Source organism: Rhea pennata, chromosome 14 (assembly GCF_028389875.1).
Source record: "Rhea pennata isolate bPtePen1 chromosome 14, bPtePen1.pri, whole genome shotgun sequence".
In the NCBI taxonomy this organism is placed as follows: domain Eukaryota; kingdom Metazoa; phylum Chordata; class Aves; order Rheiformes; family Rheidae; genus Rhea; species Rhea pennata.
Genome location: NC_084676.1, coordinates 9,919,190 through 9,988,516, shown reverse-complemented (window position 1 = coordinate 9,988,516; position 69,327 = coordinate 9,919,190). Strand labels below are relative to the sequence as shown.

The following is a 69,327-nucleotide window of genomic DNA, read 5'->3' as shown; positions in this document are numbered from 1 at the left end:
GCATTTGCAACCTGTGGCAGGGAGACCCTGAACCACCTCTCCACCTCTTTTACCTCGGCTGGGTAAAAAGCACCTCGCCCGGGGACAGAGCCAGCCTGAAATCACATCTGCATCCAGGGTGGCGATGGGGTGTGAGGGGGGGAATTCAGTGTTTTCACCCAAATGTTGAGCGCTTTGGACACTGAGGAAACGTAAGCAGGTTTTTTTGGCAGGGAAGCCAACTGGCCTTTTGCCTTAGCTACAGCTGTGCGAGATTTTTTGCACTGCGCGCAAACTCACACACATTGAAGTCTGCTCTTCCCTCCAGCTCCCAGAGTTATCCCAAATAATCTACTGCTAGGAAAACAAGAGTGGCAGCACAGACATACAGTCTAGCTAGCTCAAAACAGATGCAATTAAAATGCACGGGTAAAAATACAACAATTCTCTGCCTCACCCCCAGCTTCCAACCCTCCTTTACACCAGATAGAGTTTTTACACGTGCTGGCCCTACGGCCCCCGCAAGCCCCCGCGCGAGCGGCGAGTGCCGCTCTCTGGGAACCGATCTCCTCTCCCTGGCAGGACTCGCCGCGCCGGGCCTCTCCCCCCTGGCGCCTTTGCCAGTGTCAAAATCTGGCACAGCAATAAAATTCGATTCGCTTGCAAGTTTTCCCTGTGCTCAGTTTGCAAAGGCTTTGCTGGCTTTGGAGCTGTTTGCCTCCCCGCACCCGCCGCCCTGGCGGGCCAGCGCTCGCCCTGGCTCACAGCCCTGCCCCGGCCCTCAGCGCCTCGGCAAACTTGCCCTGACCCCGTCACCAAGCTGCAAGCCTTGGAGCACCCGTCGCCCAAAAAGCAAAAAAGGCGATAAAGCGATGGGATGAGAAGGGATGGGGGATTTGGGCTTTTTTACAGGAGCTGGCTGTCCCTGTCTCAGCCAGAGCCCGCTTCCCTGGGGCAAGCCGAGCTGCTTCTCCCTTCGAGGATGCCGAGGGGATGCAGCAGAGCCCAAGCCCTGCCTATCTCCGCTCGGGGGAAGAAGAAGCTGCTGCCACTACAGAAGCAGAGCTGGCTCCTTCCCCCAGACTGTCAAAATGAACCTTTTAGCTCCCTTAAAGGAGGATGGGGCAGAGCAGGCCTCCTCCAGGCTGCCCCGATCTCAGCCCTCGGAGCAGCAGAACGGGCGGCAGCCCCAGCCCAACGCGACGGGCATGGCCCGTCCCAAGAGCAAAGCCAGGGACCGGGGCCAGCAGCCCTCAACGGCGGCCCGGGAGGGGAATCCCAGCGCCCGCCGCAGCGCAGAGACACCCCATGACAGACCCCAGGCTACAGAGCCCAGGTGACAGCCCTGGCTGGCCAGTCCCGCGGACAGGGAGGAGACGGTCCTGCGCGAGAAGGTCACCTGGCTCTTCTCGTCCCTGACAGACGGATGGATGGACAGCGGGGAGGGGACAGGGACGAAACGGTGCCTTTGAATGCCCCTTGCACAATCCGTAACTGATCCGGCTGGCCGCCAGTCCAGAGGGACGGACAGACCTCACGTCTGCAGTGCGAGACGGCAGGGCCACGGGGAGCCCTGCTGGGGGGAGATGCGTCCCCAGGGAGGGACGTGCAGGGGCACGGCGGACGCAGCCTGGGAAGCAGCTCTGCAGGGCTGGGAGACGCGACCCCGCCGAAGCCCCGGCGCGGGTCGCCCCCTGCCCCCGCCGCCTCCCGGGGCTCAGCCGGGGCCGGGCAGCGCCGGCAGAGACGCGGGCGCAGCTCGCCCCGCGCCGGCCGCAGCGCCCCAGCCCTCTCCGCCGGCGGGGCTCGGCGCGCAGGCCGGCTCCCCCCGCACCCTGCCGCGGCCCCGCCGCCCCCTCGGGCCCCCGCCGCCCCCCGCCGCCCCCGCGCGCCCGCCCTACCCGCGGTGCCGGGGCCGGTGTCGGGGCCGGTGCCGGTGCCGCCGCCGCCCCTCGCAGCCCGACTGCACCGCGGGAGGAGGCGGCGGGCAGGAAAGTTGCGGCAGCTCCGCCCTCGGAGCGGGCCGGGAGGGGGGCGGCGGGCGGGGGCCGGGCCGGGCCGGGGGGCCGCGGCGGGCGGGGCGCTGCGGGGCGGCCCGGGGGGGCCGCGGGGCCGCCCCTGCCGCTGCCCCTGCCCCGCACGGCCCGAGGGCGCGGCCCGGCATGGCCCGGCACGCGGCGGGGCCAGGCGACCCCCCCGGTGACACAGGCAGCCCTGTCGCTGCGCCCAGGTACCCCACCCCCCCAACATCTGCCCCACTGCTCCCTGTCTCCAGCTGGGTCCACTCCAAGCAGTCTGCAGAAGTGACAGCAGCCCTACGTATCCCCCCCACCCCAGCCCTGTGCATCCCCCTCACCCCACTTCTGTACATCCCCCCCACCCCAGCCCTACACATCCCCCTCACCCCAGTGCCATGCATCCCCTTGGCAGGGGGGTGGGGGAGGGCTGCAGCATGTTACCTTTCAGACACAGGGAGGGATGCAGGACCTCCCATTGTAGATGATTTTCCCAAGGCCTAAAAAGTTGGGACACTTGGAGCTGGAAAAAAACCCATCATTGATGTCACCTTCCTGCACGCCTCCCTGGGAATCAGCGAAATCCCTCTGCTCCCGCTGCTCCCAGGGAAGTGAGGGCCACAGCTCGGGGGCCCTGCGCAAGGAGAGGGGATGGTGGGTTACTCCCCAGGGGAGCTAACACTACCTGTCACCTCCACGAGGATGCACGGCCCTTTCGGCCAGGAGCGTGGCAGGGAGAGGCCGGTGAGCTCTCCAGCACGATGGCCACGGGGCTGGGAGACCGCTCCAGCCGGCGTGGCTGGCCGGGCCGACCCAAAGGCTCTGCGGCTCCTCGCTTCTCACTTACGTACCTCCGGCAGGTGGGACCGGCCTTGCCTCCCCGCTCTGCTCTTCCTGAGCCTCTCCGCACCACAGGATGAGCTCTTGGCTTTATTTTTGCCTTTCTAATTTCCTTTCTTCCTGCTGGATTTGCTTTTTTTTGTGCATTTCTGGTTTTTGAGGGAGACTGGTGCTGGCTCGGCAGCTCCGAGGGAGCAAAACCTCCTGTTTATTTGCACACCAGACAGATAAACCAGTCCTGCCTCCCGCATCACCCAGCCAGCGCCTGTCCCCCGGGCTCCTCGTGCTCCCGCGCCTGTCCCGAGAGGTGCCAAACAGCCCGGGCTGCTGTGGCAGATGTCTGTAAGGAGACAGCCTGGCCTCAGGCTGCTGGATGGGGACCAAAGTGGCACCGGGGAACTGCTCGGGTTGCAGACCCTGCCTGGCAGGTCTGTGCCGCTTTGGGGATGCTACAGCCTGGCTCCTTGCCCTCAGGCCACCCCCTGCGCGATGCCAGTCAGGCAGCAAGGCCCTGCTCCTGCTCCCAGCACTCAGGACCCTCTACGACATCCTGCACAGCAGCCCTGGAAAGTCTGACAGTCACACAGGCAGCGGCTGGTGGTGATCTCACTTGGAGGAGGAGGAAACAGGACAGACAAACTCTTTCCAACAAACCTGTTGAGTTACTTTAAAATTCCAAGCTGGCAGCAGAACTGCTGGATTGCGGCGCAGGCTAGGAAAATGCTGAGCCCGGATACAGACAGCCCTGACCTTTCCTGCTGCAAATCTACCATGCACAACAGAGAACGGTGAGAAATGGGAAGAGTATTTGGATCTGTCTGGTTTGCTTGCCGGGCCCTAAAACACAATGACTGTACAGACAGAGAAGCTGCTGGAGCAGCATTTATCCAAAGAGCTTGTCTGAGATTTCCATCAGCAAGCCCTCATCTGAAGAGCTGCTGGTTTTGAGGATGTTTGACATGAGAGACATCCCAAAAGGACAGATTTTCAGAGGACAGATTCTGGAAACCAGGTTCATTTGCAGCACCTCCAGCTGAAGACAGCGCTGCCCTGCTCACCAGCCCGTCCCATCCCTCCCTGGGCTCAGGGCTTGCTCGGGGAAGCCATGGTCGAGGTAAAGCAGTAACACCCGATAACTCATCCCCGTCGGGAGGCAGTGACATACCTGCCTTGGCAATATTTGGCATCTGAGATAACAGCTGAGCAGGAACAAAATAGAAAGAGTGGTGGAAGAGGGGTTTAAAAACGGCCCCAATGCCTGGAAAAGGGTGGGTCTAATTCTGCGGGAGCGTCTCCCATGGGTGCCTGAGCAGGGCTGGGGCTGGAGGGGGGGCTGCGGCTGCGTGGCTGCCGGAGCAGCTGCTGTAACCCAGGGCGAGTGGCTGCATCTGTGCCGGGGGGTCCAAAGGGCACTCGCAGCCGGGACGGAAAGGCTGTCCTTGCTGCAGAACGGGGCTCGGAGGCAGCGCCGCGTCGAGGAGCGCTGCAGCATGCAGCCAGCCTGAAACGAAGGGCTTAATTTTTGTACAAGGGCTTGAAATAGAGGTGGCGCGCGGCGAGGTGCCAGAGCACAGGGGCGAAGTTTGCTTACTTGCTTTCCTCGGCTGGCAGACGGGAGAGACGAGGACTCGCTGGATCTTCACCACTTTCCACTCTTGGCCCGGGCCAGCCGCGGGGCTGGCCGCAGCGGGGGGCAGTTCAGCGCCGGGGCGGTTCCTCCGAGGCGCGGGCTCAGCCGCCGATGCCGGAGCGCCGCCGCCGAGCCCGGGGCCCGGCGTGTCTCCACCGAGCCCGCCCGGCTCCAGCTGGGAGCGCCCGCTCACTTTTCCGCCCGACGGCTCAACCTTTTCTTCCTGCTCTGGTCGGTGGAGAGGGGAAACCTCGCCGAGCCACCGGCACCTTCGCTCTCCCCTCTTCCCTCCCTCCCGCGAGCGGCCACGTCCTCCTCCTGCATCTGCCTCGGCGCTCCCAGCGGCGCGTGGATTTTGACCGGCTTCGCCAGGCCGAGGTTGGAGATGTGGCTGCCGCGGCGGCGCCTCGAGCATCCTGCCCAGCCAGCTGGGCTTCCTCCGCAGCTCTGCCCGGCGCAGGTCGGGCCGGAGCTGCGTTGCTGAGGAGCGTTCTCCCGGGATTTCTCCTTTCCAGAAACACAGGGGCAGACGGAGCGTCTCCGGGGACCTGAGCACAGGAGGGGAGAGCGTGAGCATCGGGGCGCGCACGGACCGGCGGCCGAGCGCCGGTCATGCCGGCGAGCGGGGCGCTGCAGCCGGCGGGGACGCGGGGGCGAAGGGGGCCGGGCGCTTCGCAAAGCGGGAGCGTTGGGTCCAAGGCCCGTTCGCCGTGCCAGGAAGGTCTCCGGAGGAGCCCCAGCAGCCCGGAGACTGGTTCAGCAAAGCAGCCTCTGCCGGTGCCGGTGGCGTCCGCTCACGGCCTCCGGGAGCCCCGGCTCCTGCCGCCGCAGCAAGCCCCGGGGCGCCGGGCCGGCGGAGCGAGGCCGGGTCTAACGCGAGCGATGCGCGCGGCAGAGTCACTTCCCTCGCCTCTGCCGAGCACAACGCGCGGCGGCCCAGCCGACGGGAGAGGGCTCGGAGAGCAGAGGGCCGGGTCACCGCTCGCGGGCAGGATACGGCTTACGGCGCACGCAGCGGGGAAATTCCTGTGCAATGAGTGCGCCGGGGCCGCTCCGCTCGGGGCAGCCGGGCCCCGCTCCCCGCCGCGCCGTCGCGGGGGCTGCCAGCCCCCCGACGCACAGAGCCCCTTCGGCAGAGCAGCTCGTCGCCGCGGCCCGCGGCGCGTTTGCCTCCCGGACTGGGAGAAAAGCGCTTGGCTTCACCCAGCCAAACACCCGAAATTTTTGCAAGCTTTTTTTTTTTTTTTTTTTTTTTTTTTGTGTGTGTGTGAAGTGAGCGGAAACGGCTTCAGGTTAACGCGCGCTGCCTCACTCAGCCTGGCACGCCTCCTGCCATCTCGTCTGAGGATCGCTCAGTTTGTCCACGTAAACTTTCCCGTTCTTGTTCAGAAATTTCTCATTAGAGATAAAGGCAGGCTGCCCTGAGAGCAGACTGCGAAAGCGCTGCCGCGACGACGTCCAACGGACCCTTGGGCATTTCCCAAACGAAACACCGCGGTTTTTGCAAGCTCCTGAAGGAAATCTTCCACCATGCCTGAAATCCGTCCTGCCGCTCTGCTCTGCCTGCAATTATTCAACACTGGGGGGACAAATTTCAGCGTTTCTCGCTAAAAAAAAGCCTCTCGCCCTGCTCTTTATATAACTCAGAGCCCTGATAGTTGCGAGAAGCCACCTACATCTTTCCTTAGAAACCTGGCAAGTTCTCGGCACTGGCTTATCTCAAACGAGGACAAAGGGAAAGTTTCCTAAAATAACGGCGCGCGCAGCCCGGCTCAGACGATTGCGCCCCCGAGCCGCCCGGCTGCTGCAGCCCCGCTCCCGTCCCGGGCAGAGGGCGGCAGGGCCGCGGCGGGCCCCGGGGCTGAGCCTTTCCTCCCCCCCTGCCCCTGCTTGCAGCATCCGCGGGGAGCCCGTGGGGCGGTCCGGGCAGGAGCGGGGCTTGGCGGAGCTGCTCCTCGCGCGCACGGCCGCGGTCCCCCCCGGGGCGAGGCCGTGTCCCCCCCGGGGCGAGGCTGCCCCACTCGTGGCCGCCGCGGGCCGGCGGTTTGGGGGAGCGCCGGGTCCCCGCGGGTCCCCCAGGAGCTGCCGCCGGGGCGCCGGGCTGGAGACGCCGCGCGCTCCCCGGCAGCGGCGCGCCGCAGCGAGTCCCTACAAGAAGAGCCTGTAGTGTTTCTAAGAAATGTGCATGCTGCAAACCAGTGCCAAGGGAGGGAAGAGGGGAAAAAAAAAAAAAAAAAAAAAAAAAAAGACCTAAATTCACCAAGCACTGAAATCTGGCGGCAGGAAGACCTTCTGCTCTCTGCTGTCTTTCCCTGCCTACTCGCCTGTGCCTGATGTACAGCAAGTCTCCCCGCCACCTCTCGCCCGCCTTTCTCACACCCTGCCACTGCCCCCCGAGAAAGGAAAGCTAAAGTTAACTTTCCGCCTCCCACACAAATATTTTTGGCAGGCGTTCAGGCTGCCGATCCCGGGGAGCCTGCAGAAAGCCCTCCTCACGTCTCCGTCCGCCCGCGGTTCCCCGGGGTCCCCCGGTGCCGAAGCCCCCGGGCGGGCCGTGCCGCGCCGTGCTGCGCCGTGCTGCGCCGCACGAAGGGGCCCTCGGGGGCCGCGGTGGCGCCGGAGGGGGCCCGAGCGGCACGGCTGCAGCCCCACGCGGGGCAGCAGGGAGGTGGCTGCGGGCTGCAAGCCGGAGCGGGGCGCGCGGCACCCGAGCGCAGGCGCTGCGCCCATCGCTGCCCGGCGCCCGGGCGCCCAGAGGGAGCGTGGGCCGGGGGCCGGCGGGGGCGGAGGGGTGCGACGCGCTGTGCGGCCGCCCGCCGGGACCAGGACGGGGCTCTCGGGTTTCGCCCAAGGTCACGCAGCAGGTTGCTGTCACTCAGAGAGGATCCAGCCGTCCAGACTTTCAGTCCCCAGCTCCAGTCACAAGATCGGCTCCTTCCCTTTCCAAAATAGACCAGTGGCAACGTATACCCGGGGGGGGGGGGGGGGTTTACACCTTTGGTGTGCCAGCGACTGAATGTCCTGGCCGAAACGGAAGGGTGCGAGGGCGGCCGGGTCTGCGCGGTGGCTGCAGCAGGTGTCCCCGAGGCCCTGGGGAGCAGCGGGAGCCTGCAGCACCCCCGAGCGCATGGCCAATGCCTCGCTCGGGCCTGTCCCCGTGGGGTGCAGGCGGCACCCCCGGGGGACCCGGGTTTCTTTAAGGGAGCTGCCTCCGCAGCTGACACGGGAGATGCCACCGCGGTGAAGCTGTCACCGAGCGGCATTTGGAGCCGCGCCTGGGCCACCCTGTGCCTGGCCGCTCTCACATCTGTTGCAACCCAATATTGCACTCCAGGCTCCCCGGGGACCTTGCCGGCGCTCGCCGACGAGCCGTCTGCTGCAGAGAGGCGCTGCAAACCCCGCTGGCGCGCCGCTCGTCCCCGCCGCCACGAGCACCCCTCGGCGGGACCGCGGGGCCGCTCCAGGAGCAAGCGGCGAGGGGACGCCAGCGTGCCCCCGCCAGGCAGCAGGTCCCACCACGGCTCCAACGGGGGCGGGGGGCCGCTCCGCGCTGCCCCAGCCCCTCCTGGCGAGGCAGAGGCGGAAGGCGGCGGGCGGGCAGGGGCTGGCCCTGCTTTCCTTGGCATCGCCCTCGCTCCCTCCGGTCAGCACGCCGGGGCAGGGCCGGCCTTGGCGGCTTGCTGCGCGCTTGGGAAAACAAAAGCCTTTCGCTGCGTTGATTTACTACTTGGGAGGAAACTGGGGTGGAAAAAACAACATTCCGGCACGCCTGTCCCCGTGCAGCCCTCGTGGCCCGCAGCGGCCATGGGGACGCGGGGTGGCTGGCCCGGCAGCGGCGCCCGCGCCGAGGTGCACCCTCGGCACGGCACGGCCTGGCATGGCATGGCACGGCCCACTGCCGCAGGGAGCAGAGCCCGCGGTCGGCGCGGGGCCGTTCGCCCTGGCCTCGCCAGCACCGAGGGACGTTTTCTGATTCAGCGGAGGAAGCAATGCAAGGAAGCAGGAGGAGGGAGGACAGGGCACCTCGGGCACCCGAACCGTGCTTTGCCCTCCCTCCCCCACCGCGCTCCAGAAGCAGGGACTGGACGCTGGCTGCAGGGGCCGGGCTGGCAAGGCTGGCCAGGCTGAAACGCCTTTTCTACCCCGACACAAATGTCTCTCATCGTGCCACTCCGCTTGGCAGACCTGCACTGAGCCCTTCGGGCTGGGTCCAGAGGTCCAGCTGTCCTCACGCCCTCCCTCTCGGGGCTGCCTGGACTGGTGGCCACATCCAGACCATCAGCTTTGCGCCACGAGAGGGGCAGCGGCTTGCCCGGCCGCAGGCTGCACTGCTGCGGCGAGGAGTGGCCACGCAGGGCAGGTCCCAGCCCGTTCCTCCCTTTGCTTATCTTGGACCTGGCAAGGACAGAGCCGACTTTTGGACCGGTGTTTCCTGGACGCAAGGACAGCCACAGCCCCACCCCAGCTGCGAAAATTACCCTGAGGCTTCGCGGTGCAGCTCTGGGCATGAAGCACCAGGTTTGCTGAGCGCTGGAGACCTCAGGCCAAGGTGCCGGTGGGACACCCAGGGCCACCACCACTGCTTGGGGAGACAGGGACTATCAGCTGGAGCTGAGGATGAAATTCTAGCTCAGCCTTTCTCGGCTCAAGTGCAATATAAAGGGTAGCTACAGACCAAGAGAGAAGATCTTGAAGCCCAGGCTGTGGGAGCGAGGTGCCTGCGTACCCGGAGCGACCCATGCTGTGAAAACGGGATGCCAAAAGGAAACGCGAGGCTGCCACAGCTTCACAGCCGGGGGCTACGGGCCCGGGGAGCGCGGAGAGCTTGAACCGGAGCAGGAGCCTCGGGCTGGTTGGGGCGAGCCTGCTGGGCAGGGGGCTGCTTCGCTGCCCCGCGCGGGGGGCACCGCAGCTCTGCTCTCCCGCGGGCTGGCGGGGGCGAGGACGGAGGGGAGCGGGGCCTCACGGGCGCGGGCACAGCCAGTGGCAGAGGAGGCAGGGAGACCCAGCCCTGCTGCTATAAAGCCGGCACGCGCGTTGGGGCTGATTTGCTGCAGGGGTTTGCAGCGTGCAGGGATTGCTCCCCCTGCTCCAGCCCCTGGGACGCTCAGGTCAAAGCCAGAGAGTCGCCGCTCTGGCCCCAGCCCTGCTCGCGGGGAGGCAGTGGGGGGACGCTCAGGCCAGGTTGGGTCCAGCGATCCGGCCTTCCCATGGCCAGTGCTGCGCCACGCTCCCCGTCCCTGCCAAACAGACCCGAGGGACGCCGGAGCGAGCTGGCTTTGACCTGTACGGGTACGGCCAGCTTCCAGCCCCAACGCCTGGCGCGGCCCCTCGGCTGCCCCGGGATGCAGACGTGCCGCACACGTGCTGCGGCCCGATCGCGAGCCACCGGCTCGCAGGCACAGCCAGTCCCACAGCCAGGTTTTTCAGCAGATATCTGGCAGCAGATGCCAGAGGGAGGCCTGGCACAACCGAGCCTTCACGACTCTCCCAGGCGACGCTGCCGAACATTTGCTGGGGGGGGTGGGGGTGATGACGAATGCTAGCTAATTAAACAAAATCCCACTCGTCGCCGCAATGAGCAGAGCACGGTCGGGGCTGCGTTACGCTGGGCGACTGGGGCTCTTGCTGTTGGCTTTGCCGCCGGTTTTGCTGTGCTGCCCGTTCCCAGGTGGGGACAGAAAGCTGTTTCGGTGAGGAGCGCAGGACAGCCGCCCCGCGGCGGGAACGGAGGCTCCTCCTGCAGCCACATCGGCCCCGGGGAGCTCGGCCTCCCGCGGCAGACGTAAGACACGACCCGCTAGCCAAGGCAGCGAAACCCACAGCGGCTTGAAAAGCCAGTTCAAGCAACCTCAGTGAACGCGGGGCTGCTGGAGCCGGGGAGACAGACAGCTGGAGCATGTGTCATCATCCCCCCCCCCCCAGCCCCGGATGGTCCCCTCTCTGCTCCAGCCCACGTCAGGGTCCAGGAGAGCTTTCCCAGATGCCCCCCCCTCCTCCCCGCCGCCGGGATGCCGATGCTCCCAGCCGGGCCAGTGTCCAGAGGCAGCAGCAGCGCCGTGAGCTGGTGCCCCCCAAGGCCCCGCGCTGGGAGGTGCCACGTTTCGGGGGGAGGGTAAAGCAGCCTCCCCCCGATCGGCTCAAGCCGGGGAGCCTGGCGAGCCGAGGCTCGGCGGGGGGGACGCCCCGGGCACCCGCTGCCCCGGCCCCGGGGCTCCGAGCCTGGACGGGACCCCAACGGCCGCATGAACGCACGCGCAGACAAGTCCGGGACAGGCAAAAGGCTGCTCTAGGGCCCCGGGAGAAGGCAGCGATTTCCAGCAGCGCGTGGGACGGTCTGGGAGCAGCAGAAAGTGTCGCGGGGAAGTTTCCTTTCCAGCCCAGGAAAGCAGCCAGCTCCCAACACATGCCCCGGCTCAGGCCTCGGCCCCGGCGCCGCTGCGGGCTGCCGGCCTTGGCACGAGGGTTTGCTCCCGTCCTGGTCGTGGCGGCGCACCCACGGCTGCGAGCCCGCCCGGCACGGGTGGGCTGGGGCTGGGCGAGCGGGACGAGCCGTCGCTTCGCCCCGGCACGGCCAGGCGCTGCGAGGCTGCAGCGCTGCCGCCAGCCTGAGCCTGGCCACCCTGCTGCTGCGGGAGAGGCGGGCGGCGTGGGAAGCGGGCGGCGTGGGACGCGGGCGGCGAGGAGCGCGGGCGACGTGGGGCGCGGGCGGCGAGGGGCACGGCCCCCGAACAGCGCGCCTCGGGGAGGCCCCACGCGGGGAGATGGACAGGCGGCGTGCGTGCGGGGCGGTGTATCTGCGCAGGCAGGGTGCTGCGGGGAAGCGTTTTAGGATGGTGCTGTGCATGCACGAGAGACACAGAGCTGTGTGTGTGTGCACACATGCATGAGAGAGCAATGCATGTGTGTGAGTGTGTGTGTGCACCATGTGCATGAGAGCAATGCATGTGTGTGTGCACGTGTGCGTGAGAGAGGAATGCATGTGTGTTCAGCAGTCCGGCAAACCCGCGTGTGCAGTAGGAACAAACACACCGAGGCCGCAGCCGAGCCGGCGCGAGCAGCCCCGACCGCGCCGCTCTCTCCCAGTGCTGTTTTCTTTCTCCGCTTTTCTCTCTTAACCCCTTTGGGAGCCCTGCAGATTGCGCGGCTCCGCGCTGCGCCCGGCTCTCGGCCCCCCCCGCCCTGCCCCACCGCCGGGCCCACGGCTGCCCCACGCAGGGAGCCGCGCTGCCCCTTCCCGCCCACTGCCGCTTGCCCCTGCGCGCTCGCGGGTCCAGCAGCCCAGAGCCGGGACCGCGGCGGCCGAGGGCCGCTCCCGCCAGCCCCGGCGCCCCGGCGGCAGTGTGGGGCGTGCGGCAGGGCCGTGCAGCCGCCCCGCACCCCGTGGCTCCCTCCCTTCGCCGTGCCTGCGCCGGGGAGGCACCGCGTCCCGCGCGGGGCCGAGCGGGGGGCCGAGCCCCTGCCGTCGCTGCGGCGTTAGCGAAAGCTGCCACCCGTGCGCGGCGCCCTGCCCGCAGCCGCCGGGGCCGCGGGGAGCCCCGTCGTGGCGCTGCACGTCCTGCCCCACGACGCCGCTGCCGGGACCAGCCGGCAGCATCCCGCCGCCCGGCGCGACGGCCCCGGCGATGCCCGCGGAGGCGCGAGGCGGCCGGGCGGGCGCCCCGGGGTGCTGCCCAGGCTGTGGGGCCTGGCGCCGGGCTGCTCTCCTGGGGGGGGGGACACGCCGGGCACCCTCCTGCCCCTCGCCGTGCCCCGTACCTGCTGCCGGCGCCACTGCCCTCGGCTGCCGCGCTGCCCCCGGCCGGGTGCCCGGCGGCTCTCCTCGGCCGGCCGCTGCTCGCAGCCCGCGCCGCCGCCGCCGGGGGAAGGGGAGAAGGGGGGAGAGGGGCGGGAGGAGGAGAGTGGGGAAACGGAGCTTTCCTAGCACAGAGCCCGCTTTGTTTCCCAGCATATGGTGTGCTCCGTACACGCTGAAGGCATTAGCCACCGAGGCTCGCCCGCGCTCGCCGGCGGCTGCAGCGCGGCCCCCCGCCGCCCCGGGGCACGGCGGCCGCGCCGGGGGGAGCACTCGGCCGCGCCGGGCCGGCCGCCCACGCCTCGTCCCCCTGCCGCCCTCCCTGTCCCTTCCCGCGGCCGGCGGGGCGCCCCGTCCCTCACCGGCCCCAGGGGCTCCGCCGGCCCAGCCCCGGGCACGCGGCTCGGCCGGCCCGGGAGGACGCGCTGCCGGGCAGCCGGCGCCACGCGGGGCGTGCGGAAAATCGGTGCAGCCAGCGAAAGGCTTTCCGAGCCCCCCAGAGCTTGCCGACCCTCAGCACCGCCGTGTGGGGGCCGGCGGACCGGGGGCAGCGAGGGAAAGTTACCACCGATATCGGGGAGGTTAAACGCTGCCGGCCGGCGAGCCCCAGGGCCCCCCCGCCGAGCGCTGCTGGGGCCAGCGTTAAACACGGGGAGCTTTCCTGGAGGATGAGGAGGAGGAGGGAAGGGGCTTTGCTCAGGGCACCCCACAGCTGTGCCCGCAGGCCGGTGCTCCTGGCAGGAAGGCTCGGTGCTGAGCGCCGGGACCTGCTGGGGCTCATGCTTTCCGGGTGGATGAAAGCTGGCCTCCCCGGCAGCACACCGCTAGAGGCCACAACGGGCCACCGGCGCTGTATTCTCAGCAGAGGACTCCAGGTTGGCCCCCTTCAAAGCAAGCCCCCATTTCCTGATGACTTTCCAAGATGCAGCCAGGACCATGGTCCCCCAGGCTTGTGACAAGACGTTGGAATCACCCTTTAACATCCACCCATTTTCTGACCATTTTTGACGCCATTTTTCGGACAGCCTGGATCCTGAAGCCTGAGGCAGGGGGTGACCTGCACAGAGTGCAGAGCCAGGCTCCATCTCCACTAGCCGTTGGACTGCTGCATCACCCCGGGTGCTGGGATCAGCATCAGCCCAGGCAGCAGGATCCACGTCGCTCCAGGCAGCGGGATGCCCATCACCCAGGGCAGCGGGATCCACATCGCCCCAGGCAGCGGGAACCATATCACACTGCGCAGCAGGATCGGTGCCGCCAGGCTCAGCACCGTGCCCTGGCTCTGCCTGCTGCCCCTCACGTGCATCCCCAGGCGCCGCGGTGGTAGCCAGCGGGAACGTGCCGGCATCTCCTCTGTGAACTCCGCCGCGACACGGCCTGCCGGCGGCTTCGCTGGCAGCCCGTGGCGGGGCTGGGAGAGCCGGGATGGCCCCGCTTGTCGTGGGAGCCAGGAGCCTTCGGAGAGAATGAGAGGAAGCGGCAGGGGTGGGGACCTGGCGCGGGAAGGCGGGTAGCGGGACGGACGGCATTTTTCCTTGCCAGTGTCTTGGCTACTTTGGTGTGAACTGCTATAAATTTACTCCTTATCTCGCAGACCATTTAATGTTTTCATGAAAAGAAAATAGTCTGCAGGAAAAAAAAATGCTGATAAAATATCCCTTTGGCGGAGGGAGGAATGTGAGACGTCTCTAATCAGCGGGGTCTCCGCAGCGCTCCGGGGTCGGAGCGCTCCTGTGGGGCGGGGAGCTGGAAGTGGCCGAGACGGAGCAACATCCCGCCTCGGCTGGCCGAGAGCCTCGCCGGGGCCGGGCGCATGACTCAGACTGCGTCCGCCGCAGCCTGGCGAAGCTCAGGCCCGCGACCCCCCTTAGTGATGAAAATAACACGAGAGCGGCTCTGCTGGCAACGCGGGACCTGGACCAAGAGCATCCGCTCTGCTCTGCTCTGCTCTGCTCTGCTCTGCTCTGCTCTGCTCTCCTCTCCCAGCCAGGGACCAGCCCCCGGCTTTGCTGCCCACCCGCCTTCGCCCCCAGCCCTGAGCATCGCCGGTGCTTGGGCCCCGTCAGAGTGGCCACAAGGGCTGTAACCCCCCTCTGAGGGCCACGCTGCCGAGAGAGGGGTGTCCAACGGGGACAGCAGTAGCATGGCTGGGGGACATGTCCGATGAGGGACAGCAATAGCACGTCCTGGGGACAGCCTGAGCCATGTCGTGCCGGACACTCATACACCTCACTGGGGACAAATTAAAACAAATATCATCATAAAGAATAAAAGTAGGAAGCCAGGGATAAACTGACCTCCTCATGGGAATAAAAATATCAATTCAAATCCTTCTTGGCTCTTATCCAGAGACAGCAGGAGGGATCGGCCAGGTAGGAGCACTAGTCCAGAGAGCCGCACGTGGCTTGACACCTCGGACACCCGGTAGTCATCCTCTTCGCCTGCACCAGCAAAGGGGTCGCGCTGCCGATGACAGTCCGGGCTACAGTCCTGCAAACCATTGCATGGCTAGGAAATGCTATTCCCCTGGAGAACTGGCCCGCTTACAAGTTGCTCTTTTGATTTACAGCTGCAATAGCAAAACCTGCAGGAACTTCCCGCGGCACAAAACCGACGCTCCGCCAGGTCGGGCGTCCCGGCCCCCTCGCCCCAGGGACAGCTGTGGCATCGCCCCTGACAGCGGGCCGTGGCGCGGGCCCCCTTTCGCTGCTGCTGCCGCCCGCCTGGGAGGAGGCGAAGCTCGGCCGCGAGCCGCGTCCCAGGGCACCGCGCACCGTCGCTGCTCTCCGCCTCCCCACGGGATCGGGCACATTTTGCTTATGCTCATAATCCACAGAGGCAGCTAAGCCGCTTCCGCGAGGTTTCTTTCTTCCTCCAAAGATTTGGCAATGTGACTGTGGCCAGCCCCACGTGCTCGCGCGCCCCTCGGCACAGCAAGGAGCGCGTCCCCAGCGCGCCGGGAGCGAGCGCGCCCCAAGGGCGAGCCACGCGTGCCAACCCCCCGGCACGGCGGCTCGGGGACGGCAGAGCCGCGACACGGAGACATCTGAGACCTGGAGGCGCAGCTTCGCGCCAAGGCGGAAGAAGAAGCATGCAAGAAAAAAATGTGACCGTGAAGGGGATTTTTTGGGGCGGGGAGGAACAGTTTGCTCTGATTTGGAAATTTATTTTTTCTTGTAATGCTTCATTTTATATTCCAAGAGATCAGAAAGGCCATTTCAAATGAAAAATCAAACCCTTCTGTTTCAGCATACTCCCTGGTCCAACGTTCTCACGCACAAACACGCCCACATAGCAGCTTTCTTCCAAAAGACGATTCTGGTCCAGCTCATCCCATTTCCAGGCAGTATTTCTCTTTGGCCAGCATCCCATTCCCGGGATGTGCTGCACCAGCGCACGTCCCTCTGCCAGCCCTGCTCCGACCACAGCCAGGGATACACACAGCCCCTCTCTGCAGGGAAACACATTTCTTGCATATCCATCATGTGGAAATAGGATGTGCATTTTGGTGCCAAAACATGCACATATGCACATGCCAAAAATGTCTATACAGCTACACAGAGCAGCTTGTGTTTTGGTGGGCTGTACAATTTACTTTTGATGGAAAGTTTTGGCACTGCCTGCCAATTCGTGCTGCGTACCTGCTAATTCACATTGGTGAGGAGCAGAAGCCACCCCAGCTCTCTGCTGGGAGTTAGAGTCATGCACTGGCGCTTGGCACAGACCCCAAACTGCAGAAATCGGTCCGCTTCCAAGTCTCTCACCCCTCATTTTCACATCTGCCTCGCAGGTCTCGCCTTTCGGCAGGGCATCTCTGCACTTTTCAAGGCCAAAAAGACCCCCCCAGAACAAAGCTGGGGCAGTTTGGCTCGTGGCGCGGCCTGGCAGACGTCACGGCGCACTAACGGTGGGAGCAGCAGCTTGCCGGGGGCCGCCGCGACCACCCTCGCCCGCCGGCGGAAACCCGCGTCTTGCCGCCGTCTGCCTCTGACGCAGGCGGCTGCGTTTGCAGAGGAGCCGCTTCCCCCCGGGGCCAGAGCGCAGAGAAAGCCGCTTTGTGCGGCTCCGCGAGCAGGGCCCCCGCCGCGGCCCGGCCCCCGAAACACAGCCGGCTCTGTGCCGCGGCGCCGGCGCCGGCGGGGAGGCACGCGCGTGGCCCCGGCGAGCGCGCGGCCCCGGCGAGCGCGCCTGCGGCCGGCCCTCGGAGCGGCACCGGCGCGCGGCCCCCCCCCCCACCTGCGCTACCCGGCCCCTCGGAAGAGCGGCGGAACAGCAAAGCTCCAGGCCCCCAGCTTCCTCGGAAGCCTGCCGGGATGAGGGACGCGGGTGCGGCGAGGCGCCCGGCTGCCCCGCCGGCTCGTGCCCCTCGCCGGGCTGCAAACCTCCCGGGACCCTGGTGCCCGGCTCCGTGCATCCCCGCTGGCCTCTGCGCAGCCCCGGTGGTGCCGGGGCCGTCCGCACACCATCCAGGGCCGGCAACGGCGGCCTTTTCCCACCGGCGCCTCCCGCAGCAAGCACCAGCTGCTGCCCTCGGAGCCGAAGTGTCTCTCCCAGAACCCCGAGGGAAAGTACTCGGGAATTCAGGCCAAACACCTCCAGAAACGACCAGCGGTACCTGGCTCCTCTGCTGAGCTCTCAGGCCTGAAATCCGTCCCGGGGGCAGGCTTGGCTTGTCCTGAAACCCGGGCGGAGGCAGCCTGAGAGCAGAAAGCAAGAAGCATGCTTCCGGCAGCCGGGGAGAGCCGAGCTTTGGTTAAACACAGCTTGGCTCTCCCAGCCGTGCCAAGTGCCGGGGGGGCGGGGAGGGGGGGGATTAGCTGGCAAGTGGCGGGGGGAGAGTTGCCCAATGGACACGATTCCCTCCCCGGCTCTGCACTTTGTCCCGTGCAGTGCAAGGATGGCAGTGCTTGCGCTGCAAACACGGGGTGTGCGGGGCCAGCACACGCATTGCACACGGGTGTGCGGGGAGAAGGGGCACAGGATCCACAGGGGAGGCTGCTTGCACACCATGGGTGCGTGCCCAGCTGCACCGGCAAGAAGATCGCAGCGTGTGCAGGGTGGGAAGTGGCACAAGCCCACGCGATCGCGGAGCAGAGGGGCCGCTCGCAGCTCTGCATCGCTTCCCCTGCAGGCTTGGGGCTGGCCGGAGCAGACCCCTGAACTGCCAAGCAGGAGGAGGAAGAGGGAGCACAGAAATGCAATAAACAGCTGTAAATCCCGGCCCTGGCTCTGAGCTGCTCCCGCCATCGCCGGTCAGCCCCCTCAGACTGTTTATGGAAAGCCCAGTTTACCGAGAAATCCATCTCCCATTTCCTGTTGATTGCTGAAAGCCAAGGTCCGCGCACAGCCAAAGGCTGCGGCTCCGGCGGCCTCATGGCTTTGATTAAACCGGAGGAAGGGCCGAGCCGGGGCCGGCTGCGCCGGGCGCCACCTCCGCGCAGCGCTGCGCCCCGAAGGCCTCCCAGGGGCACGGGCTGGTGGCGCCCGGCGGGTCCCGGCACCGCCAGCCCTGCGCACCTTGTTGCAATGTGAAAGCTTCGAACGCGAAGCCCTCGCAGGGGATCGGGCAGCCCCGGCCCTCCTGAGCCGCAGCACTCGGGCACGCGGGGGCACTGGGGCAGATTTCCCCCGACACTGCTCTGCCCAGCACCGGAGCCGCTCCGGGGAGGCCAGTGCGGCACGTTTGCACGCAGCTTGCAGAGAGCCCGGGCTTTGCTCTCTGCAGCCTTTGGGCACATTGCTGCGCCTCGCTTCCTCGCGCTCTGCAGCCAGGAAGTTACATCCACCTGCTCCAGCAAGGTCCAGGGCTGAGTCCCCCGCTGGGCTGAAGAGCAGGCAGATGTCTGCAAAGCGCTTTTGAGCCTCTCTGCTCAACATGAGCCACAGGCCTTCTTCCCTCTTCCCTGCACCTCTGCCCAAATTCGCTTGCTCCTTCCTTCTCCTTTATTTCTTCCCTGTGAGAGTGACGGAGCACTGGACCAGGTTGCCCAGAGAGGTTGTGGAGTCTCCCTCTCTGGAGCTCTTCAAGGCCTGTCTGGATGCAGCCCTGTCTAACATGCTCTAGGTGACCGTGCTGAGCAGGGAGGTTGGACTAGACGATCTCCAGAGGTCCCTTCCAACCTTACCCATTCTATGATTCTATGATTCACCCTCCCTGTTTTTGCCCAACTCACTGTCTAAATCAAAACCACTGCAGCGGATGTCTTGCCTTTAGAGGAGTCTGCAGCTCCGCGAGCAAGCCGTGCTCAAGGCCAACACTATTGTTGCTGAAGTTGGCCAAGGCAGGAGCAGAGCCAAGCGGGGCTGGAGCTGTGGATACCGCTGCTGTTTACTGTCTGAGTCATCGGCCGTCACGAACCCGGAGGAGCAGAGCTTGGGAGCGCTCGGTGGTGACCTGAAGTCCATCTTATTTTTCTCAGAATCCATGCAAGGAGGAAGGGAAAATATGCATTATTTATTTATTTGACAGCATATCCACTGCAAGCCCAGGGCCTCTGGTGCTGATGAAGGAAGGGAAGAGCTCGCTGCAGTGAACTTGCTTCCCTGCTCCTGGCTTCCTGCCTGCTGGGTGCTGCAGAGGGTTTTGCTGCGGGACTGCACAAATTGGGGCCCCGTGAGATGGGCAAGAGCCATGGGGAAATCTGCATTTGCTGTGAGTGGAGATTTATTTCCTTCCCAGTAGCCTCCGTGGAGGCTTACTCCTACTCCTGCTCCCACTTCCAGTCCTCCTCTAGCCCAGCCCCATAGAGACGAGGCTGCAGCAAGGGGGTGGCAAGGCAGCCTGTGGCTCCGTCTTTGCCAGGTGTGTTCTCTGGGCTGCAGTGCCTGTCCAAGGAGTTCATGCAATGCTGGGGCAGGGTTTCTCTCCCTGTACGCACTTCGTGCAGCTCCAAGCACGCAGTCAGACCTGAAACATCCCTCCCAGGGATGGTATCAGCTTAGCAGCCGCGAGGACACGCAGACGGTGCAACCCGCCTTGACCCAAAAGGGAAGGAGCGAGAATGGCAAATCCCCAGCCTGCCAGGACCAGATCCCCTTCACCCTGCAGCGTCCCACCAGCAGCGCTCTGCTGGGAACCAGCAGCACCAGTCTGCCAGCCTTGCCATGGATGGGCTCCTCCCAGGGCTGCCAGCCCTGCTCCAGCGACACGGCACACACCAAAAAATGGAGAGAAAACACAGGAAGGTGCGTTCAGGGTGTGCAGGAGCCTCTTGGGCATCCCCAGGCTCCTCCTGCAAGTCGGCTCTGCTGCCTCCCGGGGGCACGTTCCCCCTGCGGCTCTCCCCACGCCCCCCCACCCCAGCCAGGCCAGAGAAGCGTTGGGGATGAAGTGGTTTCTGCTGGCCAAGGAATCACCAAGTAGCTGTGGAGGGAAGGCACCGCTGGAGATCACCTGGTCCCAGCAGGCTGGCTGGAGCAGGGTGGCCGTACCCCAGAAGCCGCCTCTGAGCAGTGAAATGGGTAAAATGACCCCGCTCCATCGTCCGCCAGGGCCTTCCCTCCCCCTCCTGTCTCCCTTGCCCCCTCCCAGCCTTTCCTCCCTTTGCAATGTTTTCTTCCCCCAGACCTTCAGCATTAAGACAGTCCCAAGCACCCTGAGAGTCAAGTCCCTTGCTCAGAGCGCGGTGCTCCCGCGTGCGCCCTCCCCTCTCCCCCACCGCGGCATGGGGCACGGCAACGTCTGCCTGGGACAGACCTCTGACATTCCCAGGGGGCTTGGGAGCCCACCAGTGACTCCAGCCACCGGAGCTGGGGAGATGCCCAGGGCACACGTGGCCCACAGCCCTCGGGGGGCCCGGTCCCAGACCGCTCCCCGCGGGGCGCGAGCGGGGAGGGGGCCGGTGGCCCGGCCGGGCAGCGCGGGGTGCCGCGCTCATGTGGCCACCAGCTGCTTGCAAATCCTTCCCTGGCTTCGGGCCATAAGTACAGATTTTTGTAATTATTAGCTCTGGTAATCTACCATAAAATATTTATTCTGGCTCGCTGCGAGGCGTTTGATTCGTGTTAGGTCTGCACGGCCGGTGCGCGGAGGCAGGAGGCTGCGCGGGGCTGGAGGAACGCGGGCGGCCGGGCGGCCCCGGCGCGGGCCCGGCGGCGGCGGCGAGCTCGAGTCGAGGAGGGGCACAGAAACCGCTCGCCCGACGGTGCCAAAACGACGGGGCAGCCGCTGTCGTCGAGCACCCCCAGGTGCTCCCGGCAGCCCGGGACCGGCCCCGAAAGCGAACCCCGCAGCGGCGCGGCCCTCCTCCGCGCCTGGAGGCCTTGCTGGGGGACACGGAGCTGCGCCCCGGGCTCGTGCGGGCGGCCCTGCTCCTCGCGCCCGGAGCGCCTCGCACGGGGGGCTCCAGCGCTGGCCCGGGAAGGAGGCGAGGCGCAGGGTGCTCGGGCAGGTCTGCGCAGAGCCGGGCGCCACGGGAGGCTGGGTTGGCGCCAGGAAGAACTGCCAGGAGAGCCAGAGCCACCCACGTCTCTCCAGCCCGCGCGAGCTGGTTGCTCGGCGCCTCGGGCCTCCCTTCTTCACAGCTGCCTCTGCTTTCGTCGGCTGCTCGCTGCCTCGCGGGCCGGCCGAGCCCCGGAGCCGCTCCGCGAGCGCTGGCCCCGGCTTCCCTGCGGGCCCTCCCGGGGCTGCGCTGGCGGAGCAGGAGCACCCCAACAGCCGCCCTCCTCCCCGCTGGAGCTGCGAGAGGCTCCCGCTGCCGCTGCTCCCGCCTCCGGGTGCGCCCGGCTCCTCGGCGGGGGCGGGAGCGTCCCGGGCTCCGGCACGCCGCAGGGGCGCGCGCCGCCCTGCGCGGGCCCCCGCCGAGCCGCGGGACGGTGCCCCTCGGAGCCCGCGCCGGGCGGGGGGGGGGGGTCTCCGGGGACGCCCGGTCCCCGTCCACGGCTGCCTCTCGCCGTGGGAGAGGGGGGCAGCACGGACCCCCGCCCCCTCCAACTCGTTCTGGCTAAACCGAGACGAGCTCCCGGGCAAGCCTTCCCGGGACCCCTGGCACAAAAATGCATAAAATGATAAAATAAAATAAAATATAAAATAAAATAAAAAGCTCCGGGACCCCCAGCCCGGCAGCCGCCCCCGCGTCACGAGGCCTCCGGCCGCCCGGAGGACGCCGGCTGCGTGCCGGGGGCTGCCCCGAGCGGCGCCCCGGGGCGACGCCGGTGCCGCCGGAGAGCGGGGGGCGGCGGCGGCCCCCGGCCCCGCGCAGCCGCGGTGCCGGCGCGCTCCGGCGGGCACATGTGCGAGCCATCGCCGGCGCCGGCCCCGCGGTTTCACGTTTCTCTCCTCCGTGCGTCTTCTTCAAAGGGAAACCGCTCGCAGAGCTTGGTTAGCTTCAGCCCCTGGAAAGCCAGGATTAATGTGGTTTTGTTACAAGGCAATTTTGCTGTATGCAAGAAACATGTTTTTGTCATCTATACTTTGACATTTAAAGTCTATTTTACATCTGTGGCATTTTTTTGAATTAAACGGTGACATTTAAATGTGTGATTCATATTCACAGTCTTAGACATTGTAAATATATTCTTCATTTATAAATGTCCTCTAATGTGTAGCGCATCGCATCTCTTCAAAACAAGATGTGTGCATGTTTATAGGAAAACATGCAACTCACAAAAGATTTCTATAAACTTTGTAATCTGGGGGTTTTCCATAGGAACAGGTAATAAAAATACCGTAATGAAATTTTTTCAGATATTAAAAACAGCGTTATTTTTTCACAAAATACAAATGCATCACATTCAAATCATGAGGGAAATTAGAAGAAATATTTTGCATGGCTGTTATTCAAGAGGAGGATCTTTTTTAATTATCCTTTCAAAATAAATACAAATACAGTACATCTCCCCTGGAAAGTTCTCAGAGTACCGCCCGTCTCCCGCTGGCTAGCTGCCTCTCTGAAAGCCTGGTGTGTTCATGCACGTGCAGAAAACACAGTGCCTCGACTTTGGGCTCGGGCTCAGGGTTTCAGGAGAGCGAGGCCAGACACTAAAGATTTGGTGTTTCTCCATCCAGCTGGAGGACAGGGGAACTATTTCTGTACCCCAGACCTGCTGTGTCCTCACATCTCGCAGAGGTTCAGCTTCACGTGGGGTTGAGGATGTGATCCCACGCGACAGCGGACCAGAAATGCCCCGTCATTCCTAGCCGTGGTTCCGCCAAAGCTGCTCAGCAGTGCCAGCCTGTCTCTCCTTCTTGCTGGCTTTTACCGCCTCCCCTGGCCCAACTCCATTGCCTAGACATCGTCTCCCCTCAGTTGGCAAGATCCTGGCTTCCTGGCAATAAATACGAATGCTGGAGAGCCAAAGTCCTGCCTCAGCAGCAGTGGTGAGAGCGGAGCCGGGGAAGCATCGCCATGCAAAGGGGCTGCAGCCAGCCCGTGCGGTGGGGCAGCGGGAAGCTCTCCTGAATCCCCCAGCACACGAGCACCAGGTGCCACCACAGCTTGTCAGGATGGTGACCGGGGAGGCGTCTGGCTGAGAGCTGAGGCCAGGGTTGGCCAGATCCACCCCTCCACAGGATCCTGGTATTGCAGCAGGATCCTCCCGGGAGAAGGTTCCTCACCTTGATAAAAGAGCTTTGGAGGAAGGAGACTCCATCGCTGGTTTTGCTGTTCTGCCCTAGTGTGAAATACTTGCATCATCTGGTTCTAGCGTCCAGTCATCTGGTCCTGGTGATTCCTTTCCCCAGGGAGTGAAGGGGCTCTTTAGTGCTTGATGATGGCTGTTATTTATAGGGTGCAAACACTCCGACTCGCAGCCTCTGTTTTGAGACGCTGAAAGGGCTGACAGCTTCAAGACCCTCCCTTATGAGAGAATATTTTCCATGGCACTTCCCAGCTCCCACGCCAGATTCTTAAAGCCATGGTCTCAAAAAACTCAGTCCTTGCCTCCTTGGACACCTTTCAGTTGCTCCCTTGGAGGAGTGGAAGTCACCCCTGCAAACAAGAGATACTCAGGCTGATGGTAAGGGCCACAGTGACATTTCTCCAACGTCAAAACTCTGTAAAGACAAATTTCAGTTAAAGCAATACTGATTTCCACAAAAGCCCAATCAGTAAAGCTCTATTTAAACATCATGTTTCATCAAGTAGTAAAGCCTGTTCAATGCAAAGAACATTTGGATGAAGAACAGTCCTCTCCCTCCACGAAAGAAAAAAAAAGGCAAAAAAAAAAAAAGGCAAAAAAAAATAAAAATAAAAAGCTGCAGGACACCATGGCCTCTATCCATTTTGGAAAACAAATAAAGGAGATGGTTTTCAAGATGTCCAAGAAGTTTCTTCTCTTGTGCTGCCACCCACTCCACTCACCAGGCGATGAAAGCCCTGCAGCCACGCGGCGCGCAGGACGCTCTCGTCTCTGTGCACGGCGCGCGCCCAGCTCCCGCGTCTCGCAGGGACGCCCCGCAGCTTCGTCTCTCCGTACTGGCAGGGCAGGAGCAGCTGGATGGGGTGCACAGGCGCACCCACAGCCCGTATTTCCATCCCTGTCTGCCTGGACTCCCATCCTCGCTCGGCACACCGCGAAACCCATCTCCAGCCCCCTCCCTCCTCTTCTCCCTCCCAGCAAGGCTCAGCAAGAAACGTTTATGGGCTTTTTTAAATCAAGTGAGGCTGTGAAACTGTGAACTTAGCTCCATTCCCTTCTTTTATGAGCATTATGCTAATACACCCCCTCCGCAAAGCTGCTCATTGTGTGGTTGGACTGCGCTCTCTAGCAGCAGATGGACCTGCCAGGGGAGCAGGGGGGCTATAAATCTTCTGCCTTTCCAGGCTTGTAATTCCCCCCCCCCCCCCAAGCGGTTCCAACAGAAGCCTTGGAAACTCGCGGCTTTGCTCCCTTCCCGCAGCTTCCCGCTCCCCTCTCGAGAACCTTCCGACGGGAGCTCTTGGAGCAAAGCTCGGCTCCTCCATCGCCTCCTGCCAAGATCCTAGTCCTGGCCGAGCCTGCACGGCAGGGAGCCCGCGAGCCAGAACGGCAGCCGGGGCCGCGGTGCGAGCGGCGCGCCGGGGCCCGCCGGCAGGGCAGGACGCGGCCCCGCGGCCCGCCGCCCCGTCCCCTCTCCCTCCCCGGCCGCCTCCGCTTGCGCACCCCGCTCCCGGCCCCCGGCCTCCCTCCGCCCCGCGGCGAGATCACGGCAGGGTCCCGCCGGGGGCCGGGGCCGGCCAGGCAGCAGCCACCGTGAAAGGCAGGTCTGTTCTGGCTAAAGGAAAATAAAGTGCAAAAAAGGCAAGAAAAAAAGAAATCGCGGGGGTACGGCGGGCAGGGGAGGAGGGTTCCTGCGGCCGCCCAGAGCCCCTCGCGGGCGCCCGGCGGCGGCAGCCCCCGACCCGAGCCCCGGCAGCCCCCGGCCGGGGCTCCCGCCTCCCGCGGCGCCTCCAGCCTGGCCCCGCCCAGCGCGGGGGGTTCCGCCTCGCCCGCGCGTTCTCCGCGGGCGCGGAAGCTGGAAAACCTCCGCGGTGCGGGGCAGGCAGGGGCGAGGTGCCCGGGGCCGGCAGGCGCCGGGGCAGCGGCGCAGCCGGAGCCTCTTCCCCCCAGGCGGGCGCTCAGCGCCGGGCACGGGGGGTCTCGGAAGGGGACGGCGGGCGCCAGGCGAGGGCAGGGGGCTTGGCACAGGGCTTGGGCCGGCGGCAGGGGCTCCCAGGGAGCCGCGAGCTTGGGCTCGCCCGCCACCGCACGTCCTCGTTGCGGCGGCAGCTTCGGACGAGCCCCGCTGCTACCCCGGCTGGTGCCAGGCGGGCTCCGGCTCCGGCTCCGTCCCGGCAGCGCTGGGGCTGCGGCGTGGGAGCCGCCTGCTCGGGGCTCGCCCGGCGGCGCCGCGGCCCCGGCCCCCTTCCCAGCCCGAGCCACGCGGGATCGCTCGGCCGCGCTTTCAGTCCGGGGCGGGGAGAGCCGAGGGGGAAAAAGGAGGACGGGGAGGCCAAAGCCCGGGGGGGGAGGGGGGGCAGGCACGAGGCCTGGGGGCCGCAGCACGGCTGTCCGGGCCGTGGGCGCTCAGGGGGGGCCGTGAACTATCCCGCACCGTTCGTGCGTGACGGCACCGCGAGGAGGGCGCGGAGCGGGCTGAGAAAGCAGCACACGAGTACACTGAACCCAGCGCCATCCTCGAGGCCCGCATCGGGAGCCTGGACGCTGCGGGCTGCGGCTAAGCCTGCTCGGAGGCGCGAGGCTGCGGCGGCCGCTGGCCGCCGCTGCCACCTCGCACAGGGTCCCGCTGCCGCCCCACTGCCCCCCGCCGCCCGCGGGGCCCACGCAGCCGTGGGGGCGGCTGGCGCCCTTCCCGTGCCCCGGCAGAGGGGCCGCGATGCCCGGGAAGGGCCCGCAGCCGGTGCCGCCCCTGGCTCTTGCGAAGGCAGCGCTCGCGGCCGGCCACGCAGGGCCGGCCCGGACCGGGGCCCCGCGTCCTGCAGCCCAGCACCGCCGGCAGCACCCGGGGCTACAACCCCACTCCGGAGCTTCAGGCATCAGAAGTTCACGGAGGGTTTGGGAGACAGATGTTGTTACAGCCTCGACCCCTTCCAGATGACCGAGACGGGCCAGGACACTGGCAGTGGGGTCATGCAGAAAAAGCACAACTTGCTTGTGCCCGACTGGTCTGTGAGCACGCCACACACCCAGCACACAGGCACATGGCACGCGTGACACCTCTTCTCCGCAATCCCCCAGCAGCCCCCCGAAAGCGAGTCCAAGACCAAGCCCGGGCCAGCAAAATGGACAGGCAGATGCGTCTTGGAGAGACGGAGCTTGTTGCAGAGAGCAGGCAAACCGACCTCTCCTGAAGCAGCTCTGCCCTTCGCCTACCTGTCCCCAGCGTGGCCATCCCTTCCTCGAGCTCTGGGGTGCAGCATGATGCCATGGCAGCAGTGGGATGGCACCAGCTCACTGGCTGAAGGCCCTCGTGCTCGCCTTCGGCTGAGCGGAGGAGAAGCAGGCAAAAACGAGCAGCTAAAACCAAATAACCCTGTTTTATTAGCAGTTAGTTCAACAGGACCTTACATTAGTGACCAGGAAACTCTGATTGCAACCCAAATGGACCGGGTTTGAAAAGGACCACATGGAGAGGCAACAGGAACGGTATAGCATCCTTCCCCCCAGCCCTCCCTCTGCCCTGGCCATCCTCTGTGCCCCGGGGATCACTAGAGTTTCATGCAAAAATAAAACGGTGGGAACTCTCGCTCCCAGAGGGGCCCCCTCCGCCACCAAGAACAAGACCGAACAACGGGAGCGGAAAAGCCTGGCGTTTCTGCCGCTCTCCCCCTCTGCAGCCCTGAATTTGCTCTCAAGCCAAGGGCAGCCTGTTGCCATCACTGCCGTGGCTCTCCACTGCTGCTCACCTCTCAGGGCATTCCTGCAGCCAGGCAGCAGGAGCAGCTGGAGGGCTCCAACCATCTTCCTCAAGAACAAGGGTCAAATGCACTGCCAGGAAGGGGCAAGTCTCCCTCAGGCCGGAGAAAGCACTTGTCCTCCCTGCCCTCCCATCTCCCTGTACCGTACCACCAGCCTGTGGCAACTGAAGGCCTTCAGCTTCTCCTGCAGCCACGCTATAGATGCCTTGGAAGTGGTTTGAGAAGCGCGCTGCATTTTGCCAGCTCTGCGTGCCCCTGCGAAGGGGAAAGGCAGCCCTTTGCCACATCCCTAGCCCAGCCGCTCAGCGCAGCTATGGGCAGGAGAGGACGAAGGGAGCCATAGGGATGGACAGCAACTGCTCAGCTGCCCCACGGCAGGGCAGGCATTAGGCTCTTTATCACTCCTACAAGGGTTCTGCAGCACTTGGCCAACAACAGCTGCTCCTTGCACAGTTCTCATCACTTCTTTTTTTCCTAATGTATGAAAATTGTTGGGCTCTTGGGCTGGAGAGCAAAGTCCCCCGTTCCACCCCCAGTCTGCCACAAAGGAATCACCCACAGGGCTGCCCTTCCCGAACCTTTGGCACACACATCCGAGCAGCTCCATCCGAAGTGAAATTTGGGCCCTTCTCCGTGTAAACTCATGACGGCTCAGCATTGGCACTGCTGCAGCACACACAGACAGGCGCTCACACCCATACACACAGGCACACACACACTCACCCTCGTGCACATGCTCTCCCAGGACAGCTAACGACGGGCGTGTTTGCAAGCCTCAGTGACGAAACACTGGCAGCAAAAACCAGAGCACGTAGTGGGGCACTAGGAGGGAGACAGGAATAGGGCTGCAGCTTCCGTACGTCACCATTACAAGTATAAAGATGTGTCTGTCTCCAGCTTGGAAGCCAGAGCAAGAAACCTTCCCATTTCCCCATTGATCTTTGTCCACTTCTTGTGTAACAAGTAAGGAGACTAAATAAAATCCTAGAGGTTTAGGTACAAATTCTGGCGCCAAACAATTCCCTGCAAAATAGAACAAAAAACCCTCCCACCCAATCCAACATTATTAAAATACTTTAGCTTTTAATATTCAAGAAGTTTGAAGTTCTTGGCATCCTTCTGACTGCCGTTATCCCAAAATCTGCCTTGTCCACAAGAGCCCGCTCTGTTCAGAGCCGGGGTCCAGAGTGCACCGGAGAGCACTGGCTGCCGAGGTTGCCAAACAGCCTCTCGGCTTTACCACAGAAAATACCACGCGTGTAAAACACTGCAACGCAGGATCAGGGGGATGGGGCGCATGTCGTCCGGGGAACTGTGCCGGGGCCAGTTCTCAGTTCAGTTCTCCTGGTTGATAGCTTTCCCATCACACTGCCCACGGACTGGGAATAAGAGGTTGAGGAGATTAAAAACAAATAAAAATGACAAAAAAAATACTGCCCAAGTCTTTAAAATAAAAAGACACTTTTTTCTCAGCTCTTGATGCTAGATTTTGGGGGAATCCAGCAAACCACTGTTACACACTGCTGTTTCCTGCTCTTGGGTTACATTGTGGGGTCACTTCAGGCTTTGGCTTTCCAACAGTTCCTTTTCTCTGCTCCAGACTAGCAAAAGTTATCCTCAAGGTGCCCAGAGCTGCTTCTCTGTCATCTGACGAGGAGGTAAAGAACTGCTCTGATGCTGCTCTCAGGCCCAGGGGAGTTAGGACCTGTGCCAGGTACAGAAACATGGAATTTGCATCAATTCCCCATTTCCCCATCAGAACAGGATGATAAATGACCTCTATGACAAGCCCAAGAATTAAAAAGGGGAAAGAATGGATTTGGGAACACATGGAGAGATCGTAGTGCCGGGACTGCAAAGTCAGGCCACAGCTCGCACAGCCTTGGGCGCAGCCGTCCCCCTCTCCGCTCAGCAGCTGCTGCGGGCTCCTCGGGGTCTCCCTCGAAGGTTGCAGCTGAGTATTGCTCAGAAACGCTCCCCTCCTCCGCGGGTTTGCTTCGGTGTCAGACAGGAGGCCTTCCTTGCAGCCTCGCTCCACTATTGCTCAGGATGGCGGCAGGCAGCAGCTACCTGGTGTTCTGCAGCTCCTCCCGCAGCCAGGTGGGCAGTGTCTGGCCCATTTTGTACAGGAGCTTGGAAAGCTCTATGTTATGGTCCCTGTAATAGTCCCGCAGGAAAGCTCGCGACTGCAACAGGAGGAGAACGGAGACCACAGTTAGTGGGTCACAGACAGCATCACTCTGGATCAGACCCTGCTGCCCGACACCTTCCCGCTCTGCAAGATGCCCAGCATGACCCTTCCCTGCTCGTTTCCACCCTGCACTGCAGCTGTTTATAGGGCATGGTACCAGCAATGCAATTGTCCCACCAGGTTTTCTGTGTACTCACATCTGAATCCATCTCAGGGTATTTCCTTCCTTTGCTTTTCCCCAAGCATTTGGTTCTCCCTCCTTCCAGAAGCTGACACCAGAATCCTTTCTTTGGATCAAACCTGTGAAACAAGACCTAACTTCACCCCTTTTGTTAATCCGAGTACAACCCACTGCAGCCTCAACCAAGACCCTTCTGCACTTCCCCACAGCATGCAGAGATGCTGTCTGACATGACCCTGCTACAGAGATGCTGCCCCTTAGTTTGCAGTATTTCAGTGCTCTAGAGCAGCATTTCTCCACCTATTTTTAATCTACAACCCAACTAACATCTCATTATTGACCAACTTGTACAACAGGTTTCATACACAATCACACAACAAGAAGCCTGACAACTTTCATTTATTACTTGCGTTTCCCTGCTATGTGGAAGCATGAGGGCCTACATGGGCTTTATTATTATTTTATGCTGCACCTTCACTCCTGGATGTTCATGGGAGCCCCACAGCACCTGGCTGCAGCCTTAGAGAGGCCATATATACAGACAAGACAGCAAGGCCAGCACAGAGATGTTGCTGTTTTTCTAGGAATTCTGAAGGCTTATGCTTTCTGTGACAGGCTTTAACATCCGAAAAGCTTAGAAAGGGATGACCATATTGAAATAGATGCATATTCTTCACTGTCATAATTAGCAAAGTGACCAAAAAGTAATGAGATGCTGCCCCAATGTGCAAAGCACCCGTATCAGCCCTCCTCCAGCTCAGCCTGAGCTGTCCCCAGAAGCAACCACCAGCCAGTCCACACTCGCTGTCCCCACAAGAGAGACATCACAACGCCCACATAGGTGCCATACTGTAAGCAGTAAGAGTATCTCTCTGCAGCAACTGCATGGGATGCCAGGGAGCCAGAGCTCAGCTCCCCACAGGTACCTACACCAAGTATGAGGCAGTATCACAAGTGGACTGAATGCACCCCTAGAACTCAGTTCTCAACTGCTGGTGCCCAGATGCTGCTCCTGCATTGCCCAGCATGACACTGCTGTCCCCACTACAGCAGAAGGATAAACAAAGTAAAGTGGGGTGTTTGTCAAATGGAAAATGGTGGCTGCAGTGCTCTGCAGCAGTCACCTGTAAGAAATGCAGCTTTATGGCTTTGGATAAACATGATCCCAGGAAAGAGCAGGCTTCCTGCAGGGACTTCTCACTGTGTCCCAGCAAGTAAAGGCTTCTTGAAGCCATAGCATTAAATCTGAATGCAGCTACCCTAGACAGCAACATAAACCTCAGCAATCAGGAGCTCCAGTTCTGGCCTCAGGCCGACACAGGTAAAATCCTAGTGTCATCAAAATCAGCGGGAGCTCTGCTACGAAATTCCAGGGAGGTACTCTTACTTCTGGTGCTGTACTGGGCAGCTCTACGCTCTTGGTTTTCCCTCATGTAAACCTGATACAAAAAAAGAGATTCCCCTCCCTGTGCTATGGGGAATGGCAGATGCTTTCCTGATTAAAGAGGAAGAAGAAGCTCTGGGAGGACTCACGCCAGGGTTTTGTGATAATCGATGAAGTTAGTCACGCCAAGGAATTTCTGGACTGTTTCCATCACTTTGGCAGGTTCTGTTCGGAGCAGTTTGCCATCCAGCACAAGGATCTGCAAGGAGCGAAGCAGAGCTGTAGGGTCCAGGCCAACCTGTCAGGTAACAGGCTAACAGGCCAGCTCCTAGCCCTAGGTCTCCTGGCACATAACATCACCTTTTCTACATCTTTTGCCATTTGAAAGCCAAATTTCCCAAAAGCCTGCACATGGTCTCCTTTTGGATACCAACAGCTAACATGCCCAGGTGTTCCCTTACACTAGGTGTTCAGGAAAAAAAAATGCAAATAAAATCCAGAGCCATGTTTCATCCAGGATTGTGTTACAGTAATTATACCAGGACCAGACAACTAACAGTCTTTAGAAGATTACATGATAGTGGAAAAACCATTCGGAGACTGGGCAGAATCAACCAACGTGGCGCACAAGCTGCCAGCAGAGCACCTACTCTCCCTGTCTGCGCAGGTCAGTGTGCCTACGATCTAGCCCTGATTTCCCTTCCAGGCAGCTCGAAGCAATGGAAAGCATTGCCTGCTATTCTTGTCCCACTCTGCTCCTCCAGTACCGTTGGACAGGGCAACTCTGAAGGCCACACGGGCACCTGAGGCCTGAGATTGGCTGGTGACAGGCAAGCCCATAGGTGCTCCCTTCACCTGCTTGGTCCAGTACTCCATGCCAACCATGCCACTCAAATCCCTCTGTGCCACCACCAAGCATGCTGAGCGTTAGGATGGGATTCATTCGACTCCCACCTGGAGCTCTGTGGACTGCCACAAGCTTCACCACACCTTTTTAATATTGCTTAGAAGAGCCCTTGTGCAACAGAGGAGGGAGTCCTGGTGGAAGGAGTTTGTGGCATCGTCACACCCTTGCACACTCCTGGCCTTACACACTGAGACCAAGACATCTTCACGCCTTGGCCATAATCAATTTCAAACTAAAAAGGCTTCCTTTTTGCACAAAATCTCCCCTCCATGCCTGCCTGAAGTACCTTTGCTCCTATCCGAAAGGTCATTAGGGTACAAGAAGAGAAGCTGCCACTGTAGCACCCTCACAGTGGACTTTGTGCCCAAGCTCCTTTCCTCCTCCTGTCCTTGCTTGGGAGAGAAGGGCTCCCTTGTGCTGCCAGTCCTATGAGTGAGGTGCCACAAGTGCTGTCCTTCATACCTGGTTGGCATGGTAGTTGTTCAGCCAGCGCTCGATGTGAGTAGCATACCAGCCTGGGACCAGGCAGCGGTTCTGCAGGGTCCGGAGTTTAGGAGCAGCCTCAAGTCCAGCTGTGATTACCTCATGGAAGGTGTATTTCAGAGCAACTGGGTCATCGTGAGCTCGCTGATGCTGTCAGACACAAGCGAGATGGGTTTGTTGCTAAGGCAGTCCAGACTGGAGGCCAGTGGGCCTAGAAATCCCAGGCTGTCCCTGAGGCACAGTTTAGCATCACAGCTCCTCAGACACCATGCCATGTGTTTGCAATTCTTATTCAGCTCATTGTCAAGAAAATGTTCCCCTCTTCCAGGGGCCACCCCAATTCCCAAACCAAGCTGACAGCAAGGGAAGCTCCTGACTCAACAGGACATGGGAGGCTGGCACTGACGCAGGGAGCCAGTGAAGCTGGGGGTGAGCCAGAGGCAGGCAGCTCACCTGATACCAGGAGTAAGCTCGATCTGCAGGGTTGATGAGGATTGTGATGACCTTGGCCTTGGAGAGCAGGGCTGCAGCCCGCCTGGGAGCCACTTCTGAGTCAAAGTAGTTGGCACTTTTTTCAAAGTAGAAGTCAGAAGTGGTATTGGACGGGATAGGGAAGAACTCCATGTACCTGTTGGGAAGGCACAGCGTAAGGCAGGCAGACGGGGACAAGGAGACATCCTTGCCATTCTCCTTTGCAAGTGACATTCTTGATCCCCTGCACCAAGCACTAAACCTCTAGCTCTGACGCATGCTGCCTAGGGCTCTGCAATCCCCTCCACCCATTCTGGACAGCCAGGCCTCACCAGATTCCCCAGGAAGGCCCAGAAGCCATGGTGTAGCCAATACACACAAGCCTGGCTTCTGCCAAGAGCAATTCTGAGTCCTGGCAAGCAGCCTTTGCTTTCAGAATGACATCTCAGGGATAAACTGTGGCAGTGCAATGGCCTGTGGGCAATGTGGCTGCCACTACAGCCAGTCTCAGCAGCACTGCAGGCATCCAGGGTAAGGTAAACTTTGTGATCACCAGATAGAGCTGGGACAGACACCAGCAAGGGGGAGAGCCCACATGGGATTCATTTCACCCCACAGTGGTCAAGTATCCCAAGCTTGTCTTCTCTTATGTTTCCAGGGAGAAATATTCCCCCTGTAACACCCCTGGAAAGCTGGATGTCCACCTTTCCCTGCTGATGACACAGCGGTGGACCCCACTTTTGACTAGACCCCAACTTTGACATCCACTGCTTAGGCCATGCCACAGAGGCATCTAATCAGGCAAAGCTGCAAGAACCAATTTTGTTTTATCACATCATAACTTCATCTACCCACTGCTACTTCTATCTTCAGTTAAAATCAGGTTCCCCTCAGCTTCCTAGTTAGGGGTCCAGAGGCTGATAGGAAACCTCACAGCAATGCTACTCCTGTTCCCAAAGGAACCGGTGTTCCCACCCAGGCAGCTCAGACCCTGTGGTGGGGAGATGCAGGCAGACCTACCAGTCAATGCCCTTGTGATAGTTGTGTCCGTTGAAGAACTGTATCTCCTCAAAGGTCTCTGAGCTGGGGTAGTTGCTGCTCAGATCTGGGTGCATCCCCAAGAAGAGATAAAGGGCAGTCGTTCCTTCAGACAGAGAGAAAGCAAGAGCTGACTTAGGACAAAACTCTTCTTGTTTTGCTTCAGGCCAGCAGGGCCATCGATAGGCTCTTTGGGGTGGGTGCAGGGGACTTGGCAGGCCTGCCAATGAGTTCATGGCACTAAGAGTGAAGGGAAGTACCTGTTTTTTGAGGCCCAATGATAAGGAGTTTTGGGAATCGGTCACAGGTCTTTTCTTTGGACCAAATGTCTTTGTGCCGCTTGTCTTCACAGGGATCCTGAAGCATAGGAGAAGAAGATTAGAGACAGGACAGCATATAAAGGACTTTGTGCCACTGCTCAGCTGCCTTGAGGCAAGAGCAGATACATAGGGAGGTCACATAAAGACTGGGCTTATTTCCAGATATATAGGACAAAACCTTTCTTGGCACAGATGGACTGCCTGCAAAAATCACAATGTGAAATACCACTGCTTACCCATAGCATCACAGGGAAACGCAGTTTGACAGGGACCTCAGGAGGTCACCTAGTCCAAAGTCCTACTCAAAGCAGGGCCAGCTATGACTTACTTCCCCCTCCCCACTCCCAAACTTCTGGGCTCCCCCCATTCCCTCCACACAAGACTCTGGCCCACAGCACACCTGCCACAGAGGGTCCTTCTCCTCAGAGAAAATCTGAAAGTATTTCTGAGCCAGCTGCACAGGTGGTAGTGTCTGCAGTTTCAAGTTGGTCCAGGAATTGAGGAAGCGGACCAGATGTTTGAAGGTGTACAAGCCCAGGCGGTCGTTGCCATAATTGGACAAATGAGTCATGAAGATGCTGATCTGAAGCAGAGAGGATGGAGCAACGGTTAGAAGACCCCTCACCCAGCAGCCATCCTGCATGTTTCACCTGACAGGGGACCCTTCAACCCTGGCTCAGCACTTTGCTTGCCTACAGTGGTGCACAGGGAGGGCTCTGCACAAGACACCCGCCGGCTCATTCCTGAGTGCCTGGGTGGCAGTACTCACAGGGTTAAGGAGCACAGTCAGGAACAGTTCACCCCCATTGATGATTTTGTCCAGCTCACTGGATCCACCAGGATATTCATTGTAGAAGATGGTGTGTGTGAAGAGGCCACAGGTTTGTCGGGGCAGTACCTGGTGGAGGGGAAAGACATGTCTGGAGTAGGTGAAGGAATCAGAGCAATGTAACAGCCACACAGCCTCCTTCAGAAATCTAGGGCTAGATCTTCTTTCTCTCAAACTAAAAATGGCCCCAAAGTCCTCCAGTCCCTTAAAGGCCAAGATCAGCTCTCCCGCCTCTCACTCAAACCTGGGTAAATGCTCTCTGATGGAGATGGGCAGATGGAGCAGATGGACAGATGGAGCAGACATGCTAAAGACTCATCACAACAACTTCCTGTGTTGCAGGACTAGCAAACACAGAGTGATACAGTACCCTCAAACCAACAGCCTCCTCCGGCCGGGGCCAGAACAGCTGAGCCATCCAGGAATGACCCATGGAGGTTTTGGTGGGGGAGACAGGAGAGAAGCATCAAAGACAAAACCTAGCCACCTACCATGATGCCATTGTGGATGAAGCCACGACGATAGCGAGCAGGTTTCAGGTGGGGGTACTCCTCTGTGCTTGTGACTTTGATCGACCAAACCTGCTTCCAAGCTTCGTACAACTGCACGTGGACGGGATACACGCCCGAGTGGTGGGGGGCCACCGCATATCCCATATCAGTGGGAATACCATGTTCCTGTGGAAAAGAGGGCAGGAAGCAGGTGACCAGAGAGATCCCAGAACCTGTGACCTCACAGCTTGATCCAGACACCCTCAGGGATGGTCTGCTCCCAACTACAGCTAGTCTCTTCATGTCTCTGGACAGCAACCAGGGCAGAGCTGTCTCTGCATATCCTTTCCTAACAGGGATTTTCTCCAGAAAGGGGAGCCCAGGACCAGATACGCTGTGTGGACACTTGCTCCTCTGCTCCACTTCAACTGTACTCATCCCTGCCATTTCTGCTTTCATCAACAAAGCAATGGCAACAAAGCTTTTTGTCAGAGAAGGTGCTGATGCATTTATATAGGAGTGTAAATTTATATCTAGAGACATGAATCAAACACCCTGGAAAGTCTGATCTGGACATCTGCCTATCTCTCCCAGCACAATTAGGTACGGTCCAATCTATCTCTTGTTAAGCACCTCCAGTTAACAGGCAATTAATTCAAGTTAGCCTGATAATCCATCTGTTAGGCCATGGATCCAATTATTAATGCTGGATCTGGCTTTATTGGGCTCGGAGGCAAGACAAGTGTGAGTAAATCAGTCACAGAACGATTTAGAGTTGATGTTGGCCATATCCAGGCTTAAAGAGGACTGATGATACCTAACCAAACTTAAAATCTATCCTTATAAAGCAAATGGGTCCCTCAATAACTTGGCCTGCAGAGGGAGCTTTAATCAGCCAGAGCTTCATAGTACAGGGCCACAGCATTTCTGATCTGGCTCTGCCACCCCGCATCAGTCAGCTTCAGTGCAGCATCGACCACAACAGGCTAACCATCGAACCTCAGGCTTGGTTAGAATCCAGCACACAAACTCTTCCTTTTGTAGAGCTGAGCGTTTAACCTCTATATCCCTCCTAACACAGCACTAGAGCAAGCAGCTTGAACCCACCCACACAATGCTGAGGATGAGTGGGCACCACTGTAGCAATACAGTGAGAGCGAGCAACATACTGACAAGGTCCTCCCTTGGACAGCACCAGGGGAACTCTCTGCCACAGGATTACAGCGGTTGGTGTGGAAATCTTTTTGTTCAGAGTACTAGCATATAAGTGCATTTTCCCACCCTAATTTTTCCACAACACAGGATTTTTCCACAACACAGCTACAAACACAGGGTGCAGAGCTCCAAGCCTCAGAAAATCCCCATTCCAAATTTATAACCAAGCAGAAAGGAGGGGGGAGGATTTCTTCAGGCCTTCCTCCTACCTGTCCTTCAAACTCCAGCCTACATACTTACACATTCTGCAGAGCAATTTACTCCAAGCATAGCCCCAAGTATGGCTTCCCTATGACATATCTCCAAGCCGTGCAGTCATCTCCTGCTGCCTCTTTGCAGGGTAACACTGGCTCATGTGAGAGGGAGGCCTCCTCTCCACATCACTCGTGCAATTCACTGCGGCCGTTCTTTAGGACATTGTCATCATTCTCCTAATCCGCGGGAGCCTCTGAGGCAGCCTCCTACGCAGGAGCTGGCAGGCAGCGAAACACGGAGAGAGGCTCCAGGGACTGCTCCTTTGAGAGGTCGTGCTGCACAGGCCCCACAGCAGCAGGACATCCCCAATTACACACGCAAAGCAGGCGAACAGGGAAGGGCACCAAGGGGATGTGACTTAACACCACCAGCTCCCTCTGCTCTGAAAAATAGCGACCATTACCTGAGTCCCCCAGGAACTAGACCTCTGTCTGAGGAGGAAAGAAACAAGCCAAGGGACTGCAGGAGGTCAGGTCATCGCCTTTGATTTCTCAGTCTGTGAAAGCCTCTATCTCCCCCATCCCTCATCCTTCCCCCGTGCCAATCAGCCCCACAGGTGGCATCTTACTCACGACAGCGAATTTCTTGTTTAAGGTCATCTGCTCCGCAAGAACCGACTGGTTGTGGAAGAGGTGAGGCTGCATGTGACTCCACATGTGCGGGAACCACCAGAACTCCCTCACGTAGGACAGCAACAGATCATCACCTTCATCCTCAGCATCAGTACCTGTGGGGTCAACCTCACCATCACCCCAAGGCAGGCAGAGCCACAGAGCTAATGCCCAGGTCAAGGGCACACGTGAACACTCCGGGCCAAGGGGAGGGTTCAGGCACTGATGGCCTGGACATCAACACGGGCTAAGCACTGTGAGGGGCTCTCTCAGAGTCCAGGAGGGTTCCTGGAAGTGAGTCACCTCGTAGAGCCTTCGCCACGCTCTCTGGCTGTTGGGCAGGCTGTTGGCTTTCCAGCACCCTTGGGCTGGCCTTAGCATTTTGCAGTCTTCTCCCCGCTCCCCAAGACTGGCCTGAATTCAAAAGCTACACAGCGCAAATCTCTCCCAAACTTCTCAAAAACTTGGAGTCACACAGTGAGACCAGGAGCATCTTTGTCCTTATCCAGGGGATGAAGCTGGAGCCCCTACTCACCCAGGCTGCCACAGGCCCTGTTATATCCACCCCTCTGCAGAGGGCAGCGGGAGCAGAAGGCATCTAATGTGGCTTGGCAGCCCACTACCTGCCAGAAGGTGAGTAACAGGCTGCTCAGGAGAGAAGGATCCCTCAGTATCTCTGACCAACTCTTCGCTGAGCTCAGGGCAGCCTCATGTCTCCCACCTTCCCTCTTGTACTTCCAAAAGGGGTAGCAATATTCACTTTACCTGCTCTGACTGCCACAGGCCTTAGAGCTAGACTGCAGACCTCGAGAGCATCAGCTGCTCTGTGGTAATGCAGAGGTAAACCCCCTCTCTGTGACTGACTGGCAGAGGAATGACGGTGTGGGTCAGTAGGTGTGACCCTGGGGAGTCAATCCACATGCCTCCACCAGCTGGTATGGCTACTGCTGACAGTTTGGGTGGGCATGAGACCAAGGGAACAGCAGGGCACAGACCTTGCCCTTGCAACAACACGTCGTATCAGTAATGGGAGTTTGGCACTAGGAAAAGGCTTTCTACCTGGGGACCCTCTTGCAGTCCCACTGTTGGTCTGTTTGAACACCAGTTCCTGCTCTAGCATCGACAATAACACACCAATGTCTCCACTGCTCACAGCAACGCAGTGGCTGTGCTGAGTCTGGTGGCAGAGATGCTTAAAATAATGCCCTCCATACCTGTGTGGAAGAATTTCCCTGAGTATCCCAGGTTGAAGGTGAAATTCGGGATGTGGGTGCGCAGCTCATTCTGAGTGTCAAACAGCGCCTGAGGCACAGGAAGAGAACACAAAAATGTTCTTGGTACACAGCAGGAGAGAGCTTCTGCCAACAGGCCTGCAGCAAAAGCACATGCCAGCACTAGGAGAGCCCATGAGACTTTCAGAGAGGGCTGCTGCAGCAACATCCCAGGGAAGGGGTTCCCACTGCCAGAGGACGCTCTGAGGGCAGGAGAAGTCACGTCTGGAGTAAGGAGCACGTTGGACCATGCACAATCTCCCAGTCTTTGCCCCAGCCCCATGCATCCTCTACCCATTCAGTCAGGACGTAACAGCAGTACCTTGACATCTTCCACCTTCATGCGAGTGCCTTCCTTGCCCACAAAGATGTCATCAATGTCCACCAGGATGTAGCGGTCAAGGGGCAGGGAGAGCCTCTTGCCCGTTAGGAAGGAGACAGAGTCCACAAAGATCAGTTTGTGCAGCCAGAAGTTAAGATTGTTGCCAAAAAGCACCCTCTGGATGCCATCGTGAAGACCAAGGTCTTGCATCACTGTTGTGTGTAGTGCTGCATCCACGCTCATGTGCGGTATCGACTCTGCTGACTTGGTCTTAGCCAGGAGGACTGGCTCGTAGGTGGAGTGGTTGGACTGGAAGACTGTCCAGTCCTCCCCTGGGAGCACTCCCTTCTCCACCTCGCTGGGGCGCGTGATGTACAGGAGCGGTGACTTGGGGTTGATGCTGCAGTCCTTCAGCGCAAGGTTGGAGTGGAGAAAAAGGGGGAAGCCCTTCAGCTGAGCACTCAGCAGGCTGTTCTCATTGGCCTGCAAGGGGAGAAATATAGACTAAATCAGGAGGACCAGAGGCAGGGAGAGATGCCATGAACAAAGGACAAGGGAAGAAATAAGAAGGTGGTATTTAAAGACACACTGAGGGCTGTGCAGGTTTTCTGTTCATGCCTCCTGGCTCACCTCCCACTGCTGTGCTCAGACAGCCCCATCATGTGGCCTGGCTGCTCAGGAACACCATAACCCAGGCAGGGGCTCACCAGAGGGGGAATCAGAAATACACAAGTCAGGGAAGAGGCAGCTCATCACTTCCTCCAGAAGAGCTCTTGCCCTGGCCCAGCTGTGCAGCTCTCATTCCATGCTCTGGAGTGCCAAGTTCCCTCCCCTCTTCCTCTCCCAAATATGCCAGCCTCCCCCACCCGCAGCCATCTGCAAATCCTGCATTATTCATTCCATCTGCAACAACTTAACATGGGAGCTTCCCCCAGCTCCCTTGCCAGAGCACAGAGGCATCAGCACTCTGGGTCTTTCCTAAAAGACCACCATTCCAGATGCTCCCCTTGGCCAGTGGTTCCTGAAAGCCAGCAGACTTTTTATACATCTGGATGTGGGCAGACATTCATACTTACTCACATCCAATGTGCAAAGGTCAACTGGGCTGCAAACCCTGGGAAGGGAAAGGGCAGGCAGAACGGTTCAGTCAAAAAAAAAAAAAAAAGAAAAAAAGAAAGAAAGAAAAAAAAAACACCCTCAGCCATTTCTGAAAGCCTAAACTGGGTGCAGATGCTGCTTCGCAGGGATCCTGCATCACAGCTCTCATGGGAAACAGCAGGAGACTACAGCAACTCTACAGGTCACCTTTCCCAACCCACAACTCGCCAACAAGCCGACAGCCCCCACAGCCAGCTTAGGACAGGATGACAGGCAGTGGAGGGCTTGGTAGCCAAGCAGGCAATGCAGCTCCCACCTCTCCCACCTGCGGACTGGCCACCTGCTGCAACGAGCTCCAGAGAGGAGCTTTGGTGCTGCTCTACCCGGGCAGCCCTCGTTGCGTGCTCTCCTCGTCTGGCAGGAGGGGACATGCCACGTGTCTGCGGGGAGCAGCCTGTCCAGCAGCTCAGAGGTGCCCCAGGCATTTCCTCGCGTGCCAGCCCGAAGCCTCCGTCAGAGCCCTTGCGCCCGCATACGTGGGCCCCCGCTCCCCTGGGCCACAAGGCCTTTCAGAAACAGCTGCAGAGGCTGGGTGGGGGCCAGCGGCCGCGCCGCCAAGCCTCCCTGCTTTGCTGGCAAGTTTCGGAGGCGAGAGCGGGTCCCGTAAGCCCTGCTGCTGGCTCACAGCTGCCGGCGCAGCGCTCCCAGGCCAGCTGTGGGGTCCCAGCCCCCTCCCCATCCGTTTCTGCGCTCCCTGCTCTATCTCCCCAGTCAGGACTGGAAGTATTTCATGCAATATAGATTTATGATCCTGCAAAGGGACAATTCTGGGCTGACCTTGTCCCTATGTCAACGCCTGCAGTCATGTGGGCTCCCATCAGAAGCCTCTTGTTTACAGCCAGCCTTGCTTGGCCCCTCTACCAGCTCCAGCACTAAGCGAACCCCAGCGAGGGTCATTGCTGCAAAACGGGAAATTAAAAATAACTGGACTGAGCACACTGATTCTGTGCCGTTTGCTCCAGAGTCCTGCTGGGGTGCAAAGTCACACAGAGCAGCACACACTAGGGGCAGGAAATAGAGGGACCAGATGAAAAAAGTTTAAAGACACACTGAGCGCTGCGCTTCCAAAGCGCCACCGTGCCCAGCAGGAATACAGCCATGCCCCAGAAGCCCAAATGCAATGGCCTTTTGGAAAGCAAACTCCTCATGGAGAAGCGAGTGCCAAGGCATTTGAGGCCCACATCGCCAAGAGGAAGGATGGACACCTCCAGCCTCTGGGGCACAAAGTGCCCAGCACAGCCTCCTCCTGCCCGTGGCCCCGACAGGATCTCCTGAGCTGTGCTGGCACTGAGCCCCTGCGGGTGTGCACGCAGGACCCCAACACCTTGGGGCCTTTACGGCTTCTGTCTGCCACCAACCCAGCAGTGTCGGCGGCAGCTTCTTCCCTCAGGCAGGCAGGAGACCGCGCAAACCACCCTAGACGCTAGCTGAATACCCAAGCCCTGCAAGCACTTCCTTCTCGCCACAGGGGCGAGTTTGTTTGCGTAGAAACAAACCCACCCTCTCTATGAGGGGAAGACACCCACACCATTGCAGGGATCAGTTCACCCTTGCGCTCCAGCACAGCTTCTGGCCCCGTACCTTGAAGAACCCGATGATGCCCACGCCGTACTCCACGCAGTACTTGTCCAGCAGCTCACGGTTCCAGGCATCCAGGTTGACGTATTTGAGGATGTTTTCGTAAATGATGAGTGCAAAGCGTCCCCGGTCCTTGTCTGTCAGCGTGGGCATGTCCCCTTTCCCTGGGGCAATTTCTGTCCTGTATTTGAAGCGGCTCGACTCCAAAATGGCCACAATCTCTTGGCCCAGCTGAGAGTAGAGGCTTTCCACAAACACCAGCACCAAGGGGTCCGTGCGGGAAGAATCAGCCACCTTGATGGCCTTCAATGGAAGCAAGCGGGAGGGAGCAACCTTGGGTTCATCACAGTCTGGCCCTGGCACATCCCCAGAGGGCTCCAAGCTCCTTTTCCACCCATATAAATAATACGCAGAGACAAAAACACTGAGCAGGCAGAAGGCAAAGAGCAGGAGTAGCACAACCTGTGGAGATACCTGTCGGATACTCCTCCGGACCCTTGACAGCACAGTCATCCTTGCATCCGCAGAGCAAATCCAGGCCCCTTTCCCTCACCCACTCCCCTCCCCTTTCAAACCCCAGGGGAGGGGAATTAAAAAAAAAAGTAAAAGAAAATTGAATAATAATATTAATAATAAATTAAAATACTAGCAGGCCACATGTGCACGTGCAAGCTCTCTCCCCTCTGACAGTCCAGTGTCCCTCGCCGTCTGCTTCATGTCACCATGGCAAATCCATTGAGAGTCCCCCTTTAGAGCCGAAATCCCTGCAGCAGCATCCCAGGATCAGCACCATGGCCTCAGAGGGGCGAGGGGATGGAGGGCGGCAGCGGCGGCACAGCTCTCAGTGGGCACGTGGGCATGGCAGCTCTCCGGGGTGCCTCAGTCCTGCAACACTGCTTCGTGCCCTGCAAGAGAGAGAAGGGCTTGTGAGCACAGGAGTGATCCCGGATGGAGGGTTTGCTTTGATATCTCAACGCTCTGAACACTGATGCCGTGTAGCTCTGCAGCTTTTATTTATGCAAGTGCAATCACTCTAGCAGATCCCTTAGTGAGCTCGCTTGCGTGCCAGGACTTGCAACGAGAGCGCCTCGAGCTTCCGGCACTGCTGAGAACAAGGCAGGGAGTGCCTGTGTGTGCACACGTGCCAGGACACCCCAGCTTCAGGGAGCCCAAGGCAGAGTATCACCACTGGGGTCTTAGTCGGGATGCCAGCGCTTTGTGCGAGTCCCCATCCCTCCACAACACGGCTGAGCCCTTCTAACAAACGGCTGCTGCCAGGGAAGTCCCACTCCTGCCTTCCCCGTTACAAGTGTGCAGCCCACACCCTTTTATTTTGCATGGGCTCCAGCGCTCATCTGATTCCTCATCAAGTACACTGAACTCACAAAATATCCGCTTTCTCCCCCGCCTTTTTGCTGGGCTCATTTCCTCCGAGTTGAGCAGGCTCAGCAGGGTATCCAGTGAGAGCCAGATCGCTGCAAGGAAAGAGGTAGGAGCGTGCAGCGGCAGGAGCAACTGGGTGAGCCTTTCAGCAACTGCAAGGCACAGGATTGGCCCTGCCTGGCTTGCAGAACCCCCCGAGCCCCACGGGAAACCAACAGCCTCCCAACGGGCCAGGGTGCCACGGAGCCCCTGAGCAATCTGCACAGTGCACTGAGCAGTGCTGCACCACATGTGGACGGCACGTGGGGCTGGGTGGCTTTATGTGGGGGGCAGCAGCAACAGGCCAGCTCCCAGCTCCCCTTCCTGCCTCCCTGCGTGGCCTGGCAAAACTGCTGCTAGGCACTGTATTTTGAGGGGGTTTTGGAAGGGAAGAGACTGAGGCTGGAGATCCCATGGTAGGAGGAAGCAGGAGGCTGGAAGTGAGGGGATGGGGGACTTCGAGCACAGCACAAGGACCTATGAACCTGCTGTCACCCGTCCTTGCAAGAGCAGTGCACAACCCAGGAGAGCAAAGCGTGGGGGGCTGCTGACAGCCAAACCCACTCCAAGCAGGCCACAGAGCAAGACCAGCCCGCAGAGCCGCCGACAGAGGAGCCCCCAGCCTCGCACTCCCCGCAAAGGCAGGCGGTCTCGACAGACGCTGGACTGCTCACCTCCGCCTAGCGCAGGATGCAGCGGAGCCTTTGCTCCAGACCACATCTCACTTTCAGTCCAGCCTCAGGGTGTCTCAGCAATCTTTCCCGAGACGCTAGAGACCCACAATATACAGATGTGGCTACTGAGGCTAAATGCAGCCCTGAAACCCTTGCTGCCCGTGTACTGCTGTGCAAGGGCACAGGGCAGTCCCCAGGGCAAATGCCGCAACAGGAGCCTTGTCCCATACCAAGCAGCCCCTCTGGCCTGCGGGGGCACCGCTATCCTCCTGCCCCAGCATGGCAAACAGTGTTCCCATCTCTGCAGAATCACTATATTATTTAAAAGTCTCACAGTCATTAAAGGCACAGACAAAAGTAGAGCGAGACAAATACTTCAGGCCAGACTGCAATCTCATTTACACCAGGCGAAGCGCTGAAACAAAAGGGAAGCTTTCCAAATTTACTCCCACGCTGCCAAGAGCAGCATCTGGCCAGAACCCCTTCACAGGGAGACACTGATTTATCTGATAACAGAGGCACGTTCCGAGTAGTGAGGGGTTTCTAGGATGCTGGGGGAAGCACGGCTTCCCTGCACATCTCAGAAGTGCCGTCCCCTGCAAAGGCCCTCCGGCAACCCGGGATAAACAATCCGGCGGATATGCACGGTCGCAGGGGAGGGATGCGGGCAGCCGGCCAGCTGGCAGCCATGAGGCCGAGCCATGGGCCAAGGGGGGAAATTCCAGCCAAGGTCACTGAGACAAAGCCTTCCTCGGAGGGAAAGGCCAAGGCAAGCGAGAGCGTCCACGTGGAGCCTTGGGAATTTTTTTCTTCCCCTCTTGAAAGGCCCACCGAAAGAAAAGAAAAAACTTGCATGGAGGTGAAGCCGTGAGGGAGGGGAATATTGATAAAATCAGTGCATTAAAAAAAATAAACAAATAAGGACTCTCTCTTCCTGCAAATCTGGCTAATCTCCCCACGGGCAGCAAGGGAGGGAGCACGTTTGTGGGGGCTCACTGCCCCCAGTGCGGGGGCTCACGGCACAGTCTCCAAACCCGCGGCAGAAATCCCTGCTCCTCGCTGGGAAAACACCTCTGCAGAGAGGTCTGCGCCCTGCTAGGGGCGCCGGAGGCTGGCGGAGCCGCCGCAGCGGGGAGCCGCCGGCTCGCAGCGCGCTGAGCGCGCCGGCTGGCCAGGGGGTTCGGGCTGCCTCGCCTCTGCTTTGGGGGAAGGGGTTTGTGCAAGCGAAGCATTAAACAGGGTTGGGGGAGGGATAAAAATAGAGCGCCGGCGCTATCCCGGCCGCAGCAGCCGTACGGGAGAGCACCGCCGCTCCCCCCGGCCCGGCCCGCGGCTCAGAGCTGCCCAGAGACAGCCCGAAAGGGCAGCCCGGCCCCCTCGCATTTCGCACCTTAGCGGGGGTCCGGGCTATTCATAGCTCCTCGTGACTCCCGCTGGCACGGCCTCGCAGGCCCTTCCCGAAGCACCGGCCCCGCTCCGCAATCCAGCCCGGCCTCTGCCCGCCGCAGCCTCCGCGCCGGCCGGCTGCCCCCCGCGCACAGAGAGGGCCGCGGGGCCACCCGGGCGCTGCGCGGCCGGAGAGCGCAACGGAGGCTCCCGGCGCGCGGCGCGGCCGCCGAGGGGCCGCGCGAGCCGCCGGCCGCCGCACAAACGGGATCCGGGCCGTAACGCAGTTAAACTCTGTTGGCAGAAAAGTAACGTGGATTACACACTGCGACTGTGCGGAGTAATCCTGTCACTGCTGCCCTCGCCCGCCTCGAGCGGGGCCCGCTCGGAGCCCCGCGTCCTGCTTCCCAAGCCTCCCGGCGGCCTTCGCCCGGCCCCTCGTCACCCCGCTCCTGGGGACGGGCCCTCTTTCCCCTTCACCCCAGCCGGCCCTCGGAGGGACACCGGCCCCCAGGGCAACGATCCTGCCCTCGTGCAGCCAGAAGTCAAACTCAACGGCCGTCTCTGCAGCAGCAGCAAGACCTGCTCCTGGCTGGGCCAGGAGACGGGAGCAGCTGGTGCCTTCTTGTAATCTATTTTTTTTTAGTTTTTACAGGTCAGCGATCCCCAGCTGAGGACAAGAGAGGATGCACCTTTGCTCTTTGGCCGAGGGAGAAAGGGCAGCTCGAGGCTTTCCTCCTCAGCGTGGGACTCACCACCCTCGTTTTTTCCTGCCTTGCTGCATTGCATTGCTTTCCCGACCTACGTGTTGCAGGAATATTTAACCCATCTCAGTGACGCATACTTCAGATAACTGACCTTCCAAGGCAGCGCACCCTGGCCCCCTTAGGGGACAGCAGGCTCCACTTATCCAAGACTGGGCTCTCACTTTGCTCGGCCCTGATTGCTCTTCCCTTGATTCTTTATATCTCCCCTCCACTGTGTCATTCAACATGTCGCCTCAACAGGGCCAGGCCCCAGCCAACACCCCTCTTGGATATTTGACCTCTCGAGGATGGCATTCCAGGTGGGAATCTGGGGCAGCACAGTTTTCCAGGTCTCTCTTGCAGCCCAAGTGACACAAAAACACAGGGGCAGTCCAAGCACAGCACGGCACACACGCAGCACACTGCTCTTGCAGAAAATCCAGCATCTGCTAGGACTCCTGTACCTAGGAGGACTGCCTCCAAAACCGAGCAAAAAGCATGCAGTAATTTGTGATGAGCACTCACAAATAGCTGTAAAAGCTTACAAAGAAAAATAAAGTGAGAAGGTTTGTACATGTATTAGGGAAACTCTTAGAAGAAACAGTGGCATGACAACTCACTCCGCAGAAGACAGGCTCTGCCCGTGCGCAGCCAGTCGAGGGTGCGTCATGCCATCAGAGACTGTGAGCCAGTGCTGACACCAGCAGTTGGATGCCGTCTCCTTGCTGTCGGTGCCAGCGGGTTTATACCTCCCCTCAGATGCCTCCTGCCATGTTTCAGCAGTCTAGGATTCATGCCAGACCCAAGCATCCTCTAGCAGCTGCTGCACAGGTCTCCTGCCCCAGCTTTTCTTGTTCACTGGGAGAAGAGCCCTGGAGCACACCAAGGCCAGTGTCCTGCTTCCTGGTAGGCACAGGAAGCACAAGCACTGCTGGAATCCCTCAGGCAGTTGAGTCCCTACAGTTAGTGACACCCTCACATGGACCAACACTAGTGAGCAGACAGGTGATACCCTCAGCTGCCCAAGCCCCAGCTGCCAAGTATATCACATCTCACGGGAACCAGAGCTGCCCTGAACTGAAAGGTTCAGAGAAAAGACCAGCAATAAGAGCTGCCCGAGGTTACGTTTCTCCCCTTGTGCCTCTGTTGTAGGCCCTGCAGAGCTTGTTGCACTTCATTTAATGCCAGGGAATCCCTTTCTGCTCTGCAGTGCCTCCCAAACCACTCCTCTAAACCAAAGCTCCTCACAAATGATGACTCTGTCCCCAGGTGGGGATGAGGCAAATTGGCAAAGGGAAGCGAGTGGGAGAATTGCTTCTCCAATGCACAGTTGGCTGCAATTGCCCCACGAAAAACGGCTGCCAAGTATTTCCCACAAGGACATGTGCCAGGCAGGCCCCAGTGACCCTCTTCTTGATAACAAACAGCCTAGCAGCTTCCTTGCTTCCTTCAAAGAAGGAGAGGCTGGACACAACCTCAGGCAACCTTCCTGCCAGCTCACTGCAAACCCTCCTATCCATCCCTGCTGGCACTTGCATCATGGAGAGGGGAAGCAACAGCTCTCAGCAAATTCCTCTGCAGAAACATGCACTAATAACACACTTAAAATCTCCACAGTATTCACCAGACCTTTTTTTAACCATTAAATGCCCTTAAATAAGAAGCACATGGGGACTTCGCTTTTATAGCTGTGTGCGCACAGAGAGGCTCTCTTCGTGATTATCTGTCCCTAAGGAAAGGAAGAGCCAAGAACACTTCACGAAGCATCACATCCTGGATATGCCATCCCATTCCTCCTCAACTTCTTTCATCAGTTAAGACGGTAATGCTTGCAGACCCACCCTCCTTCCTGCACGGCAGTCACAAGCCCTCGGCACTGACATCCGAGTTCCCATAGTTACAGGCGGGGAAGTGACAGCCAGCAGATTTAACGTCAGTGCATGGAAAGTCAGGAATGGAGATGGCTGCTGACAGGCAAGATTACACATCTATCTTCAAACCACCTGCAGCAGAGACACACGACAGACGTAGACATGGAAGGAACGGGGCCCTACAGTTGTATCACCTTCTGTTTCCAAGTGGCTTTGTTATCCATCTTGTTTTAAGAACTTATAATTATGGTTCTGTGCAGTACATAATAATCAGGCCTTGGTTTGTTAAAATAAAGGTTTAATTCCTAGTTGGAATTTTCCACCTCTTTGCTACACACACGAGTTGGCTACTTGATGGCCCTCATGCAAGATGACCTACAAAAGCCCTGAGGTTTCTAAGTGTCCGTCCACAAAGGTCCAGCCAGCACGGCACAAGTAACTCCAGCCAGAGTAGTTTGGGTGATTGGTTTCTTGCCCAAGGGCATGGCCAGGAAAGGAGCAGGCACAACCTCAAACGCGGTCCAGCTTGCGCCACTGGTTCCTGTGGACACGGCCTGGGAAGCTCCCAGCCCCCGTATCAGGGTCAACCCAAGCGAGCCCCAGTACAGGCAGAGACTGCAGCAAGAAGGTGCCCAAAAAATCAAACCGGCAAGCAAGAGCTTTCCTGCATTGGAGTCACTGCATCTCCTTCTGGAAACCATCCCTGGGGTCTCTTGCACAAAACCCAAGAGCAGCCAGGTGCTCTGACCCAGGTGCCAGCGGCACCACAAAGCAGTGCAATAAGCAGCAGCATGGGCTTACCGAGTCACAGATGTTCCTTCTCACCCTCTGTCCTGCCCCAACCCTCCATCTCTCTCTCTTCTGGGCAGATGTTGTCTTTCAGTGGGCCTCTTCGTGTCCATGCGTGCCACGTGCTGACTCCTTCCTCAGCACAGCCTTGCTCACTGCCAGTGCAGATTGGCTCGCTCCGCTCTGCGCCTGCTCAGGCTGCAATCTCCTGCACACTTCATCAAGCCAACCCCAATCCTTCCCAAATCCAATCCCCAGAGAGAGCATCTCCGGGCAAACACAGGACTCCGAATGCCTCTCATACGCACAGCCCGCACCTCCCTTTCTCCCACCACTACGTACATGGCCAGCCTTTGGCAGGTCTAAGTGATGTGCGCCAGGCACAGAGCAGCTTGTCGACTGGTTTTTCACTCACCCCTTTGCCCATAAGATAACTGTCAGGTTGATGTGCCACTCTTCTCACCCCAAAAACTTTCCACCAGTGCTAAAAATAGCTAGTGAGGCTTCACTCTTTAATTTTTTCTCAATTTCAATCCTCCTCTGCCCCCAGGGAGGGAAGCTGCCACATAGTTAAAGCGTTAACGCAACTCTTTCCCGGGCAGCATGCCAGCACAGCAGCAAGGTGCCTGCAGGACCCTCGGAGCAGCCAGGTGTACAGCCGGGACCCGAGGGAGACGGGCGTCCCACCCCAGCGCAGGCCTGCTCCAGCCCCAGAAACCAGCTGTGGAGGCTCAAAACATCCAGGAATCCTGCTCTACTGGTTCGCTGCAAGGGCAAAACGCAGCTTCACTTCTCTGCTGGCGGCAGGAACAGGAGCTGCAACACAGGCAGAACAACGAGGATTCCAGGACGATGCTGTGGGGTGGGGATGCTGCCGCTCAGGGTTTTCCGTGCACGAGCAGGCCCTGGAGAGCAAGGGAGCCCGTTTCCACCTCCCTGATGGGCTGCAGGCAGGTGGCATCCATTACAACCCAGGAAGGAGGGCAAGAGACAGCATCAGCGCACACACAATCCCTTTGGATCAATAAAGCCACTCGCTGGACCCTTCCTACGGTCATCGGGTGCAAGCCAGGGCAACCAGATCGCTTCTAGCCAGCCTGCACCACTTCCAGACAAGCCCCCCAACCCACGAGCAGTGGTCCGATAGCTGATAGCTACACCTGTGAGAAGGAAGGTACACCAAAGCCCTGGGGGTGGCGAGTGCTTTGCCACCGGTGAACAAGCGCAGGACACACCATAAAATGTAAAGGGAGAACATTTTTAAACAAACCAAAACAAAAAAACAAACACACACCTTTGCGGCCAGGATTTATTTCTGCTGTTTCTTATAACCACCTGAAATACATAAAAGATCATGAGGATCCAAAGCTGAGAACAGTCTCGGTTATGCATCTGAGAGTGCAGGACAGTCAGTTCCCAATGCAAGTATAGGCTTAGACCCAAGAGCACTGAACAGAACAAGTTCTAAGACCCACAATTTTTCTGTTATTTCTAAATCAAAAAGGGAAATGATGATAAAATGGAAGGAAAAAAAAAACATAGGACCTGGCAAGGTGACAGCAGGAGTCAAACTTCCTTTAACCTGATTTTTAGAAGCTGCTCAGGTGGCTTTTAAAACCAGAGTGGTTATTTAAAAGACACCTGCTGGAAATTGCAGTCCCAGCGCTACATCCGGACATCAAGCCCCCAGAAACACCTTATTTTACAAACAGCTGGGGATGTCTGCAAGGCACTGTAATACAGACCAGCAGCATCAACCAGAGCTGCATTTAAAAGACCACAGGAGAAAGAGCCCCTAAAAGAGCCATTTTCCCTTGATTTCTGAGAAAACATCTATCCCACCTTCTCTCAGAAAAATCCCTCCAAGCTCAGAGAAGATCCTGCTTTGCCCTGCAGCCTGCCAGCCTTGTCATGCTACTGAGCTCACGCCTGCAGCTGAACCTGCCGGTCTGACAAACCCACCTCCGTTCACCATACAGATCTGAGTGCAGGAAAATCTCTTGCCTTTCCAGTCTCAAAGACAGTGCAAGCAAAGCTTTTGAAATGCAGTTGATTTTTTTTTCCCCTGGGGCGATTACAAAGTAAAGTACGAAAAAGGTGGCTTATGAAAAAGAAAGGGTGCAGGTGCAGGAGGAGTGGAACAAAAAAAAAAGAAGTTTCCACGAGGAAGTGCACTGCATGCTGCCCTGACTCGGTTTCCAGCCGTACGGCGCTCCATCACTAGACTTAGTGTGAGCACTCTTAATCTGGGAGCCCTGACAAACAGAATTAGTATCAGAGCAGCTTCCCCGGCAAGCCCTGCCCCACGTGGCCATGCCGCCCTGCCTGCCAGCCCGCCGGCTGTCAGGGGGAAACCCAGCCATGCAAACCTCGCTCCCTCCATCCCTCCAGCCGCCCCTCATGGCAGAGCGAGTCTGCTTCCCAGAGGGCTGCGCGCAAGGGAGGCCCAGGACAGGGTGACTTGCTGCACTGGGGGTGCAAGGGGCAAAAGGGACCATCATGCTCACCTCCGAGTACCAGCAGCTCCCTTCCTGCCCGGCTCCATGCACAGCATCCCTGCAGAGACACATCAGCCTTGGAGCAGCTGCAGCTCTGCAGGGAAGACCTTGGGGAGCAAAGAAAGCAGTGCAAATGCTACAGGAGACTGGAGACTGTCAACCCAAGCCGTGCTAGCAGCACTCCACCAGAGCCAGCTGAGCCCTCGCTCCCTGGGTGGACAGAGCCTGCAGGGAGCACAACTTGGCACTGCGAGGCCAGCGAAGCCACAGCCCTGGGAGCGCAGTGAGGACACCTTCACCCTCCCCTGTATCTCTGCAGGGATACAGATTGACTTCATCTTTCCAAGAGCTCTTACACACCCTGTAACAATATCCCCTATGCAAAAACCCCAAGAGGACCTTGGCACGTATCAGTTCAAAATCGAAGACCTGGAGCCAGCCCCGACTCCACTTAGATCCAAACCTGCCAGAAACCATTTCTGGCAGGGCTCGGCTGGCCCAGGCAGACTGGCAGGCACGAAGAGCCTGACCGCACCGCAAGTCTTGCAGGGTTGCAGGCATTTATCCAGCAGTGCTGACAGCAGCATCTCTGTGGCACAGGCAGGGCAGCCAGTTAAAAAACCAAAGGGGAACCGCACGCTAACTCCCCACAGCTCAATCTGTGCCACAAAAGGGAAGCTGGGGCACAGCCACCCTGCCCCGGCCTCACCAGCCCTGTGCTAGCAAGAATAAACCTGCAGAGGCAAGAGCTTTGATTGCAAGAAGGGCATTACTGCAAAGACGCAGAGAGGCAAATTTAATCCACAAATGTCTCAAGTACCCAATTTCAGCCAGTCTTGCTGCGAGCTCCATGCCACCTCACTACCGTTTTACTGTCTGCAATTAAAATCCAACATAGTTGGAGGGGAAGAGGAAAACAGTTAAAGACTTTTCCAAAATCCACTGTCCTTGCGTTCTGGAGCCTGTGGTTTTCAGCTACTCGGACTTACCAGTCAGCAGAGCCCTGCGAAGGTCACTGGCCTGGGGAAGGCAGGAAGAGAGAACAGAGACACGCTGCAGCCCCGGAGCTCAGCGGCAGCACTGCCTGGAGGCCGGGGCAGCGAGGCTGAGCGCCTGCTCCTTGCCAGCTCCCTGGCATTACTGCACTGCCACTCAACGCAGCGAGGCAGAGGCAGGCACGGGCCAGCCAGAGGAACCTGCACTGAGTTTAAGGCAGGAGCAGCATCTGAGCAGAGTCTGGGACATCAAGGAAGGATCCGTGCAGCAGGCAGAAATGCTGCTGCATGGCCTTGACAACCAGGCAAGCAGGTGAATTTTAATAAGTTCGCTCAGCACGCGCCTGACTTTCGAACGGCCCATTCAAACGCATGTTGGGCCTCCAGTGATGACTGCCCAACGTCACCCCTGCTTCCCCAGTGCTGCACAAACACAGCCATCCTCACAGCCCTGCAGCCATCCTCTCCCAGCTCTGAACACTCCCCAGGGAACTGCGGTACTATGGCAGGAGAAACACTGCATCGTCACTCACCATCCACCCAGCTCCCTGGGCTCTCCCCAAACCAAACTCTCCAAGCTGTCTGCCTCCTTGTACCAACACATGCTCCTGCTTCCATGCCTTTCTGCTCCAGCCAGTAGGGTACCTGCAGCACCAGCAGCTCTGGGGTAGGGAGGTGAAACATTGCCTGCATTAATTGGCCACTTGGGATTTGTTTATTCTTCTCTCTCAGAACAAAAAGAGGAGAAACACTATTAGAAAAGGACTAGGGGAGGGAGTAACTCCCCCAAAGCAGGCTGGCTGCCCCAGCAGGCTTGGAGAGCTGCTGGTCTCTCCCAGCTGGAAGGGCCAGGGAGGCACCAGAGGGGATGGAGAGGGGATGAAGTATCTCTGTTACCACCCTGCAGTGCTTTCCTTTTAACCTCCAAAGGGATTCTTTTAGGGTGTAATGAGAGGATTAAATACAAACAAGGTAGTGCAAATGAATCCAGAGGGCTGATCAAACTCAGCAGACAACCCAGGCACCGTATGCTTTACCAGGGCCACAACAGGCCTAGCCGCAGGTGGAAGCCGTGCTTTGCAACGCCTCCTGCCAAAGGAAGGAACTGTCCGGACACCACAGCCCAGGGATAGGATAAGAGTTCAGAAAAAGGGGCATTACGTGGCCAAGAGGAGTTGGATGTTGAAATCACTCCCAGGTCTTCCTTGCACAGCTTTTAAAAGGGCTGAGGGAGGGAGCCAGTGTCGACCTTCCCGCTGGGCAGACCCCGAGACCTGCTCCCCACAGCACAAGCAAGGCCCTGCGCCCCCACCCCACACGATGCCAATAAAACAGACATTGACAATCAGTTCAGAGAGATGTGTTTGCCCCAGAGCCCTGTCCCACACACCGGGACCAGCTCCTCTCATGTCACTGCACACGCCTGCCTCCTTCAGAAGAGGCACCCTTGGGCACCGTCACCCCTCACACCCCATGTCATCTCCCATCTTCACGGTGACAGTCCCATTCCGCTAGCTCCAAACACAGGAGGAGGAAAGTAACAGCATCCCACTCTTACTTCTCCCCTAAAAGCAAGGTCCCTGCTACCAGGCATCCCAGACAGAAGCCCCTTGTGGCCTCCCCAGAGCTGCAGGCCCAGTTGCCTTTGGCATCACAGCATTTTGCTGGCAGTTATTCAGATAAGGGAAGAGTCCTGACTCAGTTTCCGTGCTATTCCACACACGTCCTATTCTTTGCCCTATCAGCTGTGAGGTCTAGAAGAGATTAGGGAAGTCTGTCTCAACTGGCAGAGAGGACAGGGGAAAGACAGAATGACAAAAGCTGAAACTTGTCAAGTAGCAGCAGTGTAATGGGGAGAAGAGGGAGCTGTGAGTAGAGATGATTCTGCTTCTTTGGTCACTGTGGACCAAGCACAGAAATGTGACGCCCTGGCCTTTACACATCCTTCCAAGACACTCGGAGACCAGCAGACAGGGTCAGAGACGGTCACAGAGGTGATGAAGTTAAGCAGCACTTTAACAGTGTACATCTGCAGGGCTCAATCTCTCCATGACGGAGAGGGTTTGAGATGGGGACGTGAGCCAGGCTCTGCAGAAGGACGGCTACGCCATGTCCTGACACTCATCCCGCAACACTGTGTCCACCGGGGGCGTCCAGCCGCACCGCCACTGCTAGATAATCACCCCACATCTCCACAAGTCAATCTCCCCACGTAAGCAAGCCCTCAGGGTTAAGCCTGGATGGAGTAGGATTTAGAGGCACGATGTTAAATTGCATTGCTTAGCTCAGCGATTCGTGAACACTTCTGCTTGCTCAAACACCTCTCTTTGCATAACCAGGATCACAACCTCCCTCAAGGCGATGGCCATGGAAGAGGAAGCCACAGGCTCAGCGTGATCAACCCCACACTTCCTAGAGCTCAGCTCAAAACCCCTACAAGTTAACTCAGACGGGTTCTCATGCGTGAATGCACCCATTTCAAATTCAATGACAAAAGGCTAATGACAGATCTTACCCAGACCCCAACTAAACAGCTTGATTTGCCTGCATTTGCCAACGCATCTGAATTTTCAGGTAAGACACAGCAGCTAAACTTGGCCAACCTGCGACCTCCATCCCCAGTGGGACCACAGCACTGGGCTGGCAGTGCCTGTTGTGCCCCTCCCTCCTCCATCTCGCACACACCATTACCAGCATACCAACACTGGTCCCAAACAGCAGTCTCTAAGCAGTTCTCTGCAACTCTTGGGAATCGTGGACTACCTGTAGAAGATGCACAAAAGCTAACTGAGTTATTATTAATAGGTTTAAATTCCCTCTACAGGGAATCCCTTTCACTTTGTTGGAATTGTTTAGAAGACTGCAGTTTTAAAACAGCTGAAAACCACTGAACTAAGCGTGCCCTCGGAGAGAAGATTAATGCCACCACATTATTCAAGAGACAACCAGGAGCTTAAGACAGGGAAGCTTGATTTGAAAATGAAAAACTAACTAGCATGAAAGGTTTTCTTTAAACATCTACCTCTGAATTGCTGCTTTTATCAAGAACTGACTCTTAAAGGTAGCAATCCAAAATGCAACTGGAAGTATCTTCAAAGACTTGAAAATACTGGCATCCACAAGCAAGAGCCATCACAAGACGCAAACACAGTACCAATGTGAAGCCCTCCCATCTTCACCACCTGCCTCCCCAGAGAGGGCTGGATCAGATCTGCATTACCACTGCAAGAAGGCAAAAACGAATCAAACAGAGAAGAATTCATTTCCTTTAGTGTATGTTTGGGAGGTGATTTCAAGACAGCAGGCTACACATCTGCTGAGCACTGGTATTAAACCATGTTCTTCAGGCTGAATAAGCATGCAAGGCATCATGTGGTAAATCCTTCCCTTAATACTTCAGCGCAGCATCTCATCTCTGAGGAACTCATCAAGCAGTGACTGAAGCCCTGGGCAGAAGGGGACGAAGCCTCAACAGCCCAGGGAGATGAACTCAGCATAAAAGCTTTGATCTTTGCAATTACAGGGCATTTTCATGGCAATCCATGTATTTACTGATAGTTCGCAGTGCCAAAAGCCTTCAGAACGGGCCCGAAGAGAAACAGATGGATGGGCAGTCACTATGGACATCTGTCTTGCTTAGCTTCTTCTTGCAAGGATATAAAATGAAGATTTCCAAACACAGGAGAGGCAAGCTAAGGAAAGTAGCCTTTGGGTGCAAAACGAGTTGTGGTTACTGCACTCCTGAGAGGGCTGCATGGTCCTTTCCCTGTGAACTGCACTCAGTCTCAGAAACCCTGAGCACAGCTCGATGTGGTGCCTCTCCTCCTCCTTTGCAAATGGGTAGAGAAAAGCAGCACTGAAATGTCATGCTGTGGTTTAGGCTGCAGAGCAACAGAGCAAAGCCGCAGCTCGAGTCACGCCATTTGCAGCCAGCAGCACCGAGACCTTAAACACAAAGACACTTTGACCACAGCATGGTGTTGTCTCTGCGTGTGCCAAATAATCCCTTCCTAACCTACCCAGTGACACTCTGATCTCTGCAAGCAGCAGCATACCCAGAGAGGGGACACCAAGGACGAGACATGCCTCCCACTGACCCTGCCCCGAGCCCTTCTGCCTCTTCCCAGCCCTGACGACTGCAAGCTGACTGCAAAAATTCAGCCAGAAAGCAGCACACGAGCAAGGCGGAAGAGCCAAGTCGACTCTTCCCACCTTTCCCAGGCCCTTCCTCAGCCTGCCGCAGCCTGAAGGGGATGAGATGACTGCAAACTGGAAGGCTCCTCAGGCAGAGCCCAATCGTCTGCGCAGCGATACTCACGATGGGAAAGCTGCCCTGAGAAAGCTCTCCAGCAGACAGTGCTTCCAGCCCTATGAGGTTTTTATGGGAAAAAAAAAAAAAAAAAAAAAAAGCTAATCTTGGCCAAACTGGCCTCTGCCCCCCGCAGCCATACAGCCATGCACTCTCACCAAGGCAACCTGAATGCCTGCTCACTGTCAGAGCAGTTTTATAATGCCAGATAAGGACTGCCTTAGCCATAGATTACATGGGCTTCTTAAGTGCTTAGCAAACAGTAGTTACAACATGTAAGGGATAAAAACAAACTGCTTACTAGCAGGGACACAGGATGAGAACATCTTTCCTCAAGGATGCTGGCATGGTTTTTCCCATCGCCCATGCCCAAAGGTGCAAAAGAAAAAAACAAAATGGACAAATGCATTCACCTTGGTCAAGGGGCTTAGGGAAGCCTAGAGGACTTAGGGAGCTTAGGGAAGAGAGGACTCCCAAAACTCAAGACAACTCTCAAGTACGAGGAAGACAATTGTACATGCAAAGGGTCTTCAGGTGACAACTTCCCATGCCAAGGAACTTCCCATGCCAGAGGACACTGGCAGATCATCTGTGAAGCACCAGGTAACCTTTACACAACTAAAAGCATTTCACTGATTCCAGAGTCCCTCTCACTCTCCAACCAAAGCCTCCAAGCAGGCTCTCAAAGGGACTCACTGTAGCTCTAAGCTCAAGGAGGACAAGGAGACAAAGGGATTTGGCCTCTCCACTCCTGTTCCCATCCTAACCCAGTCCAGACTCACCACTCTGCCTCTTTGCATCGTGAATGGATTGGCTAGCAGCAAACGCAAGGGAGTATCAGGAAAATACATCCATGATTTATTTGAGGTCTGGAATAGTGCCACCCCAGGGGATTTCAGCAAAAAACCCTCCCCTTTTCTCAGCACTCCATTTAAATACAAGATCTTATACATAAAGCCTGCTCAGAACTGACCAGTGGGACTATGTATGTGAATTGCTGCTGATGAACCAACTTTTCCCTAGATACCTCACTGCCTTGTGGAAATAAAACATTGGCTCCAGCTACCTACTGCCTGCCCTTCTTCTGTCCTCCACTATCAAAAAGAAATCAAAATGAATGATATGCTTGATAAAAATGGTCAAAATTCTTTACATAAAAGAGTTATTTCTGGCCAAAGCATCTAGCTTTAAAAAAAGACATTCTTCACCCAAAGTACCCTGATAACACCAGAAAAGAAAAAAAGGAAACATTTTCCTTATTTTCTTCAAAAACTGTAATGAAATGAAACTGTAATGAAATAAAGAAGCTGAATGTTTCTTTCCTCATGGAGGAAGGGGGAAGGCAGGTTTCAGTCTGTGGAGGATTTCCACCAACATTTTGCAGAAATCACGCAGAAACATTTTTGGGGAAAACCAACCCCAACGCATAGGAATTGGGTCATGTTTTCAGAAGTCCATGATTAAAACATGTTCATTCTTTTCCCAGAAGGCAGGCACCCGTCTTCCAGCAGCTCTGTTCCAGGGTGCCAGGGCCGCCACCCCAGAGGAGGGAACCAACCACGCCACAAGGTATCACAGGAACCAGGAGCGCTCTGTATAAAGGCTCGCACCCCGCTCGACTCCCGTCCCGCAGCGGAGCAGGGCCCGCAGCTGTCCCAGGCGTGCTGCTGGCCGTGACCGCTGGCTGGTTATGCTCCCTGCTGCAGAGGCTCTGCAGGGCTTGCTCCCGGCTGCTGAGAGCGCAGCAGGGCAAGGCCCAGCTCAGTCCCCAAGAACAGGCGGGCAGAGCTGACTGAAGGGCACTGAGGCTTTTAAGACCAGCTCTAGCAGATCCAGTGCTTTAGCCCAATTCCCCAGGACCTGCACTAGCACACATTTCTAGCCCCAGAGATGGTCCCAGACCCAGCTAGTCCTGTCCACACCGGCCTGCAGAGCTGTACAGATGGATCTACCTGGACACTGAAAATCCCAAACAAAACCACTTTTCCATTCAGCACCAGTCCTGAGCAGCGGAAAGCATCGTCTCCGTTACAGAGTAGCTTTGCTCACAGTGGCAGGGCTGACACAAGAGAAAACTCCCAAAGAGGGTCAACCCGTGCCCAAGCCTTGCTGTACAGTGCTCTTGGCCGTTTCCTGGTTGCCATCCCCCACTCCATCCCAGCGGCATTTTACCAGCACCCTGATTATCTGGAAATGCACATCCCGCGCACTGCCCGCCACCTTCCTCTCTCGTCTCCCGACATCCACATGAAAGGAACAGTACGGGGGAAGCAAAGCAGCCGCAGACAGAAAGTGAAGCTTCTGCATAAACTAGGACAACGATTACTCTCATTATTCCCATCCTATCACCCTCCACCACTGCACCAAAGGCTCTCTGGGGCACGTCCTGCCCTTTGCCTCCCGCTTGGCCGTGGGATCTGCGGGAATGCCAGGGCACTGCTTTGCTCCCGGCCCCTGCCAAGCTGACAACCGCAGGATGCAGGCTCAGCAGCCAATGCCCTGGTGCGGCCAAGCAAAGATGTGGCAGAGCAGAGACGCAAGCGTCCCTGCAAAGCGCCCAAGTCTCAGTGTTGCTCTCAGCTCCCCGTCCACCCTCCCACCACAGTGGCACAGCCGAGGACGGTAAACTTTGGCCCTCTGAATGCAGGTGAACAACTGCAGTGAATCTTTGTGGTCAAGCTCCTGGCTTCTCAGTGAAGAGCCTCCACAGCCTGGAGGCCTGCTACACACAACCCTCCATCCAAAACTGCTATGGTGATTCCTTGCACCAAGCATCCATCAGCTTGCCAAAAGTCCTGAGTGTTACAGGATCATGACTCCTTCTATTTCCAGGCCTACCAGAGGGCAAAAATCACTTTCCTATCCCATTGCTCGGCCAATGCCAACATGAGGCTCAGAGCTTAGGATTCAGTTTAATTCATGCTCGCAACCCCATAACCACTTGCCAGCCAACACTCACTCCCCCCACGACTTTTCCAAAGAAATAACCTGGCACTTCAATCACATCTCCACAAAATGAGCCTGAACCTGGCCTCATTTCCTCTCAGATCCCCCAATTTTCCCTGTATCACAGCACTAGAGGAGGGCTGGTCCCAACATCATTTTTACCCAAGGGAAAAATGAATCAGAAGAAAAAGAGATAACATACCCAAAGATGGCAAAAAGGGAACAGAATCCAGACCCAGGAGCCCAAGATTGTGTTGTAATTCACAGTATACCACTGCCACCTTGTTCACCCTGGAAAGGCTAGATTGCTTTGTAGGTTTCTCTTCCTCATGTGGATTTTTTGCCCTTGAAGCCTGAGGAATACCCTCATTCATGAGGGACATTTATTAGGAAGTAGACCTTGGGGAATTCTCCCAAACCTTAATTGAAAGAGCTGCTTAACTAGGAGAGTTTCTTTTGTCTGTTAATTGAAACAGGTTCTTACTGACAAAACTCTCCATGAATTTTAAGTGGGCTGGGTGGTGATGGGGGGAGGGAAAGGTGTGGGTGAAAAAAATGCCCTCAGTAAATTGGATTTCACTGTTTTGAAATGTGCCATGTCAGTTCTTGTGGCTCTCCAAGTGTCCAAGAGCCTTTCTGGATAAGCAGGGTCTGAATTTCAAGTATTTAAAAAAAAAAGGGGATTGAGGGAAGAAAAAAAAAACCACTTGTCTGTTTCACATGCACATATTTTCCTGCGAGGAAGCAAGGAGTCAAAGTCTGCACTGTCACCTGCCAACTGCATGAGGACTTCTGCCCTGACAAAATCCACAGGCTGAAACCATCCCAACACTACTCTTTGCCACCTCCAACACTTGTTTGACTAGATTTTTCCTGGAGAGGCACCTGCTCTGCTGTAAACAGTGGACAAAACAGGAAGGGGGGCTTGGCTCATCCTATGCAGACTTCTCCTAGATGCTTGCTTACAGAGCGCTGCCTGGGGCAGCAGTACTTTTATACCCCTTTGGCCAAGGCAGACTTCCCTCCGCTCCTGTACTGCCCAGGCAGGCTGGAGCATCACAAGCCTTACAGCATGTACCAGCTGCTTCACTTTCCTGACAGCTTCCCATTACTGGGAATTTGAAGTCCATAGGAGACCAGCTTCAGCCAGTCTACAGAACAACTACCAGCTGTTCTGGGGACCACAGGCTGTCCTGCCAAACATCAATCCGGCCTCAAAATGTCATTTTTCTGAACAAGCATCCATAAAACATAAGTGCAAGACAACTCACAGTGTACCTGATACCACTCTGGGATAGCAACACTCCCCCATTCCTCTCCCCCCTCCCCCAAATGTTTGTGTCTGGAAATCACTGCAGTGATGCAATATTGCACAAGTTACCCCTTCCTCCCACGAGCTACTGAGGATGCTCTCTCAGGACCACATCTATCCTCTCTGATGCTCAGGGGCTTCGCTGAGCTGCAGTCGACCTCTGCTTCCCCCGCAGTCAGCAGACACAGACCTGCCGGGGTGCACAGTAGTCTGATGCAACCTTGGGGCTGGGTGCTCACTGCCTGTGCAGACTGTCTGGAGACAATAGTCCTAATTCAGGTAAGCACCTGCAGTGAATTCAAGCATGCTCTGGCAACCGGTTTCCTGAGCGGGCAAGAGCTTAAGAGCCAGTCAGTGCATTAACATACCAGCAGGATGCTCTCAGGACCAGCACGCTCCAAGGTCATGGCCAGGCCAGGCAAGGCAGAGGTCAGATCTTTTATTAGATCAACCGACACAGTTGGAAAAACTGGAACATTTGGGGCACATGGATATTCCTCAAGCCCAAATGCACATCTGTTTTTTTCCTAAAGGTATTAGTTAGGCTAATAAAAGATATTACTTCTCCATACAAACTTTTCCACCCTTAAAAAATACCAGAGGCTCACCTGGTAATGCTCACCAACCCAAGAGAAATACAAATGGAGAACAGGGACTGGTGTGGAATACAGAAGACACCTGTAATATCTTTTTCACTTTCACCCACTAAAAAGTTACTGATAAAGTATATGCTTGGCCCCCAGAAGTGCAACATCAAAGGTCCTGGTATCTGAGCTGCCTCTCACCTCTGATTTCCAAAACAGTTTTTGAGGTTGCAGGAGCTAAACAGCATTTGCATGTGGAGTATGTTGCATCAGTTATCTGATCCCAAGTTAGAGCATCAGTTCCATCTTCACCTCTTAAGGAGTTCAAAGCAAAACAAATGCAATAGGAATCACCCTCTGATGTCTCTTCTACACCTCCACCCTGGTGCTGGACCTGTCCCATTCACTCAGACACCAGCTCATGCTTTCAGCCCGCAAGAATTAATAAACTAGGAGTAACACGTGCTGCTTCATATCCCACCAGCTAGTTGGACCTGGAAACCAACCATTAAACACCACTACTGGTCTCTCTATGTGGGGACACTTCCCCCATGCCAGGAAGACAGCTGGGCATGAATATCCCTGTAGAGCCACCAGACAAAGCATCCCCGTCCTGTGCCAGGTACCCTGCTTGGTCTTCCTGCTACTTGTCTGCACAGTGCATCATAGCACAGCCGTCTTGGGCAGCCACCCAGCCTGGATTCCTCTCTCAGATGTAAATCCCCAAGACTAGCGTTGCACCTGAATAGCCAAGGAATGAATCAAGGCTGCCAGAGAAGATTTAAATGGACTAAGCCATGCATTTAGATTTTAGGCATCGACAGCATTTTGCAGTCATATTTCAACCAACGCTGCTGTTGTTGCTCTCCCTTAGCAGGGCTATACCGTTAACTCCCCACATTCCTGCGAGATCACCTAGACACAAAAGGGATCCAAAATGGTTAATTATCCCCAGCCATTCCCCATCCTTTGGGGCCACATCTGATCCAAAAGCACTATCCTACCTGAAGTACCACTGTCAACCCTGCTGCCCTCACTCCACTAGCACCAGAAACATAATATGGCCCTTTCTTCCAAGTCAGCAACACCTCCTCCTGTTTGGTCACTGTCTTTGCCCATGACTGACCCTACATAGGCTACATCCTGGCACTTGGAGACAGGATGGATCCTCCATCAAAGTCAACGAGAACATGAAGGCCCAGCAGTCTCCAGCCCATTCACCATCCCACCCTCCTTTTGAAAAAGGCCATGCCAGTGGAGAAGGCCCAAAAGAGACATCCTTCCTGGCCATGCTACCAGGTGCACTTGGCCACAGTTTCTCTCTGCACAACCAGCCAGACCTATTCAACACATCTCTACAGCTTCACTGACAAAGCCTCCAAGCTCTCAGGCTGCAGGGCCTTATAAGACTGTGAAAAAGCAGATGGTGGTCAGGAAGGAAGGGAGATATTCAGCAAGAATTTGTTTTTCTCAAAGCAGACCCACCGAGAGGCAGTTAACAGAGCAGCAAGCAATCAGAGCAGGCACACCCACTTAGGAGGATGGAGGGGGTACTACATGGGGATTATAATCCTTTTTGACCATACGGAGAGCCATCAGGCGAGACACAAATCTTTCCACATTGCTGAGAGAATTAAGAAGGATGACAGTCTGTCAGACACTTCTACCCAGTGCACCTGAGGAGAAGGCCAGGCTGCCATGGGTGAAAACAGACACCCCTTACTGCATGAACAACCACAATATGCCCCAGCAAAATGAGATGAAAAACACTTCCTCTCCCAACTTTGTTACTGATGAGATTTCCAAGACATGTTGGGTTTCCTAGCAGAAGAAGACGGACAACATGGCAGAGTCCTTGGAGAGAGTCTCTGGCCAAGGCAACTTACATCTCCAAGACTTTGGACCAGACAAGGCCAGCACCAGGGCTGAACTCTGGGCATGCCCCACTAAGTACCAAGGCAGCTCCTCCTGGGTTACCTCACATTTAAGAATATTTTGACCTTCCTAAATTCTCCCAGGAGAGCTCACATCACCTGGAGATAGCACTGAGGGTCTCAGTCCCTTCCTTGGGCAGTGGTGCCTGGGCAAAGCACGAACAAGCTACCTCCACTCCAATGTATTCCTGTTTTGGGGAGGACAAAACAACCGAGGAACAGCTCCCCTCACACACACCAAGAGGCCTGTGCAGAATTTACGGCTAAGTATTGATTCATCTTCTGCAAGCTCTGCCATTACAGTCAATGGCCTCTGCAGGAAAAAAATATGAATCATAAGCTACAGGCTGCCCTCTCCCTACATCTGCGCTGCGTGACTCACCAAGGCTTTTCAGGGGTCTTGGAACGGCAGGCTGCTCTGCATCTGCACAGTTCCCGCCCAGTGGCGGCATGGCACTCACAGGCTGCATCACGACAGCTTCCAGGCCCCAAGGTTTGTGAAATGGGCCCCAAGAGAGCAGCATCAACACATTCTCTCCACCCAGACTTCACAGAAAAGATACGCTAGGTCCTCCTTCCCCTTGTCTCAGGCTCGAAACTGCTGGCACATGTGTGACTGCACACTGTAAGAATGCAAAAAGCAACACTGTCACCTCAGCCAAAAGTATCTCCTTACCCAAGGACCCAAGAGTAGTTCTGGGGTCTGAAGTCCCTCCAGGAGCAGGGCTAGAAACATGTGCTAGATAGATTGAAAACCTTAGCTCTCCATGGCCATAAAACAATTGCAAGATATAGGACCTTAATATCTTGCTTCTCTCTTTCCATCTGAATCCTAACATAATTCTAGCAGGCTCTAACTCAACAGAAAAAAAAAAAAAGTAAATATCAATAAACTACATGTAGAAGGTGAAATTCTGCACCCAAAACCATTTTAAACAAAAACCTTTTCTCCTGTCCAAGTCTCTAGACCACTAACAGCTAAAAGAGCAGCTGCTGGAGAATTGCAAATCATTGGCCAGCACCTTTGTTCCCAGCTCTCCCTTGTTGCAAGTTTCCTATGATAAAGAAGCAGCTAAAATACAATTTTCCCAGAGAAGCAATTTCTGGAGCTGTCACAGGGACATTAGACAAGTGGAAAGTGTTGGGTCTGCCTTGTGCAGTAGAAGGGTAGGTGTGTGGTACATTGTTTTCCCTTATGATGCTCTGCTGAAACTAGAGGCTTGTTGGCAGGAAGCACCGATGTAGGAGTCTAGTAGAGGAATAGAAGTAAAATAGCAAATAAAAGGCCCCAAATCCCAGTACTTGCCAAGGAACAGGTTAACCAAAATGTTTTGGAGACTAGAGACACTCAACATGCCAGAACAGAAAGAAAACCATCGTCATCTTGCCATAGTTTAGCCCTCCAGCTGCCACCCTCCTACATGCAACTATGACAGCCAAGCTGAAACACTCTAGGCCTTGCCCCTTTTTGGGGGGGCACAAAGGGATGCTGGCAGAAGCCAAGGTGGTTAGTGCTAACCCCATGGTCCCCCAGGCCTCTGGTGGAGTTTTCCATGGATGCAGCAGCCCTGAAGGCCTCAGCTCCAAACACATGATTTCCTCATGCCTGCACCCCAGCAGGTAAGAATGACTCCAGCCTCTCCATGCCAGGTGCTCACATGTGGCTGAAAAAAGGCTTTAAGGGCCCCTTTCACCAAATCAATGGCACATTTCATCACTGGGTTCTCAGGAGAGGAGTTGGAATTTGGACTGAGCATTTTAACTTTTCCAGATGTCCTTGCACTTGCACAGTCCTTCCTGCTGGAAGAGCCAAGCTTAGAGTCTAGAAAGTTTTGCCACACCAAGGAAAGCAGCTCCAGCCTTTCTGTATGGCTGCACCAGAAAAGCTGAAGCACAAAATCCCAGGAGAGCTCCCTCTCTGCCCATCTCCACAGGAGATGGCCAAAGATTAATAAAAAAGTCAGTGGCCTCTTTGGATACAACCTCTTTACTCTCCTGTAAGTGCTGCTTTCTGCCTGCCCCTTCCCATCACATCTCCTCCCCCTTACCAAAACCTGGCTGGAAACACCCTAAGATACAAACCAGAGAAGGGAAGCTCACTGGGACCACCTCCATCCGTCCCCTGTCCAAGTGGGTTGCACAGGCCTGCAACCAAAGAGGTACCTCCAAAAATCAAATACAGTTATAAAAGGTGGAAAGCTGACAGGAGTGCGTCAGCACAGGCAGAGGCAGAGAGGAGCAGGGTAGTGTTATTTACACCTTACTGCTCTCTAGCAGGGACATGCTTGGCTATGCAGTATTTTATCATGAAATGTTACTGAAAAAATATTTTCTGTTCACTTCAGCCTAGTTTTGACTTGTAAGGTATCTCTTTTCTTCTGTTTAAATTACCACCAATGGTGCATTAAAACAGGTCCTGTTTTAAAGTAGTGACAGTTCGATGCAGAAAGAAAAGGCCGGGGGGGGGGGAACTTTAACAAAAAATACATTTAACTGCAATGGGTCTTCTACTCCCATTCAAAACCAAATCCTAAACAAAAACAAAACAGACCCACTGGTTTGCAAAGATACAGGAAATGGGAAAGGCCCTATGTTTTTGAGCTTTCCAGTTACTCCGGACACAGTCACTCTACAAAGCCCTGACACCAGTGGCCAGCAAAGCCATGCACTGGTCCCTTCCATAGCCAGGAGTCAGCAGCCTCAAGGAGGACACAACAGCTCCAGGCAGAGATGGCAGGAAATTCCCAGATTGCAGCCTACAGATGGGATCATAAAGCAAACACCAGCAGGAGAAGACAAGCCAACAGGGGAGTTTGCAGACATGCAGGATCAAGGTCTTGGCTTGGGATGAGATCAGGACAAAAAACCCTACGACGAGATTTTGGCTCCACCATACCCAAACATTGATGCTCTCCTGAGATGAGCGGGCATCAAGAACTAATGGCATCACTGTCACCTTTTCCATCACTCCCATAGAGGAGTGCTTACACATGTAAAGGGATGACATTCAACCACCCTGCTGGAGACCAACTGTTTTGGTTTTTTTCTGCCATATAAAGCCATGCACATATTTTTCTATTGTTTAATTTCCTTCTTCTCCACCCATGGCAAGTTCACTCAGAAGTGAAGAACTTATTTCCTATTGAATTCATCTTGGTTGTTTTATCTGGAAAAAGGCGACTTCCTCTACCATGCTCCCCATGCACAGTTGACAGGAGCAGGCATGGTGCTGTTTATCTCCCTGTTTATGCCTCAGCCTCAAAAGAGCCAGCCTAGCCCTGGTGGAAAAAAAAAATCTCTCAAGATTACAGTAACAAAGGAAGAAGCTGCTGTCACGGGAGCTGCTCTCCGTGACAAGGTAGCATTGCAAAGCGCTGGCTTTCTAAGCCCCCCCAAGCACAGATAACACTAGGAATATGTTCCCCACGTTACAGCGCAGCAGCACCCAGACATGAACATGGGAAGGGAAGGCCCTTGCCCCCAAGAGGTTGCAAAAGGATCCTGTTGCTCAGTCTCAGCTCTTGCAGCATCAGCAGAAGTGAGTCTGCTGCCACAGACACAAAACACTGGCCTCTGAATCAACGAAAGTCTTCCAAAAGACTCTGAAAGATCATCAAGACAGCAAGGCTTCTGAATCAAGAGCAACATGGCAATCATTGGCTCCCTCCCATCAGCAGGGCACAACCTGACTGCGCAGTGATGCAGCCAAAAAACAGAAGACCTGTATAAAAAAAAATCCCCCCAAAATCAAAAACAACAAAATCAACAAAAAACATCCAGATACACATTAAAGTCCAAGGAATTCACCCATAGCTGACTTAATGGTAGGATTTCTTCCAGAGGGGACTATAAGGTGCTTTATGGAGACTCCAGCCAGAAAGGCAATGCCATGCCATGTGAGAAGAGTGGTACGTTAAACCAGTTCCCAGCTGTACTGTTCTGATTCCCTTTAATCCTTTATTATTTTTATTTAATGCCATTTATGCTCCTCCAGAGCAGGGGCATTTTAGGCCTCACAACCTGTGCCCTTTGCAACCACATTGCTCTGACTTTTGCGGAAGCAGTTTGTACCTTCTACTCCGAGCTTTTCAGCAGTGCCCATTGCAAAGGGCAAGTCATTCACAGCCTGGTGTCCAGGGAGCAGCGCAGTTGACTCATTCATATTCATTCCTGCCTAACACTTACTGCTTCTTTCTTCTCTTCAAAGAGCTCCCAGCACAACACACTGGAAGGAAGAACGGAAAGATATTGAGGGATTTAAGGCTTGATGAAGCCAAGAAAGATTCGCTGAAGGCCTTTTTGTGCTGCTGGGGGTGGTGGGTTTGGGAAAGGAAGCCTCGCTTAGCATCGCTTGATTCATGATCTTCTTACTCCTCGTAAAGCAGCATGAGCTGGGAAGCAGCAAAAACACGGAACAAAAAGCCCAAACCCCCTCCAGAACACAGGCTGGCTCACGGAGCTGCCTCCTCACTCCACAGCTCCCCAACATCTCTTCCAGCGGCGATGGGCCGCCGGCTGCTATCAGCACCTCTGGCAGGCAGCTGACTCACCCCGGACACCCCGGGACCTCCCGGGAGAACCTCCGGTGAGCTCTCGGCCCAAACCCCGCGCCAGGGCGGCGGGCGCCTTCGCCCGGGACTGGGCAGAGCACCCCGGCAGGACAGCGATGCCGCTGCGGGCCGGGCGCGGGGCCGCGGCGCGTCCGCTCGCGGGCGACTCGGTCCCCGCGGGCGCCCGGGAAGGCGGCGCGGGCGCGACGCTCCGGCGCGGAGCCCTGCGCGTCCCGGCGGCGGCAGGGCGCCTGCAGCCCGCGGCCCCGCTGCCCGGGCATCAGCCGCCCGGCCCCGCGGCGGCCCCGCGCCCTCCAGGGCCGGCGCGGCGGCAGCAGCCCGCGGCGGCCCCGCGTGTGGCGGCCGGGCCGCGCCGAGGCGCGGGAGCGGCGGGCGCTGCCCCGCGCCGGGGCCTGCTCGGCGGGCCGGGCCGGGCCGGGCCGTGCGACCCCCGCAGCCGTGGCGAGGCGGGCGCCCCCCAGCCCGGCGCGCACGGGCGGAGGAGGGAGGGAAAGAGCAGCGGCGGCGGCAAGGCCGGGCCGGGGCACGGCGGCTGCCGGGCCGCGCTGCCCCGCCGCCCTTTGTCTGCGCGGCCCCGCGCCGGCCCCGGCCCCGGCCCCGGCCCCGGCCCCGCGCCGCGCCGCGCCGCGCCGCGCCGCCCCGGCCCGGCCCCTACCTGCATGCCCCGCGCCGTGCCGCGCCGCGCCGCGCCGTGCCGGCTCGCCTCCGCGCCGGAACGCCAGACCGCCGCCCGGCTCGGCTCGGCTCGGCCCGGCCCGGCTCGGCCCGCCCCGCCGGCCGCGGCCTGGCACCGCCCCCGCCCGCGCGGCGCCCCGCCCACCGCCCCGAGCGGAGCGCGCCCCCCGGCGGCGGGGCGGGCAGCACCGCACCGCACCGCACCGCCCCCCCCCGGCAGAGCGCGCCCCCCGGCGGCGGGGCGGGCAGCACCGCACCGCACCGCACCGCCCCCCCCCGGCAGAGCGCGCCCCCCGGCGGCGGGGCGGGCAGCACCGCACCTCCCGCCCCCACAGCCGAGGCCTCCACAGCTCGGTGGGGCGCACGTGGCTGCCCTGGAGCAGCAGATCGGGGTCCGCCGCGCCGCAGCCTTTTCCCCCTCACCTCTCCCCGCCTCGCGGGGAAGGAGGCATTTCGTTCTCTGCCGTGTCGGGGCGGGGGCTATCTCGCGTGCCGCGACCGCCTCCCGCCGAAAGGCCTCCCTGCGGCTCCTGGGCCAGGGACGCGGGGCCCTGTCCTTGTAGCGGGCCCGCGGGCCCCTCGCCGCTGCTCCCGGCGGGCAGCGATGGGCGCCCTGAAGGGCCCGGCCGGCAGCGCGGCGGGCTGCCGCTGCAGCGTCAGGCTGACGCCTCCCGCAGCAACTGGCGCATCCGTGTGCGCGCTCCGTGTCGGATTTTGGAAGCCAGTTAAGGCTGAGGCCGCTCCCATGCTCCTCCGCAGCCGCGGCGCCGCGGCGTGTCTCGAAGCGCCCCCGCAGCTCGGAGGTGCTCGGAGGTCCCAGGCCTGCGTGCGCTCCACCAGCGCTCGTCCCTCGCGGGGCAGCAGCACGCGCGGCAGCGCACCGGCTCCGGAGGGGCCCAGGGCCGCGCGGCCGCCGGGGCCGAGCGGAGACACCTGAGACGAGACGAGCTCGTTCAGAGACGGAGGAACAAGGCCAGACAGCGGAGGGAACCGCTGCGAGATCCTCACCCACGCCCAAGGCTCTGAGCTCCCGCCTTGGGCTTGGACCTGCTTCTGTGTGACCGCGGATGCCTTGCCGAGGCATTTCAAAGCCACACTGGGAATAAAACACCTTCTCTGAGATCCCCGACACCCGTCCCAAGGCACGACAGGAGCTGCCGGTGCCGCATCGGTGGGGCGGTCCCAGCCGAGGTCTGCGGCGCGTTACCCAGCGAGGCGCGGAGACCCCGCGGGGGTTCGCGTTCAGCCCATGGGATGAGGTGTGGCGGCAGATCTGTTTGGAATTTGGCTTTGGCACGGTACCCTGGGAGAGCTT

The 69,327-nt window shown here is 57.9% G+C and overlaps 2 protein-coding genes across 3 annotated transcripts in view; both read right to left on the bottom strand.

The window, feature by feature from the left end:
- SYNPO (synaptopodin) overlaps nt 1-4,894 on the bottom strand; it is a 13,745-nt gene extending 8,851 nt beyond the window's left edge. The window contains exon 1 of the mRNA XM_062587090.1: nt 4,426-4,894. Coding sequence (XP_062443074.1) covers nt 4,426-4,879 — 454 coding nt within the window. The 5' untranslated portion in view covers nt 4,880-4,894. The remainder of the gene's footprint in view (nt 1-4,425) is intronic.
- Nucleotides 4,895-26,195: 21,301 nt separating this feature from the next.
- Nucleotides 26,196-68,077, bottom strand: NDST1 (N-deacetylase and N-sulfotransferase 1). Of its 2 annotated transcripts, none has more exons than XM_062587332.1 (15): nt 67,993-68,077; nt 41,304-42,205; nt 38,565-39,047; nt 38,186-38,273; nt 36,933-37,087; nt 34,891-35,076; nt 34,340-34,468; nt 33,971-34,153; nt 33,511-33,607; nt 33,233-33,356; nt 32,195-32,369; nt 31,721-31,891; nt 30,501-30,610; nt 28,984-29,086; nt 26,196-28,781 (listed from the first exon to the last, which is right to left on the bottom strand). In XM_062587332.1, the coding sequence occupies exons 2-15, from the start codon at nt 41,811-41,813 to the stop codon at nt 28,662-28,664; spliced, it is 2,634 nt and encodes an 877-aa protein (XP_062443316.1). In that variant the 5' UTR covers nt 41,814-42,205; nt 67,993-68,077; the 3' UTR covers nt 26,196-28,661. The 2 variants fall into 2 exon arrangements, with proteins under 2 accessions (XP_062443316.1, XP_062443317.1); XM_062587333.1 differs by lacking the exon at nt 67,993-68,077 and adding an exon at nt 66,838-66,920.
- Nucleotides 68,078-69,327: the final 1,250 nt, after the last annotated feature.

Coding starts and splice junctions, on each gene's coding strand:
- NDST1 (XM_062587332.1), bottom strand. CDS start 41,813: ATGACTGTGCTGTCAAGGGTCCGGAGGAGTATCCGACAGGTATCTCCA. Junction 34,469..34,890: donor TCATCCACAATGGCATCATG/GTAGGTGGCTAG, acceptor CCCCTCCACCAG/GTACTGCCCCGACAAACCTG. Junction 30,611..31,720: donor ACAACTACCATGCCAACCAG/GTATGAAGGACA, acceptor CGCTCCTTGCAG/ATCCTTGTGCTGGATGGCAA.